General features: G+C 35.1%; 2 protein-coding genes and 1 long non-coding RNA gene across 3 annotated transcripts in view; 2 read left to right on the top strand and 1 right to left on the bottom strand.

The window, feature by feature from the left end:
• The window catches only part of LOC145306906 (uncharacterized), a 5,874-nt gene extending 756 nt beyond the window's left edge, over positions 1 to 5,118 (top strand). The window contains exons 2-4 of the long non-coding RNA XR_013875254.1: positions 2,421 to 2,504; positions 4,599 to 4,653; positions 5,068 to 5,118. This is a non-coding gene — a long non-coding RNA (uncharacterized LOC145306906). The remainder of the gene's footprint in view (positions 1 to 2,420; positions 2,505 to 4,598; positions 4,654 to 5,067) is intronic.
• A 22,705-nt stretch (positions 5,119 to 27,823) lies between these two features.
• LOC145306905 (sperm receptor for egg jelly-like) lies at positions 27,824 to 45,904 on the bottom strand. Its single transcript, XM_080149245.1, has 15 exons — positions 45,838 to 45,904; positions 44,963 to 44,998; positions 42,239 to 42,361; positions 38,716 to 38,811; positions 38,160 to 38,221; positions 35,124 to 35,199; positions 34,369 to 34,404; positions 33,984 to 34,112; positions 31,987 to 32,088; positions 30,770 to 30,834; positions 30,141 to 30,225; positions 29,710 to 29,973; positions 29,387 to 29,531; positions 28,567 to 28,693; positions 27,824 to 27,963 (listed from the first exon to the last, which is right to left on the bottom strand). The coding sequence occupies exons 1-15, from the start codon at positions 45,902 to 45,904 to the stop codon at positions 27,832 to 27,834; spliced, it is 1,545 nt and encodes a 514-aa protein (XP_080005371.1). The 3' UTR covers positions 27,824 to 27,831.
• A 10,415-nt stretch (positions 45,905 to 56,319) lies between these two features.
• LOC145306904 (uncharacterized) lies at positions 56,320 to 58,285 on the top strand. Its single transcript, XM_080149244.1, has 3 exons — positions 56,320 to 56,508; positions 56,870 to 56,937; positions 57,586 to 58,285. Exons 1-3 carry the CDS (start codon positions 56,362 to 56,364, stop codon positions 58,283 to 58,285), a joined length of 915 nt encoding a protein of 304 aa, XP_080005370.1. The 5' UTR covers positions 56,320 to 56,361.
• Positions 58,286 to 72,089: the final 13,804 nt, after the last annotated feature.

Genomic DNA, 72,089 nt, shown 5'->3' with positions numbered 1-72,089 from the left:
TGCTAGATCGATTCCTAGATTTTTAGGTTTTCATGATTTTCTCTATTTCTATTCAGGATTGACGGCTGAATTTATCAGGGATTGAATATGCTTTTATTCTACATATTTCCATCAAGTTTCATTAAGATTTGAATATTAATTGCGGTGCTAGATCGATTCCTAGATTTTTAAGCTTCCGTGGTTTAAAGGTTGCGTGATTTAAAAGGCTTCGTGATTTAACTATTTTATCAAGTTTTATGATTATTGTATGACACTGCTATAGTAAATTTTTCCAGATATCTATTCATATTTTTTGAGTTTTGCTACTTATGGATGTTGTCATCCTTGTTTATAAATTCCATTGAAAGTGGAGGGGTCGACTCCCCCCCCCCCCAGCTTCAAAGGCTCCTAGAGGCCTCTAGGGGCGTAGCCGCTAGTCCTAACAATAAAATAATATGATGTATGTCTGTTTCATGTTTGTACCGAAGGATCTCACTCACTGCTATAACAATTATCGGGATTACAAAACTGGTTTTAATCTTATGATTTTTGTATTTAACCCTTAACGGCCGGTTTTTTCTATCTCATTTTCTGTGTGTGAAAGATAAAGAGCCCAAACTGCGTGACTTTTTAAGTATGGGTATGACACATAACTGAGAGCTGGAATTTTTTGAATATCTCCATCCTGGCGGGCACAGGATGCCAGCAAACCTGAAAGGGTCATCCAGGTAAAGAGCAAAAATATTTTCTTGACTAAAACAAAGCATTTTATCTTACCAAAATACTAAAATATCCTCTAGTAGTACATCCTCATATTAAATACAGGTGTTCAAGTCAATTTTAGGTTCCAGGTATGATCCTGCAGGTCCTGATACTCCAGGTCTCCAGAAATCTTTAAAAGACTCCTGTGGCCGCAATTTTTGACTTAAACACGTAAAATTTTAAACTTAAGCTTACTCACATGTCTACATAATGTATTAAAATTTCATAAAGATCCAATTACAGCTGCGGCCGCTGAAATTTATGTTTTGATATTTATAATATAAAATTTGCATAAAGATAAACATTTTCTAGACAAAAAATTTCTTCTAGCTTCAAAAATAAGAAAATTACAGCCGTTTGAAATTTTTAAGTAAAAAAGGACCTAAAAACAAAGGTTGTTAAATACAAGGGTGAAGGAAGCGAAAATTGACTTTGACTTACTTAAGGTCGGAAATTCATTATCAAACAGGGGACAAAAAAATTTAAGCCCTCTAGCTCTGATAGAAACTGAGATAATAGGGGAGGCGTTGAACGCCCCCCCACCCCCAACCGATTAAGGTGCGGCAAGGGGCCCGACTGTTAAGGGTTAAAGTTTTCAGTTAAAATTGTTTGTAATACCATGCAAAACATGATTTTTCAGTATGAGTATGAGAACTGGTTCTAATCCTACGGTTTCGAAGCCATATCAAAAGACTATTTGAAAATTAGTAAATTGTACATTTATATATTAATGGAGAAAGGAGAATCCTATGACGAATAGGAATAACGTTAAAAACATAATAACTCTAATGTTGTGTTTAGAATAGTTATTTATCGCATCGTATTTAGAGACATCTTTCTGCGGATATAAAATGAAAAATTATGAAAACATTTAGTAGTTTTGTTAGCCCCAAGGGGCCGAAGGCCTGGGCTAACACTGGTTTTAATCCAGGGGATATCTGTCTGCTTCGAAGCCATACTGGAAATGTAATAACGTCTATATCAGTTAGGGAGTTGAATCCATTTTTATAGAAGCAGAAATATGATCTATGATTACGGTTTTGACGCTCTAAAAAACATAATCTACCATTCCACTTTCCCCTCTCTTGTTGATGATATCATCAACGCCGATACGATTTTTGAAATGTAGCATTCAACTTTCAATAGAGGCGAAACTGGAATTGTACATTTATGTTTACATATCAGCTTATTCATTAACATTGATTTCCTTATTTAAATCGACATAATAGTAATGGTATTTTCTAGTTATTATTTTTATTTTACATAAAATTTTTAAAATTATAAATAGTATTTTATACATTCCTACGATTAACAAAATTTAAAAATAGTATGTATGATTTCAATTATGTCAATGTTAAAAGTGTAAACCACCATCCAGTTTCGCCTGTCTTGAAAGTGGAATGGTAGATTACAAAAATCATATCAGCGTTGATGATATAATCACCAAGAGAGAGGAAAGTGGAATGGTAGATTACGTTTTTTAGAGGGTCAAAACCGCAATCATAGATTATATTTCTGCTTTTATAAAAATGGATTTAACTCCCCAACTGTATATGTTTTAAGCAGATTTTTAAGTTATTTCAATAGTACATTATTTTTTTTTTCAATTTAAAAAGCACTTCTGCCTTACATATAATATTGTTTGTGTGTGTTTGACTGTCATTTTTATTTCTATTTAGATGGAATGCGCTGATGACGCGATTGGATAGGCTAAAAAGCGCCCTGAATATCGCAGCAGAGAGGAGCCAAGACTTGGATGAAAAGTAAGAAAATTCCTTATGGTTGTGCCGGATATCCGGCTGGATACTGGATATTGAAACAATCCAATTACTGGTTATCCAGATGATTTATGGATGTCTGGTTATCCACCTAGATATCTGGTAATTTACCGGATATCCGGTGTTGGCCAGATAACAAATATCCGGCATTATAAATCAGCCAGATATCCGGTATCCGGCCAAAAAAGTATCCAGCACAACCCTAATTAATTCCTCCTCTCAAAAAGCTTTAAAACAATATAAAATACGAGTTGCTTTACCCCTTGCCTCAAGGGGAGGACAGGGGAGGTATGCAAAATATCTTGTAAAGCTTTACTAAAAAGTTCAACCGATTCAAACAAAATTTTTTCTTTATTATCTTTAGAGTCAGGAAACAAAAAACTTACTACTTTATATAATAACTTTGGACCTATGGGTACTTGAGTGACTTTTCAAACTACTGAACCTTCCCCTTTTACCTGCACCTCCTGCACACAACCCCTACCGATGATCTACTACAACACCCCCTTAATCAACACTATCACCATTACCCCCATGACGTTGTTATCACATTTTAGCTCCTCCCTTATCTTAGATTTGTGAATAAATATTGATATTGTCATTGTAAATCTTCAGTTAAATATACTATGCTACTAGACTAGACTGTCTATTTTGCGATGACAGAAGTTGGAGTTATTATATATCTTGGAATTTTAAAACTTGTTCTCCCCCTCTCTTTCTCCTTCCCCCTTTCTTTGCATCATTCTTTTAGTCTATAGGTGTTTATAAAAATGCGCCATTTTTTTGTAAAAAATGACATCTGTTTGGTTTTCCAGTGCAATTAAGCTTTTTTTAGGTACAGGGAAGGTTTTTACCTATTTTGGGAGAGCGTATCTCTACCCTCCCAATTTAAAATCCCCCCCCCCCTAATTTTTTTTTAATATTCCTTATTAAAATTTAAATTAAAAAGTAGAAGGGCGGATGACTTATCCCCTACCACCTTAAGAACACCTAGAGGCTTCTAGTGGGCGTTGCCCCTAGTCTTTCTTAAAGTAAAAGCTATGTCTTGCATTTTTTTTCAATTAGGGGTTTGATCACGAATTGCATATAGTAAACATATTTTTCTTATTCAATTGTTATCCTAATAAGATAAAAGTTATGCTTGAAACTTGTTTTAATAGCTATTATTAAAAATTTCAATTTTTAAAAAACGTGAAAATTGAGATCAACATTTGCGTAACTTTTGTACTCATTTGCGTCATTTCTATTTTCGGAATTTTCTTACCCGTCATCCTATTTTGCGCTGCTCGTATTCACCGCAGCGGTCGCCGTCTCTAGACTCCCTCCGTGTAGGGTCCCGCCGCTGGCGCACCCTTCCAGACAATTTTAGAAAGATAATTTTTAGGGCTCGGCACCCACGTGTAAGCCTCAGATGTATGTCTAAACCTGTGTCTAAACATACAATATTTTTTTTTCGAAATCTATTTCTATACAAGCTGGTTTAAACTTGAGGCTGAAGCGCGGCTGCCGAGCCCTGATAAATTATAGAATAATTAAAAGCGAAGCTTTTCTATAATTAGGGTCGGTCCGTACGTCCGTCCGTCCGTCCGAGATAGATAGCTTTTATTCGTTAATTTAGGCATGTTAGAATTGTTCTATCGATTTCAAACTTTGCATGATGATTCCTGTAGTAGTTAGGTACGATTTAGAAAGCGTATCAACTCTATAATCATTACCAGAATGTCCGTACGTCCATTTTAAACATGTTGATTTTTCTACTTTTTTAAAAGCAAATTTTTATGTGAACTAATTATCCGTTTGATCTGATTTTTGGTATATTGATTCCTGTGACAACAAAGAACAATATTATAAGCGAAGCAACTCTATAATCAAGTCCTAAAAATGTAAGTATGTCCATAAACATTATCCTGTATCAAGCAGTTTTTCAACAAATTTACATACAATTTTGCGTCGACTCTTATACTTTTATATTCTGATTATTCAGTTCTGACACTATACAGGTGTTAATGTCCGTTTGTCCTACCGTTTCAGTGCTTCGCTTTTATGGATGTTGTCATCCTTGTTTTATTTATGTTTTAGACGAGACATCACAAAGCTGTTGTACCATCATGGCTGGGTTGAGACCAACCTCAAGGTAATACCTACTAGGGAGGGAGGGGACATTGGGCTATATATAGTTACACTGGTCCCCAAATTTTTATAATATCATTTTCTTAATCGTTGTCCCAAAAAAGTCCCAAAAATTGTTAAACTTTTTGGACTTTTATGGAATTTTGATTGGTTGGTTCATTGGTTAGAGTGTCCAAACGTTTCAACCACTAATTGTAATCTTTAGAAATGGTTGTTATGTGTATCATCATACCAATAAATAATCCACCTTTTTAAAAAAAAATAATGTCTATTTCTTGTATCATATCATCTCATTATACTGTTTAAAATGTTTCTTGCAAAATGGCCGATTTTGTACACTATATGTCAAAATTTGTTGATTTTGCATTGAATGTTGAATGCTGGTTAATGTTTCTAATCAAATATTTTTTCTTTTTAGTATGTTGAGCCAATGAGAGAAAGGAATGTAGCTAAAATCTTCTTTTTATGAACATTTTTTTTCTGTACAAAAGTACAACATTTAAAAAGTGATACATAATACGTGATGGCTAAAGTAGGGGAAAGAAGCTAGTAAAAGTGGCTGACTCAGATTATGACGTCAAAAAAATAACCAATGAGAGGCCAGTATACAATGTAATTGACCAATGGTAAAATTTATAGTAGCCTCTCATTGGTTAATTTTTTTGATGTCATAATCTGAGTCAGACACGTTTACTAGCTTCTAGGGAAAGCTTTAAATTTTAAAGAAGGGAGGGGTAGGGTGGATTAAAATGGCCCCACATAAAATATTTATCTTGCGCTGAAAAACTGGTGACCCCTAAAATGGTGGGTCCACGCATTACGTGCATGACAGATATCTCGAGTTTTTTCCGTCTTAATTTCTTACGACTTTTTATACAGTTTTGTATTGTGGAAGGCGTAGTTAGACAAATTAGTTGGGGGGGAAAGTACCAATTCAACGGTGGGCGTTCATTTCCGCATGCTATCACTTCAGCATATTGTATCATCAATACACAAAAGCAAATTAAATTAGAAGGGGTATACAGTAGTGGGTATAATGGATCTAAAGGGATAATGATAATAAGACAATGGCCGATAAATTAATATATACCCCAATGATGATACTTAGAATAACCCCTTCAGTAGATTAAAATTTGTGGTTGAAAAGTGTGAACAATCAACCTAATGAAGCAACCAATTTAAATTGACCCAATCCCCAAAATTGTTAAGCCAACTAATGAAAAAACGTTATTTTAAAACTTTGGGTACTATTGTCATTGCCCACTCTTTCTCTGCTGTACAAAGTTTATACTGTGTTAACAAGGACAAAAGGGATGAAAAGTAGAAAATATTTTTTTTCATGAAATAAAAGAAATATATTTTTTTCATTAAATAAAACAAATATATTTTATATATCAAAATATTGTAGATCCTAAATAAATTGAGTTGATTAATTTAACACATAGTATTATAGACATCTTTCCGTGGATAATAAGTGAAAACAAGGTTCCAAATGCCTGAGCTAACAAAACTGGCGCTAATCTTATGATATTTACTTTAATACTCATGTAAAATTTCTGTAATATTAATAGTAATAGAGTAGCCCTGCTACTAGAAATCATTTTGTTTTTTACCAACTAAGAACTTACGGCAAATTTTCAGATATTTAAATTAATTTTTTTAAAAGAAATAATAGTTGATTATTAAAATCTCTTCTTTTCCAACTTTGTTTCAAAAATTAATTTAAATACTAAGAAGAAAAAAAGGCTCAATACCAGCAGAGTATCCACGTGGATATTCAGCTACTATTGGGGTCATTTTTGGATACTCAGCTACCATTGGGAAAATATGTGGATATTCAACTACAATTGGAGGAAAAAAGTTTTTAAACAATTATTTTGGTTAGTTTTTTTTAAAACTTATACATGTTAGAATTGCCCTATCGATTTAATACAAAAGGTACGATGTAGGAAGCGTAGCAACTCTATAATAGAAAGTCCGTAGGTCAATTTTAAACATGTTGCTTTTTAACCTTTTTAACAATTTAAAAAAAAAAATAGTGTAATAAATGAAAGCAAGGTTTTTCTACATTTCTAGGAAATTATATCAACTCTATAAAATCGTGGCTTTAGGGATTTTTGGTCCAAAAAAATATTGGATTATTAGCCCTGTAATTACCTAATCCATTTTAAAGCAAAGCTTTTTTTAATAATAAGGGTCTGGACGTTTGTCCGTCCGTCGATTTCAAACTTGGCGTTATGATTCCTGTAGAGAACGTAATTACCAACAAATCAAATTGATTATTGTATTCCCAACTACGCTTTTAATGATTTTGTCATCCTTGTTTTAAAGTGCAAGGTGCAATAAGTGGGTGGAGATTTTTCGGCTTCTTTTCAAGAGAAAAACATACGTGGATTGATTTATATCTAAATAGTATTTATTATTTATAAGTTTGAGGATATCTAATTTATGGAATACTGTTTCTTATTACGATAAGGTACAATGTTATAAGCGAAGCATCTCAATAATTAAGTCCTAAAAATGTCAGTATGTCCTTAAACAGAAGCATATACTTAAGCAGTTTTGCAACAAATTTACTATAATTTCAATAATTTTATATACTTATGCATTATTATCCTGTTAATGTTAGTTTGTCCTTTCATTTAGAGCTTCGCTTTAATGGATTTTCAATATTTGGTTCCTAAATCTGTATTAAAGTTAAATGATGGGTGTGAATTGCTTGCATTAATGTGCTTTATTGTCATGGGAATCAGCATTATGAAAGGATATAATGAAAATACCAATAGGAAACTATTGTGGATATTCAACTACCATAGGGGAAAAGTGTGGATATTCAACTACTCTTGGGAAATATGCGTGGATACTCAGCTACTATTGGGGAATTTGTGGATACTCAGCTGGTATTGAGCCGAAAAAAATAATTAATCTTGTGTACTTTCTTTAAGAGAAATAATTCTTTAATTTATACATGGGAACGTTTTATGGGGGCGGTTCAAAAAAGTGGTTTATTCACCACCAATAATTAAGATTTAAAAAAAATAAAAATCTATATAATAATGTATTTTATATATGTTATAAATTTAATTCCTTAGTAACGTTTATTTGAACAGTTACAAGCAACTTTAGATCAAGTATCTATTAATTTGAATTTGTTCGCATGTGTTCAAATAAGTTCGTATCAAAGTGAATTATGTTTACAGGAATAAATTTAGTTGAAATATGGATCTTGAAATTGTTGATGAAGTTTATCTATAATTTGAAATGTCTGTCAGCTTGTCAATGTAACTTTTTTTCTGCTTTTATTTTTTATTTTTATATTTTTTTGTATTTTCCTCAGAGCTTTTGAAACAGAGTGACAGATTAACAGGTAGAAAAACAAAGTGAGTTACAGAGTAGATTTGCTTTAAAAAATGTGTTTATCTGCCAACATTTTAATTTTGTTAGTGAGTGAATAAATATTAGTTTTTTAAAAGCAAAGATTTTCTATAATTAGGGTCTGTCCGTCTGTATGTGAGTTTATCATTATGGGACAGTTAGCTATTCTGGTTAATTTATTTGAAATATATAGGTGTTCAAGTCAATTTTAGGCTCCAGGTATGATCCTGCAGGTCCTGATCCTCCAGGTCTCCAGAATGATTTAAAAGCCTCCTGTGACCGCAATTTTTAACATAGAGCCTTCAAATTTTAAACTTAAGCTTTTCTTACACGCCTACATAACGTATCAAAATTTTATTAAGATCCGCCGTTTTTCCGCTGACCGCCGACTGCGGTGGCTGGCAGGTGCCAAGTACAGCTGCGGCCGCAGAAATTTATGTTTTGAGATTTCTAATATAAAATTTATATAAATATAAACATTTTCTGAAAAAAATATATTTCTAGCTTCAAAGATAAAAAATGAAAATTTTAAGTAGAAAAGGACTTAAAAACAAAGGTTGTTAAATAAAAGGGTGAAGAAAGCGAAAATTGACTTAGGTTCAGCTTAAAGTCGGAATTCATTATCCAACAAGGGCCATGCACTGAGATAATAGAGAAGGGGGGGGGGCGTTGAGCCCTACCCCCAACCGATAGATGTGCGGCAAGGGGCTCCAGGTTCAGGTGCTGCAGGCTGGAAGGTAACTTCTGGACAGGTATAAATGAAAAAAAAATTTTGTTTTAAGAGTTAGAGATCAACTTATTCAACCAAATATGCATCTTTTGGGATGTCATGAGCATATATAAAGAAAAAATAAAAATCAGCCTCCAGGTTCAGGTCCTGCAGTTCTCCAGGTGAATTCTGGACAGGTAAAAACTGAAAATTTTTAATTTTATAGTTAGAACAGAACTTATTTAACAAAAGTTTCTACTTTATTGATGGTATGAACTAATTTGAAGAAAAACTTGAAATCAGGCTCCAGGTTCAGGTCCTACAGGCCTCCAGATAAATTCTCGACAGGTAAAAACTGAAAATTTTTATTTTTGAAGTTAGAACAAAACTTATTTAACAAAAGTTGCTACTTTATGGATAGTGTTAACATATTTGAAGAAACATTTTAAATCGGGCTCCAGGTTCAGGTCCTACAGGCCTCCAGATAAATTCTCGACAGGTAAAAACTGAAAATTTTAACTTTTAAAGTTAGAGTATAACTTATTAATCAAAAGTTGCTACAATATAACTAGTATTAACCAATTTGAAGAAAAATTTTAAATCAGGCTCCAGGTTCAGGTACTGCAGGCCTCCAGGTCAATTCTGGACAGGTTAAAAACTGAAAATTTTTACTTTTGAAGTTAGAACATAACTTATTAAATTAAAGTTGCTACTTTATGGATAGTATTAACATATTTGAAGAAAAATTTGAAATCGGACTCCTGGTTCAGGTACTGCAGGCCTCCAGGTGTATCCTGGACAGGTAAAAACTAAAAATTTTAACTTTTAAGGTTAGGGCATAACTTATTTAACAAAAGTTGCTACTTTATGGATAGTATTAACTCATCTGAAGAAAAATTGGAAATCAGGCTCCAGGTTCAGGTGCTGCAGGCCTCCAAGTGGATCCTGGACAGGTAAAAACTAAAAATTTTAACTTTTAAAGTTAGAGCATAACTTATTAATTTAACGTTGCTACAAGATGACTAGTATTAACCAATTTGAAGAAAAATTTTAAATTGGGCTCCAGGTTCAGGTACTGCAGGCCTCCAGGTGAATTCTGGACAGGTAAAAACTGAAAATTTTTACTTTTAAATTTAGAACATAACTTATTAAATCAAAGTTGCTACTTTATGGATAGTATTAACATATTTGAAGAAAAATTTGAAATTGGGCTCCAGGTTCAGGTATTGCAGGCCTCCAGGTGGATCCTGGACAGGTAAAAACTAAAAATTTCACTTTTAAAATTAGGGAATAATTCATTTAATAAAAGTTACTTTATGGATAGTATTAACTCATTAAATTAGGGGTATTGTGTCTACTTGTTGGAATTTTACCACAGTTAGAGCAGTGTATTTCCTGCAGGCTTCCTTTAGTGACTGACCTGTTGACAATATGTTTTTTTTTTATTTTAGTCAATTGATATTATTTTTTTTGCAGATATAATTCAAAATGTAACAAAATGGTTGGATTTAACTTGAACCTTGAGCCCGATTTAAAATTTCTCTTTGAATTAGTTAAATAGATATAGTTCTAACTCTTAAGTTAAATATTTTAATTTTTACATGTCCAGAAACCACCTGGAGGCATACAGTATATGAACTTTGAGCTCGATTTCAAATTTTTCTTCAAACAAGTTAATACTATCCATAAAGTAGCAACTTTTGTTAAATAAGTTTTAACTTCAAAAATATAAATTTTCAGTTTTTACCTGTCCAGAATTCACCTGGAGGCCCTGCAGTACCTGAACCTGGAGCCGGATTTCAAATTTTTCTTCAAATATGTTAATACTATCCATAAAGTAGCAACTTTCTGTGTGTGCGAATGGGGCGTTTGTCCAAATTTAGGTATGGAGACCGCTCTTCTATGAGTACTACTAAAAACCTACTTTTACTGCAATACACATAGACATTCTCATCGTCGGTTCGTTTGTTTAGAATGCTTAACCCTCTATTCCCACAAGTATAATACGAATTTGGTTGAGCTGGTGGAAGCTCAACAAAAGACCCACGCGAAGTATTATGTTGCTTTAATCTAAGAATAAATGGTTGGTTTTGATATTCGATCAGAATTATATAAGTATATTAAGTATTAAGGAAGGAAAATGTTTTTATAAAGTGTATTTATATTACAAGTGCATAAGTTAAGTATGAAAATATTTACAGGATAAGTGTTAAAATCATAAGTAGAGTAGGACAGAAATGTGCCCTAAGTCCCAAGCAGTGAATTGTGCTAAGTGTTAGAATTCTAACATAAGGCCTGAGCTCAATTCATGCTAAGTACTAAGGGGCCTAAATTTAAACTACAATGCATGCCAAACAACTAAGTCATTACCTTTTAAAGCCAGAAAGAGAAGTTGATGGTAGGGGAGTCAATAAATAACTAACTAAATTTAAGAGGTACATGCTATAACATTAGCTTTGGACCAGGATTTTAGTGTTTGTCTGTACAATTAAATGTCTGTGTGTTAATATGTGACGTAAATCAGGCATGGTTGTAGGCATACATATTTGTACTGATTATCTACATGATTACTTTAACAATAAACATAATGTCTTTAATAAACATATACTATTAGCAAATCACATACAAATTACCATGAATAGGCTAGCGTTACCCATATATGGTGTCATATAGGTAGAGATAGGCCTATGAATGCATAAATTGATACAAATAATGCCTTGGGCCTAGCTAAAGTAATTGTGTCTTGCCCCTGATTGCTACTAGATAATTGCAGGGCACGCGTCAATCAAATATTCATAATCTGCTCTATAAAGTGTTGACTTTATATCAAGCATAGATAGATAGCTGTGGATGCGAAGCATTTCTGTAAAAGTCTTATATGTACGTTCAAAGAATTTGAAAATTGAGGATCGCATCTCCATTTCTTTAATAAGTTATGCTCTAACTTTAAAAGTGAAAATTTTTAGTTTTTACCTATCCAGGGTCCACCTGGAGGCCTGCATTACCTGAACCTTGAGCAAGATTTCAAATTTTTCTTCAAATGAGTTAATACTATCCATAAAGTAGCAACTTTTGCTAGATAAGTTATGCTCTAACTTTAAAGGGAAATTTTTTATTTTCTACCTATCCAGGATCCCCCTGGAGGCCTGCAGTACCTGAACCTGAAGCCCAATTTCAAATTTTTCTTGAAGTTAGATAATACTATCCATAAAGTAGCAAATTTTGTTAAAGAAGTTATGCTCTAACTTTAAAAGTGAAAATTTTTAGTTTTACCTGTCCAGGATCCACCTGGAGGCCTGCAGTACCTGAACCTGGAGCCCGATTTAAAATTTTTCTTCAAATTAGTTAATACTATCCATTAAGTAGCAACTTTTGTTAAAGAAGTTTTGCTCAAACTTTAAAAGTTAAAATTTTTATTTTTTACCTGTCCAGGATCCACCTGGAGGCCTGCAGTACCTGAACCTGGAGCCCAATTTCAAATTTTTCTTTAAATTAGTTAATACTAATTATAAAGTAGCAACTTTTGTTAAAGAAGTTATGCTCTAACTTTAAAAGTGAAAATTTTTATTTTTTTCTTGTCCAGGATTCACCTGGAGGCCTGCAGGACCTGAACCTGGAGGCTGATTTTTATTTTTTCTTCATATATGCTCATAACATCCCAAAAGATGCATATTTGGTTTAATAAGTTTATCTCTAACTCTTCAAACTAGTTTTTTTTCATTTATACCTGTCCAGAAGTGACCTTCCAGCCTGCAGCACCTGAACCTGGAGACCTATCAAAAAAATTTTAAATATAAGGAAAATACACCCCAAAACTAAACTTTTTTCCCAAATAACCTATCCTCTCACTCCTAAGACAAGGCCTATACTCCCTGTTTACGCAAAAGTGTCAGATCCGCCCCCCCCCCCCACATATCAATCAAACAACAAACCTTTTGATTTCATGAACTTTTTTTTGTAAGGCTCTTGTGACCGCAATTTTCGACTTAGAGACTTGAAATTTTAAACCTAAGCTGTTCTAACATGTATACATGACATATTTAAATTTCATAAAAATCCAGCGCCGTTTTCTTACCGACTTTTGTCTGCAGCGTCCGGAAACTGCCAAGTACAGCTGCCGCCGCCGAAATTTATATTTGGGATTTCTAATATTATCCTATTATATAAAGTAGTAAGCGTTTTTTGTCTGTCCTGAAGGATCTCGCTAACTGCTAAACCGATATTGTTCTCCTTTACTGTGAAGCTTCTTATACGTTCTGGGAAGGTTTTGAACTATTTTTGGAGAGGGTTTCTTTACCCCCCTCCCCCCAAAAATATTTTTTAACTCTTTTTAAACGCAAATTTAAAATGGGATAAGGTCGACTTTTCCCCCTCCTACCAGTGCCCCTAGAGGCTTCTAGGGGTGTAGCCGCTAGTATATACATAAAGGTAAACATTTTCTGAAAAAAATTCTTCTTCTAGCTTTAAGAGTACAGAAATTACAGCCTTTTGAAATTTCTAAGTAAAAACGGCCCTAAAAAAACAAGGTTGTTCAATAAAAAAGTAAAAATTACTTTGATCCACTTATTGTCGGAAATCTAATATCAAACAGGGGACTTGCACAAAAATTTCTAGCCGTCTAGCTCTAGTAGAAACCGAGATAACAGAGTGAACGTTCAATCCCCCCCCCCCTCCCCTCGACCTATTAAGGTCAATAAAGGGGACCAACCGATAAAGGTAAAACATAGAGTAAATTCGCTACTAAAAATAAACTGTAAAGTCATCCTAGAATTAATCAAAATTTTTACTTAGTTTCTTGCGAAGTAATCTGCGATACCGTCGCTAATTCTTAAAATTATTATCTATGCTTTTGTCATACAAAATTTAATTCTTTAATAATTTGTATTAAATTTAAATATGGAATGTAAATATCATAAGTAGAAATTATTTGTTTCTATCAATGCGTTGCAAAATTTTAAGTTCGCCAAATTTAAGATATGTCAGAGAGCCAGACCCACCATTTTAGAAGTCACCGAAAAACTAACATTTTTGGTAAAATTTTTCTCGATTGGTTTATAGGTTTGCGGGCCTTTTTTATTGCAGGGGTGGTGGGGGGGGGGGGGGTTACAAAACCTTTTTTACATCACTGGGAAAGATCATTTTCATTGTTTTTTTTTAACAGAAGAAATGACTTTTTAATCTGTTTATACTAAGTTATGTATTATGTAATATAAAAAAAGCAGCTACAAAATGCATAATTTTACCAAGAAGATTTGAGGTGTATAACTGTATCAGGCTCTATGAACACGAGCGTCCACACCTGGACAACATCCAGAGAGACGTCTTCAGCCACGTCCAGGCAGGATTTAATAGGATACCTTATTAAAGAGTAGCTGCGCTACTCATAATATTAACATATTTTCCGGTATGGCTTCAAAACTGTTTATATCTGCTGGATTTAGAACCTGTTCTGAACTATACTGAGAAATTATGTATAGCATCGTATTACAGAAATTTTACAGGATTATTAAAATAAAAACCATAAAATTAACACCAGTTTTGTTAGCCCGAGACTTCAGTCCCTTTTTATTTTAATACTCGCGGCAAGCTGTTAATAATATGTTAAAAGTTTTTAAAAAGCAAATATTAATTTTGAAATAAAAAGAAAATATTCTCACAAATAAAAGATTTTATATATAAAACAACTAATTTATGATATCCTATTAATTTTAAAATCCAGGACTGCGCCCCTTTCGTGGCTGGGGTCTAAGGCTCGGGATCAAGGACGTCCAAGCTTTTCTATTTTGTGTGGGGGGGGGGGGTAATCACCCTTGTACCCTTTCCCCCTTTGGACGTTCCTGCTGGAAATCATGATAATATAAAACAAAGCAAAATCAGCATCAAAAATAAATGACTCAATCAGTTTTTTTGAACCTAGTAACAGTATCTAACTTTTTATCTTTGTGACGTAACAAAAATCGAAGGACGATCGGGGAGGTTTGAAAGGAAACCCCTAAAAAAGAGATGGATTTTTGTTACGTCACAAAGATAAAAAGTTAGACACTATTACTAGGTTCGTTTTTGAACCTAGTAATAGTGTCTAGATCTAGAAAAATTAGCAGAGTATAGTGTCTATAAAAATGACGTCATACAATACAAATGACCGATGAGTTTATAAACGCACTATAAGATGCTTCCTTTAACAGTCATCATGTTGAAATTATCTTCTAACCATATTGGCGTGCATGGGATTTACCAGCGGGTGTTGACCCCACCTACACAGGGGGGGTGTCCAAGCTTTTTTATTTGGGGGGGGGGGGGTGAAAATTTTTGAAGGGGGAGGGGGTAATTTGTTTTTTTTTTACCCCCCTGAAATCTGTTGACAGGGGTAATTTAATGATGTAAAAATGTACATACCTAATTATGAAATATTTGGTGCTTGCTTACATGTGAAGACCGGAGCACCGAAAACCCCCCCCCCCCGCTTAGTTTTGACAAAAATCAAAAATAAGGGGGGGGGTAGTTTTCTATCCCCCCCCCCTTAGTTTTGACAAAAATCAAAAATAAGGGGGGGGGGGGTAGTTTTTAACCCCCCCCTTAATTTTGAAGAAAATCAAAAATAAGGGGGGGGGTAGTTTTTTCACTGTACAACACGCCAGAAAGTTGAGTGAGGTAAATCAAGTAAATCCAGTATACCAGAGGGGAAACCTTATTACAGGGATATTCATGTTTTGGGGCGTAATTTCCTTATTTATTGACTGATTTTAGTAATTGATGTATCCCTGAACAGAAAATGAAAATAAGGAGGAGGGGGGCCAGTAAAAGGTTTTAATTTTGCGCAAAATTTTTGATTTTCTTCAAAATTAAGGGGGGGGGGGTTAAGTCTTTGCCTTGCTGAGCTTTTTTCCTCCTTGCCGTTTTCCAGACATTAAAAAACTACCCCCCCCTTATTTTTGATTTTTGTCAAAACTAAGCGGGGGGGGGGGGGTTTTCGGTGCTCCAGTCTACCACATGTAAGCAAGTACCAAATATTTAGTAGTAAAAATGCGCGCGAAGCGCTTCAAAATTTTATTCTGTTAGTGATTATCTATTTTGGGGGGGGGGGGGTATTTCCCCCTCAAAGAAAATTGTTTTGGAGGGTAAATACCCCCTCCTAAATGGTTGGTGGTGCCTTCGTCACCCCCAGGGTAGGGGTAATTTTTAAATGGAGGGGAAATGGAAAAAATTTTGGGGGGATAATCACCACTTTACCCCCACCCCCTTGGACGTCCTTGCATCTACCCCCCCCCCCCTTTTGCACGCCTATGCTGTTTAATCAATGCTTCCAGTTTTAACTATTATCTGCAGCACTCATTATATTTTTAAGCCGGTTGTTTTTGCTGTTATGTTATGTTATCATTCTTAAACGCCACAAAAAAAATATCTCACAGAAAAAGACAGTCCTAAAAAATGCCTTGGACTGTCTTTATTACTTTTCAGCCAGGAGGGATAGGACTGTCCTTACAAATAATCATTCTCCCAAAAAATTATTGTGGACATAATAAATTACTTTCGTTGTCCTATCTATCCCAAAATTCACCATTACAGGATAAAATAATGTATTCCAAATATCAAGAGAATTCTTACCTATAAAATGACCATAAAGACTGAAGCAACTATTTACCTCATAGTATTTTATATTTGTATCCCATAGTTTAAAACTTTATTATTTATCAACACATTTTTCACATTTTCGTTTTTATTTGTATTATTTTCTCTGATATGCAGCCTTAATAAATATTTTAAAACTTAATTCTTTGTTATTTATTAAAAGCAATGATTTTCTAAAATTAGGGTTGGTCCGTCTGTCCGGTCGTCCGTAACGGATTGCTCTTGAAAATACCTGCCTTCGACCTGGGACTTGTTAGCTTGTATTATAATGATTCCTATAACAGTTAGGAACAATCCTTATAATAAAGTAACAGAATGTCTGTCTGTATTCTGTCTGTTTGTCGGTGTGTTAGTAGGTTTGTACCAAAGGATCTCACTAACTGCTGAATCGATATGGATCTCCTTTACAGGGTAGCTTCTTATAGGTCCTGGAAAGGTTTATGACTATATTGGGGGAGGGTACCACCACCCTCCCAAAAGACGTGGCCTCTAGAAAAAAATACTCCCCCCCCCTCTAGGGGGCGTAGCCGCTAGTTTGCTAATAAAGCAGTATTAATCAAGTTTTAAAATTTAAGTACACTAGCGGCTACGCCCCCTAGAAGACTCTAGGGGCACTTAAGGTAGGAGGGAGAAAAGTCGACCTCATCCCATTTTAAATTTGAGTTTCAAATGAATAAAAAAAATATTTTTTGGGGGTAGGGGGTGAAGACACACTCCCAAAAATAGTTTAAAACCTTCCCAGGACCTATGAGAAGCTTCACTGTAAAGGAGAACAATATCGGATCAGCGGTTAGCGAGATCCTTCGGGACAGACAAAAAATGCTTACTACTTTATATAATAGGATATATATTAAGCCAGGTATAAGGTATTGTGGTATCCGCCTAGGATAAATGGCAGACACCAGAGTTCAAATGACTACGGCAGTGTGAACAGACGTGGACACCTATACTATAGAGAAGCTACGCTTCTCTAGCAATCACTAAATAATAAACAGAATCTATTCAGTTGTTCCTTTATTGAAGGTCTAAGGATTACTAAAGTTGTACAACATAATATAAATACATATGGATTAGGAATAAAGATAGTTAAAGGTAAATCATACAAGTAAAACATAGATAGTTGCAATGGTTAGGTAGATGGCTATCCCTGTCCGGGGGAGGCAGGATAGCCCATGGAACAGCACAATAGGTAGATAAGCATAGAGGGGTTGAGTGGTAGGTCTGGGTACTAAAAAGGGAAGGTTTGATGATTACTGTGACAACAACAGTCTGTGTGGGGGTGATTCTATCAGGTGAGGGAAGGCTTAGATCCTTTATCCTCAGGGCTGAGGTGGTGCTGATAACTTGGTGGTTGAAGGTGAAGGTTCCGGTGCTTAAGAAGGGAGAGGGAGGGGTAACACCCCTCCCTCCATTTGCAGGACAACTGAGAGATGAAATCAATACCGTTATCTGACATATTTTCAGGTGGCTTTACAATTGTAGAATAACAGGATTTAGCTGGGTGCGTAGCATCACTATAATGTCTTGGTTTCTGCATGGCCCAGAGTTGCCGCATACCACAACTCTCCCCTCGGAAGGCTGGGAGGGGTTGTCTGCACCGCCAGACTTCCGACAGTGGTTGCGGCCTTCAGTTTGTTGTCCTTGTGGAATGGGTCCGCCAGGATACCAGCTGCTGAACGGTGGTAGACTCCAGCCCTCCCCAGGTCGAACGGAATCTGCTATATCTGCTGGAGTAGCTGGTCCTGTTGGATGTTCTGGCCGTTGGATGTGTACCTCTGAGGCCACCCTGGCAACCTCCAGGGGTGGCACAGCACATGAGGGGGCTTGGACCAACAGCCGCCTGGTATACACCTCTTCAGGTTTCTCTACTGGGCTGGTGGTCTCCATCGTGTTGGTCACCTTGCTGCTGGCAGGCTGGCTACTGGATGCAGGCGCAGCTTCTTCGCCCTCGGGGCTGGTCAGGTTCATTCGGCTTCCAGGGTCTCTGTCAACGCAGGCAATGGTGGTTGCCATACTGTAGGAACGTTGCCTCCCTCAGGCTCATCCTGGACATTGGCAGGGTGGTGCATGGCAATCAGACCTGCAGGGTAGGGGAAGGTAACAGTCCATCCCCTGTGCCAGAGGCTGTCTTGGATCTGCAAGGGTGGCTCCGCTCTAGTTGGCTGGGGGATCAGGCCCATCCACGGCCACTGCTGCTGGTGGACTGGAGGCACAAGGCTCCGGATTTCCTCCCCTAGCCTGAAGGTGTCCAGGCACATTGTCTCCATCTTGGGTAGACATAATTGTTGGGGATCCTCTACTTCTATGGTTAGGCTCGGCACTTGGCGCATCTAGTTGAGTTACTCCCCAGGCAGCGGTCAAAGCTTCTTCAGTTTGGCTGGTAATGGCTGATATCCTGGTTCCTGGGGCAGATGCAGGGGGCGCAGGCAAGTTTGACCCAGCACAAACTTCCTGGTACACCAGTGCAATACAATTACCCTGGCTTGGTTGAGGGAGGTAGACAGCTGGACGCAGTTGAGGGTGAGGGACAGCTGGACTCTCCCTGCTGGCTGGGGGCTCTGGCTGACTGGGGGTGACGGGTTTCACCCCTTCCTCTGGGGCTGCAGGCTCGTTCCGGGGTCCAGGTATCTCGGTGGCGGCGACGGTTGTCGCCCCAGGCACCAGCGTGGGGGCGCTGGATAGCACCCCCCAGTCTTCACTGGGGTCCAGGTCTCTCGGTGGCGGCGACGGTTGTTGCCCCAGGCACCAGCGTGGGGCGCTGGATAGCACCCCCCAGTCTTCACAGGTGGCGGCGACGGTTGTCGCCCCAGACATCAGCTGGGTGGTGCAGGGAAGCACCTCTCGTTCCTTCCAGGTGGCGACGCCGGTTGGCGTCCCATACATCGACTCAGACTCGCTGGCTAGCATCTCTTGCCTCTCCCGCTCGGCGGCCGCCAGGGCCTCCCCGTACACCGTCCCGGTGGCGCTGGGTAGCGCCCCTCGGCTCTCGCTGGGGGTGACAGGGGTTACCTCCTCCTTCGGGGGACGCGGTCTGACGGGTACCATCATGTTGAGGCCGACCGGCAGAGGCCGCAGGACTTCTGGCTCCGCAATGTTGGTTGGCTGCACGAACACCGGTCCCATGTGGTTGAGGCTGAAGTCCAGGCCAACCCGGTTGGGTTCAGCCGCTCCTCCCAGCACGTTGATCCTGGCCACTATGGTCCCAATCTGAGGCACAGACTCCTGGGTAGCCGCGGCCCCAGCGGCGGCAGCTGGTTGGGGTGACGGCTGGGCATCTCCCTCCAGGTAGACCTGGGTGTCAGACTGGTTGTATGCAGGTTGTTGGGCTGCCTGGTGTTTCTTCATTGCCTGGTCCCAACCGGTTCTACACTTGGCGGCTGTGTGGCCGTTGAAGCAGCAGCGCTCCTTCGTCCAGCTGGGTCCCATCAGTCCGGCTTCCCCAGGGTGTATCAACCTGCCAGGTCTCTCCTCCTCCAGTTGGGGCACCAGCTGACAAACAGGGTCTCCCCTACTAGGGGTCAGGCAGTGCTGGGCTGCTTGTGGTGGCTCCTTGGTTACATTCAGCCTCCTCCCCATACACACAGGTCCCTTCCATCCAACAGCGGCTCTCCTCTCCTGGGTGGCGAGGCCAGCCTCGGCCTTAGCTTCTGCAGGTGCTTCTCCACATGAGGGATCCTGCCTCCAGTTATGCCAGGTAGTTGGTAGCAAAGGCCGTTGATGGTGCCAGTCGGAAGGGGGGCTATGATCTCTGGGGGGTATCTGTGGCCAGTGTGTGGACAGGTACCCACAGTTGAACCAGCAAGGCCCAGAAGATGCCATACTGATGGTAGCCTGAACTGTGTTCTGGACTGCCAGCAGGCTGTTGGTAGCCACCTGAGTTGGGCCAGAGTTGCCAGCTGGTATTGCGTCCCTGCCAGGCTCCGTCAGCTGCTGGTGGGGAGCCCCTGCGGTGATTCTGGTTTTGGCAGGGGGTGGCCTTCTTATTGACTTCCCTAGTTGGAGCTCTGCATCCTGGTGGGCCTCCATCTTCAGCAGCATGGGGGGACTTGGCTGGGTCATGTGCAGTGGTTCAACAGAGTAGAGGCATCTGGTCTTGGAGTGTGGGGGAACAGCCTCACTGCTGCTGGTCAACCCTGCTCCCTCCGTGCTGGGTAAAGCCTTCCACTGCAGCAGGTCACCATTCTCCATCCTTAGGCCGGTCCCCAGTCGTTCCATGCCTGGGGGCTCCCAGGGAGGCTTGGGTGGCGGCTCCCCCACCCCCAGGTACGCGTCGGGCATCTGGGTGAAGAGCCTATTCCCCTGGGACAGCTCCCCATCCTCCAGGTTGGTGAGGCCAGCGCCAGGGAGGACTTTTCCACCCCAGACACAGGTGGTACTGGCCCTAGGGCTGGGCCCCTTTGGAGTCTCAGTTCTGGTGGTAGTGTCCATCTTGGGGCTGGCCACTAAGTCTCTGAAGCTTGTCACCTTCTCATTAGGCTCAGTCGCATCGTTCAACACCCCCAGGAGGACACATACAGGTTCAACAATCCCCAGTCCAGTATCTCCATTTCTCGTGCGTTGAGCACCAACTGTACAGGAGCTGTGCAGCGGACATTCAGTCACCCTTCCAGACAAGGGCATCTCAGGGACCAGGGGTCTGTGACCTGGCATGTGTTTTATGTTCACTGTACTCAACACAGTAGGCCAAAGTAATAACAGAAGCAGCACCTTGTATGAAGAAGCAGAGAGTGGTGGGGTACAGATGTTGGTGGTTATGGTCCAAATGAAGACTTCTGTCCACCACAGTGCCAGCAGCATGCCTAGGCACACAGTTAATGCCCAATCAGGAATGTCTTCTATTGCCGCACGTCGGGCTAGGGGCTGACAATTTCTCATAGATATAGGAGCAGAGTAGAGTAGCCGCGCCGCAAGGAGGTTCGAGCCGGCTCACCCCTATTATAGATACTATAGCTGTGTAATTAGGGTGGTAGTCCACGTAGCCGTAGGCTCTGTCCTCCTGGCTCAAGAGTTTCGGTGGCTGGAGCGTCCCCATGATAAGTAGCAGGGGGTTGGTCTGTTGGTGCCAGCGTCTTGTTTAACTGTTGAGCCTGAGTTGTTCTCCTTTCCAGTATAGCTCTTGATTTCTGTGATAACCAGCAGATCTTAGCTTAGAGATAAAAGGGAATATGTTAGGTATCCATAGATGTCTCTAGGAGCGTATCCGCTAGTAGATATATGGATATGTAGGCTATCTATATATATGGCTACACTCCCATATATATATACGTGTATAGGAATATCCCCAGAGCTAGCTAGCTTTCCTCCTTGCTCCAAAAAAAATCACGCTTCCTCTGTATATAGTTCACAACTATGAGGGTCTATGGTCAAGGTACACACCACCACTGCCCAGTGTGGGGCATCAAGTCAGGCTATGTCCACAGGGTGGGCGTACTTTCGTTCAGTTACCATATCAGTCTCCAGTGTTGTATGGTGAGGTTAGTATTCACTTACTTGCACCCATGATACAAAAAAAACAACACTATTTATCACTTGGGTATTTATATATACATATATTTTTTTTCACTAGCCACTCAGCTTTGAAGTAGGGTTGGCAGGGCTAGGAAGATGTTGAGGGTCTGAGCTGGTCTAAGGAACTGATTTAGTTTTCCTTATCACACTGTAGATAGGGAGGGAGGAGCTTGCAAGTTTTTCTTCTAAAAAAATATCTCTGTTGTATGCTATAGAGTGGCCCCTCTCCTGTGTGTGTGTGAAATCCCCTCTTCTTGCAACGCGCCTACGCGCCGTCAGAGTGTGCACACAGGTAAAACGCGCTTCTATCCCTCAATCTGCTTTCTCATTGGTTCGCTGGATCTCTCTTTTTCCGTTGAATTTTTTTGTTGCGTCCTAAGCTCTGCGACCCGTAAATGGCGCTCTGTTCTCCCGGTCGCTATCTCCACACTGTGGGCGGACTTATTTAAGTGTGGGTAGGAGGGGAAGCGCGTGAGGGGACGGGGTAAAACCGTCCGTTCCCTCCCTATGGGGAGGGGGGTGTTACAGGTTTGAGGTAACTGTGTGGTGAGGTAATTGTGCCCCTTTCCTTAATCCTGGGCTTGTTGTTATGTCACCTCGATTGTATTTTCTTCAATGGATGGTGGGCCCCTCCCTTTCCGTTGGAATAAGGGGTGTATTTGTTGTGCTGGAGGCTTGGGGGGTTAGATTGTTTATCAATGCATTGTTATATTACATCTAGGTTCTATTTTTGGCCTTATCACAATACACAACAGATTTGCTTACCAAGCCTGTTCTATTTTTAGTTTTTATCACAATACACAACAAATTGTTTACCAATCCTTGCTCATAAATCTATTGTTCAGCCTTCACACTAGGGTGGTAATCCCTACAATGTGATATAATATCTGCTTTTCTAGATGGGTGGCTGCGCTGTAGCCTCTCAGGCTACTTGGAGTTAACGTAGTTTTTCTTCTGTTTGGTCCACTACACTCGTATTTTCGCTCACAGCTCGCAGCTATTTTGCTTGTTTCAGCCAGTTGGCGGCAGGGAATGTCCCGTCCTGCAGCGCCGTGGGTCCGAATCCAGGTGATGGCGGCAGGGAATGTCCCGTCCTGCAGCGCCGTGGGTTCGAATCCGGAGGGGTGGCGGCAGGGAATGTCCCGTCCTGCAGCGCCGTGGGTTCGAATCCAGAGAGTGGCGGCAGGGAATGTCCCGTCCTGCAGCGCCGTGGGTTCGAATCCCGCTATCTTTCGCAGTAAGTAATGGGCCTGTTTCAGCCGTCTGCAATTATTTGGCCTGTTTCAGCCAGTCCGCAGGCCTGTTTCAGCCCTTGAGCTCACAATCCTCCATTAGATTTCGTCGCTCTTCGCGGTTCTCCGTCGAATTTCGCTTCCACAACTGCTGGATACAGATTTAGACCTTGCTATCCAGGGTGGGTAATTCAGGTTGCTTGTGTCAGTTTTGCCAGTTTCGCTTCCACAACTGCCGGATACAGAGTTAGACCTTGCTATCCAGGGTGGGTAATTCAGGTTGCTTGTGTCAGTTTTGCCAGTTTCACTGCTGGGAGTACCTTAGCCTCAGCTGCGCGTCTGCTCTACACTTGTGGTTTGCCGTAATCTCACACAGCTGTCACCAAAAGTTGTGGTATCCGCCTAGGATAAATGGCAGACACCAGAGTTCAAATGACTACGGCAGTGTGAACAGACGTGGACACCTATACTATAGAGAAGCTACGCTTCTCTAGCAATCACTAAATAATAAACAGAATCTATTCAGTTGTTCCTTTATTGAAGGTCTAAGGATTACTAAAGTTGTACAACATAATATAAATACATATGGATTAGGAATAAAGATAGTTAAAGGTAAATCATACAAGTAAAACATAGATAGTTGCAATGGTTAGGTAGATGGCTATCCCTGTCCGGGGGAGGCAGGATAGCCCATAGAACAGCACAATAGGTAGATAAGCATAGAGGGGTTGAGTGGAAGGTCTTGGTACTTTAAAAGGGAAGGTTTGATGATTACTGTGACAACAACAGTCTGTGTGGGGGTGATTCTATCAGGTGAGGGAAGGCTTAGATCCTTTATCCTCAGGGCTGAGGTGGTGCTGATAACTTGGTGGTTAAAGGGGAAGGTTCCAGTGCTTAAGAAGGGAGAGTGAGGGGTAACACCCCTCCCTCCATTTGCAGGACAACTGAGAGATGAAATCAATACCGTTATCTGACATATTTTCAGGTGGCTTTACAATTGTAGAATAACAGGATTTAGGTGGGTGCGTAGCATCACTATAATGTCTTGGTTTCTGCATGGCCCAGAGTTGCCGCATACCACAGTATAACCAACAAGTAAATAAATCTAAAATAATATTTGGGGGGCAAATGGAGAGGTCGTCAATTTCACGATGTGTTGCCCCCCAACTACAGCTGAAAACCACGTATAGGTTTCGTGATTTTTGCTCAAATTAATTTCGTTATTGGTATAAGCTGATATTAAGCAAGTATTTTTGCAATAAAAATGTGGAAATTTCTTTCAGACTTATAAATAATTTTGAATACTTATTGCGTTGTTATGGTTTTTTGTCTGAAGCTAAGGATCTCAAACTGCTGAACCAATATGGTTCTCCTTTATATTGAAGCTTCTTATAGGTTCAGAGAAAGTTTTTGAGTATTTTGGGGGGAGGGTATCTCCACCCTCTAATAAAAAAATTACCCCCCCCCAAACAAAAATAATTTTTTTTCTTTTCTTTTAAACTCAAATAAAAGGTGGGAGTTCGATTTTCCCCCTCACTTTAAGTTCCCCTAGAGGCTTCTAGGGGCGTAGCAGCTAGTATAATATAAAGTAGTAAGGTATTTTTGTCCGAGTCTCAAGATTGCAATAACTAATGAATTGATTGCATTCTCTTTCTTAATAAAGATTAACATAGGTCCCGGGATAGTTTTAAGCTGTTTTTAGCCCAAAGCTTACCCCTTTGAGTACAGTACCTTCAAATGCTAGGGACACAGCCAACACTGTTAAAAATAGTTTAAACCAAGATATAAAGGATTTACATTTTATATCCCGGGTTATCTGTTCACATCCTTATAATATAGATATTTGTCCGGATAACTGGATATTAAAGTAGCAAAAAACATTTCTTCATAAACTGGTGTTTTATTATATAAAAAGGGATCTACTGCAGTTCACGGTAAAATATTGCTGGTAACGAATAATGCCAAAAATCTATGAATTTTAATGGCTGCTAGCTGCCAAACGGCTGAAACATGCCCGCACTTTGTTTTAAGCAGCATAAGAAGGCCTACAAATAAACTGGAATATCCATAAATCAATAATGTATAATTATCTCGCAGTGCAGATAAATGCGCGAAAAAGGCCTATTTTACACGTTTTTTCTTCAGTGAAGCTTTCCCTGTGCATCATTGTATCTTATCTGGCTATTCCAGATTATTTGTAGGCCTTCTCATAAAGCTTAAGACTAATTATAGAAAACCTTCCCTTGTAAAATTTTTATTAATGCAAAAATACTTTACTATTTAGTGAGGGAGGGGACATTGTGCTAGTCCCCAAAGTTTAACAATAACGTTTTCTTATTCCTTGACTTAACAGCTTTGGGGACTTTTATTGATTTTTATTGTAATCTACTTGTAATTCTAATCTACAGAAGGGGTTATTTTGTGTATTATCATTGGTGATATAGATCAATTTATCTACTATTGTCTTATCCGTTTAGATCCCTTACTGTTTTGTTTAAAGCGAAGCTTTTGTATAATTGGGGTTGGTCCATCCGTACGTCCATAGTATAATCCTATGGATCTACATTCAATTTTGTTCTAGATTTCTTATGTTAAAGTGGTAATTTTCGTAATATTGATGAATGCTGGAAAGGATATTAAAATATTCAGCAATTTTTGGTCATGTGATCAAAATTTGAATTTTCCCTCTACTAATTTTCTAAAATTTATATTGTTGCAAAATTTCGTTGAAAACAATGTTGCCTGTAGGGCCATATTTCATATACAACAAAAAAATTAACAAAGGTTTCTTTTTAAGTTTGAAAAAAATGGGGTCAGATGGACTATCTATGTCTAATGCTCATACCTACTTCAAATTCTTAAATTATGATAATGTACAGTAGGGTAGATCAATTTTGGACATTAAATTTGTTATCAACATTTACTGTTTAAACATCATATAAGAAACCTAAATACTCAAAATTAATTTGTCCTTGGAGGAAAAAGGGGGGAAGGTGTGCCCATGCATTGAAAAATTTTGGTAGTTTATTCTGGGAGTGCAACTTTTTTTTCTTTCAAAGTATTGCTTAATGCATCTGTAACATCCTATAGTAGTTTATTCTGATATGAAATATTAGTGTTCAAGTCAATTTCAGGTTCCAGGTATGTTCCTTCAAGTACTGATCTTCCAGGTCTCCAGAAATTTTTAAAAAGCTCCTGAGAAAAAAAAAAATCCGCCACCGCCGTACTTAGCAGCCAATGGCTGCTAAGTACACAGCTGCCATCTCCAAAATTTATGTTTTGAGATTTCTAACATAAAATTTACTTAAAATACATATTCTAAAATATTATTCTTTAAGTTTCAAAAATAAGACAAAAGAGCAGCTTGGAATTTTTAACTAAAGCACTTAACCTATTAGTCACATTAGCCATTATGTTTTTTTTTACTTCAATTGGTACCCTCTCCCAAAAAAAGCTAAAAACCTTTCCAATATTATAGAGAAGGTGCCCTGTAAAGGAGAACTATATTGTTATATTTAGTACACACACACAGACAAACAGATATCCTTTTACTCAATTATGGATTTTAGATTAATAGTCAGATTTATCAATAATGTGCGTTATAGTTTCAGCTAATATTTCCAGCAAAGTGCAGAAAAAATAATCACAAAACCTTGTATAGTGAAAAGTTTATTGATTAATACAATTTACAATATATATTATCCAACCGGGTTTTCTCTCCATTTAGATTCAGAATATGTTAATATCCCCATAATTTTCACAAAATTTTGTTTTAAAAATGGCTTTTTGTCGACACAAAGGTTGGTAAAGGACTGACAACTTAGCGACATGTTGTATTGTTAACATTATGAAATAAAAGTTATCGGACAAAAAGTCCCTAAAGAAATTTCCCCTTGCCTAAGAAATTACTTTTCAGCCCTTAGTTAGTTTGAAGCACTTTAAAAACTAATTTTCAAAAAAATAAGGATTCTAAATGCTTCTTATCCAGGGGTTACGTGACCTTAATAATATATCATATAACTCAGAGTGAAAACTCCAGTGATATGTACATTACTAAGGTCGGACGTCTAAGGTACCTATTTGTTGGCCCCTAAGAAAAGGAACCCCCAAAACAACCCCCAAAACAACCCCCATCTTTCCAGTATATCTAAAAGCAATTATAAAATTCTTAAGCTTCAGACAAGAAGACAGATAAACTTCCTAGATAAATAGAATGAGTAGAAAGTCAAAATTTAAGCCAAAAATAATTTATTTTAAAAAAAGACAAAATAAATGTTCAATAAAAGTATTTTTTTCCATAATCATTTCCATTATCCAGGCCAAGGTCATCATCATTCAATTCATTCAAGCTGAAATAAAAGAGATTAATTGGAACATAAGCATTTAATTCTACTATAAAATCATTTTATAGCAATATTAAGACTAGAGTAGAGGGAATTCCTGAGCCCGTAAACATTATGGTATCTATTTGACTTGTTCTCAATTCAAATTTGTTGGCTTAACAAGTTTGGGAAATTTTACTAAATTTTGATTTGTTGGTTCAATAATTTGAGTGTTCTTACTTTTCAACCACTAATTGTAATCTACAGAAGGGGTAATTTAGTGTATCATCAATTATCATCAATTTGTCATATCCCTTAAAATCACATGTAAATATTCTCAGAGATAAATAAAACTCAAAACATTTAAATTCTATTACTTTTAATTTAATCTTGCCTTTCATTGGATATTAATTTGCACCACAATATCGTAGATAACATCCAGGTGCATCAGGAAGATAATACACGAAGAAGTTTCCACAGTTGGTAATTTTTCCAGCAACTTTATAGTAACATTTGTTACCACCAATATCAAAACAAATCTAAATTAATATATATATATATAATATATGTATAGGTGAATGCCCTGGTATTATCCTTAGGTAAGAGTAACAGGATGTCTCTGTGTGTCTGTATCTAGCTTATGATCTTTTTAGTCATTTGACAAACTTTTGTTATCATTTTTCCCCCTTTTTTACACCTTCATACAACCAATGTCTACGCCTCTTGCCATAAGAGACACTGTATTCTAAGATTGAAAAATAACCAAAATCAATTTAAATACCTAAAGTTACAAATAAAATAGCCTTAAACCTTCTTGACACACATTTAAGGTTTTCACTAAAAGGGATGCTTAGGTCTTAGATGGTATTAGGATAAGCTAGTGGCGCAACCACTATGTATGTTTATGTATTTAACCTCAGCCCCTGGCCTTGATGATTACCAAGTGGTAATAAAAATAAATTAGGTACCTAAAAAAAGTTTGATATCTTAAAAAATATATATTCCCTGAAGAGTAGAAAATAATCTGTTAAGAGATCTTAAGAGACCAAAATCTTAAGCTTAAGATAGACAGATGGATGGATGGACAGACATCATTCTACTTTGTATAATAGATGATAATGAAAATAGTATAACAGTGTTACCTTTATGTTTAGTGTAGAACCTGCTACAGTAGGTAAAGTTTCAGTAGTCCAACCTGTAGCCCATGTACCACAATGGTTTTTCCCGGGAGTAGACTGGGCCAGTTTGGTCCCTGCAGGACCAACAAACCTAGGTAAAAATATTTAGGTGGAAAGCTATAAAGGAGGATGTTAAATTAAAAAGTCGGTGGTGTGGCTAAAATCAGAATTTGAGAATTTAAGGGTTAAGGGTGTCTAAATTTATGAATGGGTATTTTGATTGTAAAATAGGGGGGTAGGGATATTTTTAAAAGTGAAGCTTTTCAATAATTAGGGTTGGTCTGTCTGTCCGAAAGGTTAGCTCTTTTCATTGATTTAGGCATGTTAAATTGTCCTATCAATTTCAAACTTTGCATTATGATTCCTAGTTAGGTACATATTAGAAAGCCTTACAACTCTATAAGTGTTACCAAAAAGTCAATCCATCTATTAAAAACCTACTGTTATTTTTTTGGGACAAATTTTTTTGTATAATATAATTCATCTGATTTTGTAATACAGTTTTTAGGAAACCAAGGTAAAGTATTAGAAGCAAGGCAACTATATAATCAAATTCTTATATGAAAGTATGTCCTTTTAATTTATCCTAAATTTACTCAATTTAATTTGCAACAAATTTAAACATGTTTTTCAGGTTCAGGGTCATGGTTCCAGGTCAAATTTAAAACTGTAAAAAATAATGGTCTATTCATAAAAGGGATTTCACTTTTACTTCCAATCTAGATACATAAAGGTTATTATCTTAGTTTATTTTAGGTACGATTTATTACTAGTAATCCTATACCTGTACCAAGAGGCTCCTTTCCACATTGGGCTAGTTTTACCATAGGGCCATTTTACTCCAAATCGGTCACAATTTTTACTTCCCGGGTTGGATATTCCACGGTCTGCTTCATTGAGAGTATTGTACTCAGAACACTCTATGTTACCTAATACATTATTTGTATAAGATAAAAACTTAAAAATAAATTTAAGCTGAACAAAAAATACAGTTAATGTCTTGAAATTATTGTTCATTCTACCTTGTGCAGGTAAAGTTGTAGCAGGAGAACAAGGATTTAAAGTGGTGGGGCCATCAGTCAAAAATGTATAAAAAATTCTTGAGACCTGAATTAACAGGACCTGATAGATCATACCTGGTATTGTGGTTGGAACAATAACCACAGGTGGGCAAGTTGGTGCTGGTGGGCATGTTGTTGTAGATAGAGTAGTCACAGGTGGACCAGTTGGCGCAGGTGGGCAAGTTGGGCATGATGGGCATGTTGTTGTAGATGGAGAGGCAGTCACAGGTGGGGAAGTTGGTGTTGGAGAGGTAGTCACTGGTACATCTAAATGACATGCAAAGTAAAGACTTCCAGGGGTTTTTGTTGACTGATCAAGTGTTATTTCAATTAATGCCTGAGATAAATGGGGGAAATATAATTAAAAAATAGGAGAAAAGTTACTGTGAAAATATGATGAAACCTGCAACTTTGTTTCCTTCATATGATACAAAGGTTAAAAACAACAGAGAAAGATTTTCTTTTATTTGTACTTACCTGGTATCTTACACACCCCAGAGAATTTAAAAGTGGTACTATTGCATCCTATGTCTTGCCATAACCAATTTAAAGAAGGATGTGCCTAAAAGTTTAAAGGTAACATTTAATCATGTTCTTCCATTATTGGGACATTTAGAGAAATTTTCCTAGTTTCATATGAAATAAAAATTTATCAAAGTGAGATACTTTTTTATATCTTAAATAAAAAAATGTAGTCAGTTAATCTTTCATTCCACACAATATTTCACAAGGAAGTAAAAGTTTTAGGAGTCCTAGGAAAAACTTCAAAGTGGATAAGAGCAGAAGTCCCAAACGCAGGAGTCTGTAAGGTTGGTGTACACTTAAAGGGGGAACGCGAGACATCTGTATTAACCCACTTGAACTTTACCTCCAAAGATAATGAACAGGTGCATTAAGGTTTAAATTGATAATTATAATTAAGGTTTAATTCCTAAATTAAATTTTTCTTAATTCCATGACCCTATAGGAAGCCTAATTATGTGTTACTATCCTTATGTATCAAATCATATATGAATCCTGGGCGGTATTTGTGTGGTTAACTCAGTGTTTAAAGAAATATATAACCATTTATAAAAGAGTCTAGATTAGCAAAAAAAATTGTTTACCAAAATACAGTTCAGATCCTTGCGGTTTGGATTAGGTTTACCAGATTGCCAATAAGAGAATGTTACTAAATAAAAAAAATTTAACTTAAGTGTGATACAAATAACCTAAGGGGATTAATTAAGAAATATCACTGTATGTGATATCAGAGCAATATTCAAATAAAAATTAATTATATTTTAACTTTTATTTTAGGGTTCATCCAAGTACTCTTTATTTCTGGGGCAGATGTGTAAAATATATGATAAATTGGAAATATATTGAAAAGATATGAAGACACACACAAAAACAAAGTTTTTATTTTCTTAATTCAAGAAGGTTGATTTCATTTTACAGTTACAAACGTCAATAAAAATAGAAAACCTAAATAGTAACAAGGATGAAAACATCCATAATTAGCAAAGCACAAAATAGACATGGATTGACTCAAAGTAATTATCAAATTTTCAGTGAGAAAAAGAAAAACAAAGACAGAGAAGGATAAAAAAGTTAAAGCCATTTGGAATGAATAAAATTATGAAAAACTTTATACCTTATTTATTGCATGACTGACAGATTGACATACAAAGTAAGTTGTATACTGAAGGCTTTTGGGGTAAATGTAAATAAGTGATCTATCTTAAATAGCAGTAGAGAAAATCAAAAAAAGCTAGTTTTCTGACTCTGTGTGAATATATAAATGGCTAGAAACCGGGAGTAAAAAAAATCATGAGTTTTAAAAATGGTCCTAGAGTAAAAGAAAAAATATGTGGTAAATATGTATAAAGGAATAATTTTCTGAAAGTTTCATTAAGTTTTATTGAAAAGTGTTAATGGCGTTCCAATATAGTATAGTAGGCTGTTTTTTATCAATGTTACTTTTTGTTTAGTGCAAAAACATTCATACAGAATAAAATTAAGCTCCTGTGACTGCCATGATGGATAAAAAAAAGTTGCATATCTGTGTAATTTTAAAAGTCAGAAAATTAATCTCACCTTTCACACAATTAAAAGAAAAGCAAGATACTGTAGGAATCCCTTCTAAAGAATAGGGTGAAAATTCAGAATGACTGAATCCTACTTCCAGTATTTGTATATGACCTCTATAATCTGGTAAATGGATCGGACAGATTGAACTTTCAAGGAAGTATTCCATTGATCCAAGGATGGTGTTGGACCAATTGATACAGCCCCCCATAGAAGATTACTGAATTACTAAATATATTATGAAAGATAATACCTGGAGATCCATCTGTCCACACCCACTTTCCTTCCTGTTCAGCATCAGTACCACCAAGATATAGATAATACTTATAGGCATATGGTATAGCATTTATCATATCTAAAAAATAATACAACAATGTAGATGTAGACATGATATTAAGGGTTAAATAACTGTTTGTCTACTCACGTCCTAGCCCAGTTCAATAATGACTCTAAATATAACATATTTATAACTAAACAATAGTACCCATGGCAACTAACTTATAATGGAAACAATTTATGGCCCCCACCTCTCAAAATCTGTATGCTTCCCTTGGTACCCCCCAGCTCCCTTAAATAATAAGGGGTTTTACTTATCCCATTACCAATCACTTAGACACCCATAGTAACTCAACAGGAAATATATCCTTTCACCCATCATCCACCATTTATACAATATACTAACAGATTATCACCCATAACCATCCAAGGAATACTCCTCTTCATTTCATCTGAATCATGCCTTGGTTTAGTTGATAAAACTGCAGAAAACTGTTTCATATTAATGTTGGATAACAGTGAATTCTAAATGGCCAGTTAAGAATTGAGGAAAAGGTCCTAGGACAAATATAGGAACCAATCATCAGAGTTGAAAAACGTCAGAGTTGAAAAACATCATAGTGGACAAACATCAGAGTAAACAAACGTCAGAGTGGACAAATGTCGGAGTGGATAAACGTCGGAGTGGACAAAAGTCGTCGTGGACAAACATCCCATTGGACATTGCTTTAGTATAATGTTTGTTATTTAATTATATGTCAAAAAATCTTCCAAATATTTAATAAAAACTGTTGAATTTTTGGTTTTATTTTATTTGTGCTGTGTAGACTAGAGTAAAGATTTTGTTGTGTACCTACATGATGTGAACAACTTTTTGTAAAGGAGTCAATATGCTACCAACATGCAAACATTTTACAAATGTGTTTTGTAACATGGTTTTTAAATAAATATGGAATGTCAAAATCTAAATGTTTTATTATAAACATTTTTATACTAACCTAACCTAAACAGTGTATAAATAACTGATCAGCTTTTTAAAAGACTAACCCCTGCAGGGGGCATATTGGTTTATCCTATTCCTAACCTAACCTATTTTAAACCATATTATACTTTAAGATACATAAAAAAAGAATAGTGAGAAGCATGTTTTTTTTTAATTATTATAAAATTGCTTTAAAGAAGTAGACAATTTTTTAAATTATATGAGTTTGCAGTATATTAATTTAAAAAGAGGGCAATCTTTAATGTAATAACAATTCACTCCTTAAAAAAGTCAATATTGTTGAATAGGGTAACAAAGCCATAATACCAAATTTGTTTTGTACAAAATAATCTTTAGATTTAAAGAAAATTGTTTTATAATAATAAATGCATAAATACCAAAAGATTTTCTCCAATTTTGAATGCTTTTTAAAGTGAATTTGAAAGTTTTTTACGAAATATTTTTGGTTATTTAAATACTAATACATTTTTTTTAAAGAACCCATCTCAAGTCTATTCATTGAAAACTATATATATATTCTTAGGTCTAACAAACAAACAAAAAGCGACTGAATTTAATGCATGAATGAACATCAGAATAGAACATACAAACTTTTTGGGGACTATCATCTTAGATACCCCAAGGGCCATACAAATGATGAGAAGGCATTTGAAAAAAATTCAATTGATGGAAAAAGCAAACTAGATTTTTTTTTCTCAAAAAGGCATAAGTAATTGCTCTTTTGGATTCATCTATCAAATATTTGTTTGAAATGCATACTTAAAAATTACAATATTAACCAATTACAAAGCTATAAATACTTAAAAAATGCAAAAATTGTAGATTTTTTATATTTTACACATAGAAACTGAGTCTATCAAAGCCAGAGGGTGAAAGGGCTTTTGCCTTTCCCAACTCCCTAATACTTATGGGTTTAAATTTTGTTTAAAGTTAAAAAAAAAAAAAATATGAAATATAAATTTTTCACTAACCTTTTACAAATTGCCATTCTTCACTTGAATTTATGATGGCGAGGTCTCCACCAATCTTCTGACATAGTGCTCTGCTATCATTCCAGCTGCTAGTTCTTTCTGTTAACACTTTGTAATTGTAGCATGTTCCTGCACAAAGATTAATTGGTTGTATGAATTAACTTGTTCATGCATTTAGTACACTTTTATAGATTTATAGTCTTATATGGGAAAGTTAAAGACTGTATAAAGTTTTTATGCTATTTTTATAATTTCTGATCAGAAAGCATGAATGAACAATTGAGCAAAATGATTTTAAAGTAAAATAACATTTATTCATCAATGAAGACAATTAAATTAAAAAATTGTTTCTTGTATCTAAAGAAAAGATACAAAATTAGTTTACCTGTGTATTTATCAACAAATCCATCTCTACATGTAACTGAAATAATATCATAATCTTTATAATTTGTGTCTAGGGTCAAAGAGAACTTTTAAGTTTCATGGAGACCTGGATGGTCAGGACCTGCAAAATAATACCTGCTGAATGTTAGAGAACTGTAAAAACTGATACAAATCAACTTAATGCATTTCACAATTTTAATTTGCTAAATATTTTGGCCAAAAAAAATGTCAAACATTTAACTGTATGCTAAGACTAAGTGCAATAGTATTGAAGCAGAAGTGAAATATAAAAGACTAAAATGGCTCTGACATTTGCCCAGAATGGAACATAACAGGATTCCAAATAAGTGCTTAAGATGTAACCCCACCACTGGTAAACGTAAACAGGGACGACCAAAAATGATCTGGAGACAGAGCACAGAAAAAGACCTAATTAATTTAAAATTAACATGCCAAGGACAAGACATCATGGAGGAACAGGGTGGCCGTATTCTCTGAACTACATAGTCCAAAAGAGAGATGCGCCTGAAATGAACTGAACTCTTTTCATAAAAATATAATTTAGTAAGAATCTAGATTTGCCCAAAATTAAAGTGAAAATACTTTTTTGCACCAATAAATCATAAGCATTTTGTCTGATAATAAATGTGAAAAAATATTTTTTACTGTTACTTTATGTTAAAAGTTTTTAAAAGGTAAAGATTTTCTTTACTTATAAATCATGTTAAAGTACACAATTTGAGTATCAATAATTACCGTGTTTTTTACACAGAGCAATGAAGGTATTAGAACAAGTACCATCTACCCATCTAAAGCTCTCATCATACAATGCCTGAAAGGTTTAAAGTCAATATATTATCATGTTCTTGCATTATTAGCACATTAATAGACTATAATCAATGAAGATACTTACTAAAATGATAAACAAATTCATTCATTTCTATTATAGAAGCCGAGAATTGTGAATCAATGTTTAAGGAATGTTTTCCAAAAAGTTTGTGTCAAACATTAAAGCCCAATGCCCACCTTATTTTTAAATTATTTGAAGATAAAGGGGGAGGGGGTTAAAGGACGCCTGCAAGAAATACCACGCTTTAACTGCTGAAAGACTGCCACAAGTAGACCCAATACCCAAAATTTAAAGCCTTCAGCTTCAATAACAAAAAAGGTCTAGGCATTTCAAAATAGCATTTTATGTACAATGAAATTTTTGAAAGATTTCCAATGCTTATAAAAGAAAAAACAATATTGAATTACGTCGCCTAGACACAAAATTATAACCTTATCTTTGTCAGAAACTTAGATTGCCGGTAACTGATTACATTTTTACAATAAAAACACCACATTTCATAGTCAAAATCTATGAAAAAAATTCGATTTAAATTGCATTTTTAAACGAAAATCATAGCGGAAACAAAGGGGGAAACTAATACAATCTCAGCTGTGATTGGTTGTTAAGCTGATTCAGCCTTCTGATTGGCTACAGTACACTCGGTACAACATAAGTTAAACTTAATTTTTTTAAATGATTTTAACTATAAAAATGGGTATTTTTATTGTAAAAATATAATTAGTTACTGGAAACCTAAATTTATGACAAAAATAAGCTTATAATTTTGTTTCTAGGTTACGTAGTTTAATTTCAAAGTTTTCAACATGAGCATTGCAATTGTTTCAAAATTTTCATTGTACATAAAATGTAATTTTAAAATGTCTAGAACTTTTTTGTTTTAGAAGCTGAAGGCTTCAAATTTGGGGTATTTGGTCTACTTGTGGCAGTCTTTCAGCAGTTAGAGCGTGTTATTTCTTGCAGGCTTCCTTTAAGGGGCAATTTCTTTCCTTGCAGGGTTCTTTAACCCTATGTTGTATTACCCAACATATCTTAATAAAAACTGACCTCTATACATTTCCACAAAAAGCATACAGACTCAAAAAATATTTGTAAAAAATGACTTTAACTTAAAACCTACTTTACACTTTTGTTTCTAGTAAAAAATATAAAAGAATTTCTACCTAAATTTTGCTGATCAAATCCTTTCATGTAAAAGTTACTTTCTACTCAGTCACTTTTTCAAAACTTTAACTCTAAAAATCTCCTGTGTTAATGGAGGTAAAATTGAAATTTTACATATGCTTGTGTAGAAATGTAATAGAGAACAAGGAAATATGCTCTTTTTGATAATACATTAACCCTTAACGGTCGGGGGGAGGGGGCATCCAGGTAAAGAGCAAAAATATTTTTTTTGACTTAAACAAAGCATTTTATCTTACCAAAATACTAAAATATCCTCTAGTAGTACATCCTCATATAAAATACAGGTGTTTAAGTCAATTTCAGGTGCCAGGTATGATCCTGCAGGTCCTGAAATCTTTAAATGGCTCCTGTGGCCGCAATTTTTGACTTAGAGACTTCAAATTTTAAACTTAAGCTTTTCTTACATGTCTATATAGCGTATTAAAATTTCATAAGTTTTCCCGCTGACCGTCGGCTGCGGCAGCTGGCGGCTGGCAGCTGCCAAGATCAGCCACAGCCGCTGAAATTTATATTTTGATATTCCTAAAATAAAATTTACATAAAGATAAACATTTTCTGTAATAAAATTGTTCTTCTATCTTCAAAAATAAGAAAATTACAGTTTTTAAATTTTAAGTAAAAAAGGACCTAAAAACAAAGGTTGTTAAATAAAAGGGTGAAGGAAGCGAAAATTGACTTTGACTTACTTAAGGTCAGAAATTCATTATCAAACAGGGAACTTGAACATAAAAAAATAGCCCTCTAGCTCTAATAGGAACTGAGATAATAGGGGGGGGGGGCATAGAACCGATTAGGGTGCGGCAAGGGGCTCAACTGTTAAGGGATAAACAAATAAGGGCTCCTTAAAGTGATATTTTATACATAAGCAAGAATAATTATAAATATAAGCACTAGAAATGTCCTCACAGTTAATATAAAGGTATTTTAAGATACCAGTTAATAAAAGTTAATATTAGTTTTTGTTAACCCTTACAGATCGGGGGGAGGGGCTCTAGTTTTTTCAATGTAATTTTTTTGTAGGTAAGATAGAGAGCTGTGACTTCATGACTTTTTAAGTTTAGTAATGATGCGTCGGCAAGAGTTGATTTTATAAGAATATCTGTCGGTCGTGGTTTCCGGTCAGAGTTGGTTAGGTGGCACCAAATTTAGAAAAATTCTAAATAAATCTTAATTTCTTCATTATGACTTTTGTGTATAGGGTAGAGACCGTTTGATCACTTCTTGACTGATTTTTGACCGATTTTCTATTTCATACCTGTAGTTTTGCCGTTTAATAGCTGCCAGTTGCCTAATTTTAAAACAGCTCTAGGCCAGCCAATTTTGTATGCAGTATTTAATTGTTATCATAAACAGATAAAAATATTATTTTGCGCCGCCAACCGCCGTTTTACCGCCGTAACCGCCGTTATTTGCCGTTTTTCGGCGATGGTCAGAAAAAGTAATTTTATTTGTAATAAAAAATAAAATTTCGTCCTAAAATTTAGTTATTCTAGCTTTGAAATTTGCCGCTCTGCAGCTGTTTTAATATTTAGCGGCTGGCCGCTAAAAAGCGTCCAAGGAGCGGTCTGACAGCTATGACTAGATAAAGTAATTTTCTCTAAAAATTCACATGAACCAAAAAAGAAAAAAAAATACGTCTTTATTTGTAACATGAGCTGAGAGGGGGGGGGGGGGGGGGGCTCTAAGTGCCCCTCACCCCCGATCTGGGGCCCGATCTGTAAGGGTTAAAGTGTCTAGTTATCTTTAAATTTGTTTACCACCATACAGTTCCAATTGGTGCCAATAACAGGTTTACTAGTAGACCAGTCAGAGAATGTTACTAAAAAAAAAACTTAAATGTGATACAAATACCTTAAGGAAATAAATATTTAATTTCATTTGCAAGAAACATAAGTAAAAATTGCAGGATTGATTTTATAAAAAAAAAACTTAATTCGTCTATCCAAAATACTAAAGTAACAGGATGTCTTCCCGTAAGTGTATATGAGCGATAAGATCTTTCAGGGAGTATTGCATTGGTCCAAGGCTAATAAGAAGGTTTCAGGCTGATTAATATGGCCTCCCATTGGAAATATTATACAAGGTGTTTTTTAATAAGAAAAAAATTAATTCTATTAATTACAATGAATGAGCAAAAAATGCACATCACACAAAAACGCGCGTTTTTATTTGCTCTGCCTTTCCTTTGAATGATTAGTTCTTGACGATTTCTTTTTTCTTTAGATCTTTTAATTCCAGTTCTAATGATATGTATACAATGACTGTGCTATCAGCCTTTTGGGAGCTAGATACAGTTATTTAGTTATAAATTACCTGGAGATCCATCTGTCCACAACCATGTACCTTCCTGTTGAGCATCAGAACCACCAAGAAATACATGATTATCAACTCCACTCTGTTTGAACAACTCTAAAATAAACTGTGAACCAAAAAAATAGGCAAATCTGAATTTTCAGAATAGCAGCTTTATTATTCATTTTAGATAATTTTAATGTTAATATGAAATGTAGATGCATCTTTTGGTTACAAGTTTCCACCGTTAATTTTTAATTAATCATCAAAATGAAGCACAAGATCTCAAAAACAGCATTTAAGGGAAATATTGGTGAACCAAAAAGATATGCAAATCAAAAACAAATCAATAAAAGAGCGATTTTTTAAAACTTTTCTTTTCTTTTAAAGATTGATTCTAATAAATTAACAATTTTTAAGGGATTTATGCATTAATTATTATGAAATATAGTATAAGGTAAAAAAATTATATTTCTTAATAAAAAATATTAGAAAAAAGAAATTCGATCCCTTCACTTTAGAGGACAGCTGCTGACCTCCAGTCTTATGGATGAAGCTAAATAATGTTAAAGATAAAAATTACTCTTAAAAGTATACAAAATTGTTTTTTGATGTGTTAAAAAAAATGTTTTTAAAATCTTGATTTTGATGATGATGGCCTTAAAGATGCTCCTACTGGTGGAAATGGTGAGCCAAAAGTTATCAAAGTGCATACCCATGATGACAACTCATATATTGAACTATGGTCCAATTTTTGTATTCATAGCAATCTCCAATGGATCCTCCTGACAAGAAATATAAACATCTTCTAAAAACTACTGTAATTATCTTATGAATTGGAGTAGATAAAATTGCATTTTTTTTTCTTTTTAAATACTGCTTGGCCTGAGGTTGCTATGAATACAAAAATCCTTAAAATCAAAATTTAAAAATGGATTTTTTTAACACATCACACGCTTGGTTTTTTATTAAATGAATAAGTTAGGGTACAATGTTTGGCACTTTCGATATAAGTAAATGATAATAAAAAACCCATAGAATGCGATAATAACTTCAGAAAAATCGAAGAAAATAGTTTTAATACTTAATTAACGTTTTTAAGTTTTTCTTCAAAAAGTTTAGATAAGATGCCTTTAAAAGTCGTCTATGATTTTGTCAGGGATAAAAATGTAACTTTAAAATAAGAATTACAACATATTTTTTCAATTAGTACAAAGTAAAATTTTGAACATTTTATTGATCAGTATATTTTTTAAAATGTGAAGTAGAAACCTGAATATTTTATCATGAAAATTGTGTTATGATTTGATTGTCTGCTAGAATACAAGAAAAAAGATACTGACAGTACTTGTTGGTTCTTTAAAAATAATTAGGTAGATTACTTTCAGAACCCCTCTTTTTGCAACGTTATTTCAATAGAACAGAGCCGTAGTCTTAGTGTACTCAATATCTAGACAGCCAACCATTGTTTTAGAATTGTTCAATTTTTTAACTCCTGATAAAAACAGAATTAATGGTATTTTTGTAAATATTATACCTCCAAGAAATGGCTATACTTCCCAATCATATGTTGTGTGATATTTAAGAGGAATTATTTTGATATAATGTCATTAAAATATTCGTTGAAAAAAGTGCTATTCTAGCTTATACTTTACATTTTAATGTGTATGATAATTCAAATAAAAGATAATGAAGATTTATATTATATTTAATTGTTATAATTATAAAGAAAAACCTGGAAACAGTAAAAAACTGACTTTATTTTATTGACGTAGGGAAAATTTTGTCAAATATTTGAATGAAAAAACAATATAAAACAAAATAAATTATTTTTAATATAGTCACAAAAAGGCTTAATGAGTTTAGGAAATATTTCATTCACTAATCATGTCATTTAAACTCTATTACACAGAATACAATGTAAAAAGATGTTCTCGTTTTAATTTTAAGTAATTTGAAATGCATTTTAATACCTTTTAATGATTTATTTTTTTAAACATCTTTTTATAAAATGTTATTGATTTTTGAAGTTATATGTTAAAATGTTTTTAAATTTTGTTAACATTTTGTTTTAAATGTAGAAAATTGGTAATTCTAAACATTCAAAAAATGATTTTATTAAATTTTCATCACTTAAATTGCATGTTTGATGAAATTTTCAACTGATAATTCAAGAAAAATCGTTTAAGTTTTATTATATTTTACTTTGAAATGTTAAAAAAATATAATTATTGTCAAAAATGTGGAAGTTATACTTTCCTCAAAAAAAGACCTAAAACATGCAAATTAACACGTGTAATGAGATTTTTTTTCTTTCAGGTTTAATTTTAAGTAATTATTGATATTTTTTGTAAAAAGGATTTTATATAAAAAGTTTTAAAACTCGAGTTATGTAGTGGTTCTAAAAAAGGTTGCGAATTTATGCAATTTTCTTGCAAAAAAAATTTTCTAGGATTTTAAAAATAGCAAAGGGTGTTATTAGACGTACTTACAGATACAATTACAAAGTCATTTTGGCCAAACACTAAAATAAAGTTTTGACATCTGAGGGTCCAACCGTGATCACAAAACATTTTTGTATACTTTTAAGAGTAATTTTTATCTTTATTCATAAGACTGGAGGTTAGCAACTGTCCTCTAAAGTGATTTTATTTTTTTCTAATATTTCATATTTAGAAAAATCATTAATTTCTACCTTATACAATATTTCATAATAACAAATGCATAAATCCCTTTAGAAATCATTAATTTATCAGAATCAATCTTTAAAATAGAAGAAAAGTGAAAAAATCACTTTTCCGTTGATTTGTTTTGAATTTGCATATCTTTTTGGTTCACCAATTTTTCCCACAATGCTGTTTTTGGGATCTTGTGCATCATTGGTGCTGATTAATAAAAAATTAATGGTGAAAACATGCAACCAAAGGATGCATCTACATTTCATATTTACAGTAAAATCATCCTAAATAAATAATAAAGCTGCTATTCAGATTTACCTATCTTTTTGGTTCACAGTTTACAATTTAAGTTGATTGACATGATACTAGTTTTTTTAAAAGTCAGTATTTTAGCGAAGTTTTTTTGTAACTGGGGTTAGTTGGTATGTACAGAAAATTCAACTTTTCATATTAGTTATTTTGTTTAGACTTGTCCCAAGTTGTTCTAAGTATAGGTGGATACTTTTTTGTATATCTTTTTGTATATCTGGCCTGCCTAGCCGCGGGCGCTCGGCCCCGTAGCCTACCTAGCCGCGGGCGCTCGGCCCCCTAGCCATATAACCTATCCTAGCCTAACCTAAACCAATTATTTAGGGGGGTGGGGGTATAAAATTGATAACGCCGAGATTTGGGTAGTACGAGAGACATAAATTAAATACAAAAAAACATTTTTTGGCCATGATTCGGTGGGTAAGAAAATTAGTACCAGGCCAAAAAAATGAATTAATTAAATTACGGACTGACCCTAATTATAGAAAAGCTTCGCTTTTGAAAATGATGTAGAAAAATAGCCTAATACCACCTAGGCATAAAGAATTGTCACCAACCTCTTACAAATTGCCACTCCTGACTTGAACGTATAGAAGCAAGTTCTGCACCCTGGGCCTCACATTCAGACTTTGCTTCATTCCAAGTTCTCATTGTATCAGTTAACACTTTGTAGCAATGTCCTGAAAATATTTAAGAATTTATTAAATAAATAAATTTATGCTCACATTAAAAATTAATTAATTGAAAAAAAAACAGGAACTAGGGAGAAGTAAAAAAAAACCGGCTAACAATTTCCAAATGTATGATGAAATTTTCACTATAGCACTCATAGTTTGTGCACTCATAGTATGAGTAATTATTAATATGCAATATATTGTATGTTCAGACTAGATTATGAACACAAATAATATTATTATAGTAATAAATTTTTTTCTGGTCCAAAAAAACATGAAAAACATAATTTTTTGAACATCTCCATTAGACCTTTTCATGAAAATACACTTTTTTGAATTTTAGTCTTCTGCTAACCTAAAAAGTTACTTTAGGGGCGTTGCTACAAAAGACCTACCCCTACAAAAGACCTACTCGTCAGTTCTACAAAAGACCAACGCCTACAAAAGACCTACTCGTCGGTTCTACAAAAGACCAACGCCTACAAAAGACATACTCTACAAAAAATCGTAATGCTAGAAGGTCATGGCCGCAGAGCTCGGCCCCCTGGCCTGCCTAGCCGTGGGCGTTTGGCCCCCTTGCCTATAACCTAACCTAACCTAACCTAACTTATATGTAATAATGTATGAATGTTTATCGTACATTAACTTAATTATACTTTAGAATTTCGTTGATTTACAAAAAGTGGTTGGTAGATTTTTTCAAATTTTAATATTTTTTTTACAATATTTAGGTAAGGTTAGGTTAGGTTATAGGCAAGGGGGCCGAGCGCCCGCGGCTAGGCAGGCCAGGGGGCCGAGCGCTGCGGCCATGTATTGATTATGTATTACTTTATTAATAAATTTGATGTTTATATAACAATATATATTCATAGGTCTTTTGTAGAGTAGGTCTTATGTAGGGGTAGGTCTTTTGTAGAGTAGGTCTTATGTAGGGGTAGGTCTTTTGTAGAGTAGACCTTTTGTAGGGGTAGGACTTTTGTTGAATAGGTCTTTTGTAGCAACGCCACTTTAGGAGCCTAGAAATACATGTACAAAATTTCAGCACTCTATCTCTACTGGCGACCTAGCGCCAGGCATGTAAAATATCAACAGATAACGGTAGCACGGCGGTTTTAACAATATCTCAGTAATGTGCAAGTTTTAAGCTCTTCTGCATATTTCAATTTAAACACATAAGGACAAATATATACTCCCAAAAATCTTTAGTCAAAGTCTACTCTACACCTAGCGCCAGTCAGTTTTCTAAAATCATGCATTTTATACCTGTGAAAATAGAAATCGCCAGCTCTAGGTGTAGAGTAGACTTTGACAAGAGATTTTTGGGATATTATATCTTTGGCCTTATGTACTTAAATTGAAATATGCAGAACACCTAAATTCATCTTCCAAGCCATTCTCTAAGCATTTTATTTCTTTTTTATGAAATAACGGGATTTCAAAACTCCCCTTTGGAAAGGCCTAAAAAATATCTTTTTTTGTCATTTTTTTCACTGCTTATAGTTAAAACTTATTAAGATATTATGCTCAGTTAAAAAAAATCGGCGCCTCCAGCACCTAAACCGGCAAAAACTGGCAGTTAAACTTCTGTGCCCCTGCATTGCCCCCCTCTTCGGCCAACAGTAGTTATCTACAGAAGTAAAAGAGATATCAACACACACAAAGATAACTTTTGAAATAAAACTGAACTAAGTAACCATTACACATTTAATTTTGGGACTTTCCTTCTAGGGGCTTGTGGAGCAAAAGACCCACCAGAACACTAATAATATAAGTTCTGAGCTTATTTTTAAAGATATCAACCTGATTTTTTTTAAAAGCTGTGCTGCTTAGAACTCATATTTTCAGTGTTTTGGTGGGTCTTTTGCTCCACAAGCCCCTGGAAGGAAAGTCCCAAAATTAAATGTGTAATGGTTACTTAGTTCAGTTTTATTAAAAAATTTTCTTTCTGTGCGTTGATATCTCTTTTAATTCTTTTTCTTTAACTCTTTTTTTAGCATAATATCTTAATAGGTTGTAACTATAAGCAGTGAAAAAAATGACAAAAAAAGATATTTTTTAGGCCTTTTCAAAGGGGAGTTTTGAAATCCCGTTATTTCATAAAAAAGAAATAAAATGCTTAGAGAATGGCTTGGAAGATGAATTTAGGTGTTCTGCATATTTCAATTTAAGTACTTTTTAGGTTAGCAGAAGACTGAAATTCGAAAAAGTGTATTTTCATGAAAAGGTCTGATCTCCATCTTGACAAGCCTGGCATCAAACCTGGCAGAGTCTTCCAGGTTAAAAGCAAAATAATTTTTGACTTAAACAAAGCAGTTTATGTTACCAAAATACTAAAATATAGTAGTACATCCCAATATGAAAAACGTATCTAAGTCAATTTAAAGTTCTAGGTATGATTCTGCAGATCTTCAGAACTCTTTAAAAGGAAGCAAAATTTGACTTTGACTCACTTTTCATCAGAAATTCATTATCAAACAGAGAATATGCACCAAATTTTAAGGACTGAGTAAAATGATTTTAAGTAAAATAACATTTATTCAAAAATAGATCTAATAGATTTAAAATATGTTATTGTATTTAAAATAAAGATATACAAAATTAGTTTACCTGTTTTTCCATTAACATATCCATTATTGCACTTATCTAAAATAATGATAAAACAATAAATTTTTTCCTAAAAAAAATCTTAACTCAAGTCTTAAGATTAAGCCCTATAGCTAGATCTTGAATCAGGAAATCGGGCAAGATTTTAAGTAATCCCAGGTGCCAATGGTCTGTGAGAAAATTACATGATATTTATCATATGAGGTGTCTAGGTTATGTCTGCTATTAGTTACAGTAGATGTTTAAATTTTCCTCAAGACCTGGTCGATCAGGAGCTGCAAGGTATTGTGGTTGGACACGTAATTTTGCAACAAATGGTTGTCTAGCATCAAAGTACCCTGTTTAACCCTGATTCCCTCTTCCCTTAGTTAGTTGTTTGTTAGTTTATTACCTAAGGTCAGGTTAGGTTAGGTTATAATGGGGAACTGTGTAGTCCGGAATGGAAGTACTAACTTGCCCCAAATGTTATATTATCCAACTTGAACAATTTATAAAAGCACCAAAAACTGAGCTTTTAGAATGTCCTTTTCTTAAACACTTAATTCTAACATCACATCACTATTAGAGTAAAACACAAGAGGGAGAAAGGGCTAAATAACTGTATCTCCCCATCGCAATGATCTTGTGCCTACTCTTAATTGGGTCAATTAAAATCAACCAATTAAGTCGCTTATTTTAACACAGCCAAGTAGCAGAACACATTTTAGTATCATACAAAATAGGTCATTGAAAAAGGTAATGAGATAGTAATTTGTATCTATACGATAGATCTGTCACATCACTAGTAATTTTTAAAAACATATCATCATTGCACAGGTACTTTTTTAAAACAAATCCTAGATCCATTATTACAAAAAACCTAAATCAAATAAATTTACCTTGTTCATTGGTAGCACTCAGTGTAAAACCAAAGAAAAGCAGGGTGAAGATTAACACTAGCTTCATCCTTAATCTCTAGATATATATAATATTTGTTTTGATCCATTTACATTTTAAAAATCACACACTTATTTTAAAAGCATAATTTGTCTGAAGTCATGAAATATTATTTTATAATATACAGTCTTTAAGTTTTTTATATGTTTGATCATGTATACAGCCATAACTCTGTGAAAAAGATTACAAAACAATTAACTTTCTAAATAAGGATTAAGACAATAATAATCATATAAAATGATATTAGGTAGATATTAATTTAGTAAATTTACTTTCTTTGAAATACAAATAATATCTACCTAATACTATTTTATGTAATAACTAGCGGCTTCGCCCCTAGCCTCTAGGGGCTTTGCCCCAAGAGGTGATAAAAAAAATTAATATTTATTGTTTTAAGTGAGAGAATGTTGCTATTCTTTCATTCAAAATAAATACTGGAATAAAAAATATTTTTTAACAAAGGACCAAGGAAATCTTCAGCAAAATAAAAAAAAAGGGGGGGATTTTTTTGTTTTTGGGGGGTTGGGGGTGTCTCACCCCCCAGGAAATAGCTTAAAACCACCACAGGACCAATAGGTATATACCCTGAAGAGTAGAATCCGATCGGTTTAGTGGTTACCGAGATCTTAAGCTTCAGACGGACGGACAGACGGACGGACGGACAGACATCAAGCTACTTTGTATTATAGATAATTGCATTAATCCCCTTTAAAAAAGTTAATTAAACAGAATCAAACTATAAAAATGAGAGAAAAGTATACAAAAAATAGATTTTTCCAATGATTTTATGGTAACCATACATAAAAAAACTTACACCTAAATTTGCATACTTTTTTTATTAACAATAATTTACCATCAAATAGAAAGATATTTATAAACTGATTACTTTGGCTTGTACATAAGCTGTTTTAGTATCTTAGTTTGAAAAAGATCTGTTTTGTAAGCATTTTTCACAGATTTATCTTTTCTCAAATAAATATTATAGAGTTAAGGGAGATATTTCTGTTTTTTTTAATTCTTCATAATGATAAGAGTACTTAAGATATTATCATCTTTTACTTTTAAAATGGAAGTTGAGTGAAGATATTCTCATGTTTTAACTCTTATCATGGCTAGGCTATGATCCTTTCCATGCTATACTGAAGTTGATTAGTTCACTGTCGTCTATAGTTTAGATTTTGTAATTATTTAAAATAAAATATTTCCAAATACCAAAAAAAAAAGTGAAATGGGAAACCAGTTTAAATAAGATTTACTTATTTTATCTTATAACAACTATACATATATTGAAAACCCAAAAAAATTAAGTTTATCTAAAAAGTGAGAGACACCTAGCAGCAAAATTTGAACTAAATTAGGCAAAAATTGTCTAATTCTACTTTTAATTTTAATTGTACAATTAGACAATTTTTTTGTCAAATTCTACAATCTTTTTTTTGATTTTCAAAAAAAAAATTTATAAATATTTATCAAGTACTTAGTTTTAGAACTTTTAAAAATTTATGTTATTGTATATTTTTTGTTGTTCAATTGTATACATTCCTAAGATTTTGTTAGAGTCTACGAAATTGGAACTTAGAAAACATTTTTTGAAATGAATGCTATAATACAAAAAAATTATACAATAAATACTATGTTCATTTTTAGGCAAAGCCCAAAATTTCCAAAACTTTGTACTATTGTATAAAAAAAGAAATACAATAAGCATTTATTAAAAATCTCCTTTATATCCACCAATTATAACCTAATTATTTTTGTTACTTTAGTACACATATTGAAATATTCAGTAAAGTAAAAAATGTTTTGATTCTGTCAAATTTTTAAAATTAATACTATTATACAAAATATGAATAGAAGATATACAATCAGCATTCTAGTATTAGTATGAAAATAAAAAAGTCTCAAAATTTTGTAAAATTTTTTTTCTTCAAATTCTATAATTTCAATTTTCTAATTCCCCTATTGTCCCCAAACTGTCTAATTCCACTATTTCAAATTTTTTTAATTAAAAAAAGTGAAATTGTAGAATTAGACAATTATTTTGTCAAATTCCACAATTTTTTTTTTATTTTCAAAAAAAAATTTATAAATATTTCTCAAGTACTCAGTTTTGGAACTTATCAAAATCTATGTTATTGTATATTTTTTGTTGTTCAATTGCATACATTCCTAAGATTTTGTTAGAGTCTACAAAATTGGAATTTAGAAAACATTTTTGATTTGAATACTACCATACAAAAAAAATACTATGTTCATTTTTAGTTCTAAAATTTGGACTTAACAAAATTTCCTATTGTATAAAAAAAGAAATACAATAAGCATGAAACAAAAATCTCTTTTAAATCCACAAATTATAACCTAATTATTTTTGTTACTTTAGTACACATATTGAAATATTCAGTAAAGTGAAAAATGTTTGGACTCTGCCAAATTTTGGAAATTAATACTATTATACAAAATATGAATACAAGATATACAATCAGTAAAATGGTATTAGTAGGTAAATAAAAAAGTGTACAACATATACAAAAAAAAATATGGTACTTAATAGACAAAATTGATACAACATGTACAAGAAAAAAAATAGGGGACTTAGCTTAAAAGTTACAAAGTTACAAAAAAAATAATACTTTATTACTTTTGTATAATTTTTATAACACAAAAAAAATTCGACCTATACAATGTATAACCTAGATAGTTCATGTTTTAACTATTTTAGAAAGGGGGTGGTAATCCAATCCCTTTATAAAGTATAGAAATAATACTGCTTACCTCTGTTCACAAACAATCAACAGAAACTAATAATTTTCAAAATTTCCCCTTTAGTTTTATTACCATGAACAAGTGTTTTAAACACACAAATCACATTTAATAAAGCTTTGAATCCCTCAGTAATTAAATTTTTTCTATTCAAATTATATTGGGTGATTTGTTAAACATTTTATTACTTACAGACAAATTTATTTATTCTCTTTCATTTATTTTATACCATTAGAATATAATTCTTAACAGTCCTACCCCCTTCTAGACCACCATCTCAGTTTCAATAGATCTAGATGGTGTGATGTATAGTCCCTTTCTTCCTGAGTTTAAGAGCAATACATGTATTTTATAGTTTAGCACTTTAGTTCTGGTATCCACGGTTTCGGAGCAAGTCATTGCTCTGCAACAGGATACGAACATAAAGTGAACAGTTGTCTTAATATTAATGTTATTATTATATGTTAACCTTGTATTGAATTAATACACTTTATAAGAATATTTAGCTGTTTGTTCTTGCTATTACTATACGTCATTTTGGCGCAGTAGTGTAGTACGAATCTATAGCTCAGATTTTCTTTTAATTGTATTATTTCTTTGCTTTTGGTTTTTGTTCAGGATATTTGTAGTGGCCAGGATGGACATTTCTGAATGGAGGAAGATGTCTCAGGTGGAGAAGGATGAGTACATGATTACTTTTTGGGGTACGGTCAAGAATGAGATTCATGCTATTGGGACTAAACTTGATAATGTGGCGGCGGAGCTGGGTGGGCGTATAACGCCACTGGAGACGAAAATTCAAGAGTTGACGGATAATGTTGATACTAATGTTGCTGCGGTTACTGGACTGGCTACTCGGATGGACGATTTGGAAGATCGTCTTAATAAGGTGGTGGAGCCTAGTGTTGATAATGATATCAAGACTGAGAATGTGACCGTTGTGAATGAGTTTATGACTGGTCAGCAGCGTATTCTTGAAAAGATTGCCCAGCAGAATAGTTTGAATGACCAGCAGAATGGTTCAAATACCCAGCAGAATGGGTCGAATAATCAGCAGAATACCCAGCAGAATGGGTCGAATAACCAACAGAATGGTTTAAATAACTCTATGCCGTGGCAGAGGACGGCTGGTGGATCTGGAGGATTTGGAGGATCAGAAGAGAAGCCTAAGTTGTTTGCTGGTGGTTCTCGGCCTATTTTTGGTGGTATGCAGGGAAATGAAGATAAGATCATAAAACTTTGGGAATTGTCTAGAGTTGATGCTGTGGATAATATCTATAATGGAGTTCTCATGTGGTGGCCAGCCCTTTCTGAGGTTGATGCGGAGGATTTTAATACGCTCAATTTTTTTGAAGCTGGACTGAGTGATTCGCAGGTTAGTTGGTGTAAATCTCTTGTTTATGTACCAGATAGATCTCTGTATGTTTCGCAGGGGGAGGAGAATGTGCATAGGTACAATGAAACGTGTGCTAAACTTGATGATCAGTTCAGAAAAAATGCGCCTGAATTTGCAGTTGACGATGATGTGATTTTCTTTGATGATTATTTGGAGAGATTTTGGATGACTACTAGACGTTATCATATGACTAATCATCAAGTGTGTAAGGAAATTTTGTTTGATAAATGTGTGGGTGTAAGAACCGCTTGTGGTTATACACTAAAACCTGCTGATATGGAGAATAGACAATTAACATTAAAGGGGTACTTGTGTAAGATGCGGGAGACATTTTTACCACCCGACATGAAAAATGTGTGTAAAGATGCGTATTTGAGTGTTAAGCAACATGAGAATGATAAGATTGATGCATTTTTTGATAAGATACTATCTTTCTGGAAACGTGCGTATCCGAAACCAACTGATGATATGTTTATGGATTTCTATTCTCAAGTGTGTAATGTGGTTTTATCTCCACTTTTGGCTAATCAGATGCGTCAATTTGCATTGGATTTGGAACGTGACGGACAAGTGCGAATGATAACGAAGTTTCGGACAGAGTTAATAGTTAAAGCACAATTGATTGTTAAAGGGCTACAATTTAATCAAATTTCAGGGTCAATGGCCAGAGGATGTACAACAAACCAGATGGCTTTGGCTAAGACGATGGTTGGTGGCGTTGGTTCCAAGTCAAATCCTGTAACTATTGATCAGGTTAGTGATGAAGATAATTTGTCATTTGAAATAAATCAATGTGAAATTGATTTAGCTGATGAATTTGGTGGACCAGCTGAACTTATTCCTTTGATTGGCGCAATTCAAGGTGGATTTATTTGTTATTATTGCAACAAAAAGGGTCACATGATGAGGGATTGTTTTGATATTAGAGATAAAAAGTTGCCTAATCCTAAAGGAAAATACTTTTTGCGGTGGGGAAACAAGCCTTTTGTTCCTTATAAGACGGGGCAAAAGAGTTTTAAAAAGAATGAAAATAGTATGGATAAAAAGAAATTGGTTGGTGAAATTGAAGGAGAGGTGAAAGAAGGGGAAGACACGAAGGAAGTGGCACATGTCGATGGTTTAGGGGCAAGCGATTATGAGGACGATCTTGTAGCGGAAGTCGAGGCATGGAATAATGCTATTATAGATGACATTTTATGGTTTTAATGTTTTGAATGTATTATAATCATAAAACCTTATTTCATTTTCTACTTGTTACGCGGCATTGTTTTGATTTATGCGCATTGTAAATAAACAACAACAAAACAAAATTAATGATAAAGAGTGAACGAAGCAACTCTAATTTTGTGATAATTTATTTTGATGGTTTATTTTGAATTATGAAAAAAAAATAACATATTGTTTATAAGCCTATAGGAAATTATGAGATTATGTTATAATGGAAATCAAAATAATTAATTTAGTTTTTGATTATGTTTTGTTGAAATTAGGAAAATTCATTTTTGTTTCAGACTGTTGTGGAGTCTAACAGAGATAAGAATAATAAAAAAGTGAAAATGAAAAACGAATTAGGAATACAATTTTGTAAAATTGCTATTGAAAAATATTAAATTGAATTTTAAATTGAATTAAATTTGATAAAAATATGAAATTAGATATTTGAAAAGTATTTAATTTTGATGAAATGTGAAAAATTGTTTTTAAAGATGAGTCAGTTATTGTGATTTAAAGTATTCGATTTTAAAACAATTATATTGCGATTTAGTGATGTTGATTCAGCAAAATTTTTAATGAAGTTTAGAATTTCATGAAGCAAAATTGTTATAATGCATTAGATATAATCGTGGAGAAGTCTCTTTCTATGAAGGAAGGGAGGGGCTGTCTCTCGGAGCTGGTGTGCACAAATATGGTGGAGCTGTCTCTTTTGTTGGAAGAGAAAGGGGGAGTGAACATATTTGCAACGAAAATTGCACTACCTCTCAGAGTTGGTATGCGCAGATGTGGGGGAGCTGTCTCTTTTGTTTGAGAGAAAGGGGGAGTGACCATATTTGCAAAGAAATTTGCACTGTCTCTCAGAGCTGGTATGCGCAATATGGGGCGGTGTATAGAGGTAGCTGAAATGATTATCGGGCGTGGAGCGCGCCATGCGCAGAAAGTTGGGCTGCGCAGAGAAGCAAAGCTGCGCAAGAAAGTGCTCTCAGGTATTGAGATATATAGTTAGTTGAATTTCGACTTTTAAACCTTTTATACATCTCAGTTTAATCTGACAATAATAGTTTTGTTAGGTAATATTTTATTGAATTTCAAAAAATTGAACTTATGGTATTTGGAAAGATTAATTTGCTTGGTGATTGATAATATTTGATCATGTCATATTTCTTGATACAACTTCTTTTATTGTGTTACAAGTTATTGGTTCAGTGAAACATTTATTTATGGCATCTAAAATCATTGTATTTATTTTAGATTGGCTGAGAAGAGTGTTTTTTTGGTGATTGGGAGATACTGTCATCATTATTTATTTGATGGTGAGTTGTTATGATTTCATGTTGTTACCATTTGATTACCATTATATATATTGCTGTTCGAAAAACAGTCTTGTAAATTTGTTATATATATTAATATCAATATTAATTCTTATGTACAGTGATTTTCCATCAATTGGCATCTAAAATTTTGTAATATTTTAGATTGGTCGGAGGGAAGTTTACTGATTGTGGATTAACAGTTTGTGGAGTTTCTGTTGGCCGGAGAATTTCTGTTGTTGATTGTGGATTAGGGGATATTTTTGGACGTTTCTGTTGGTGGATGAAATATTGTCGGTGAGTGAATTGTTTTATTCAGTTTTTTTGTTATTTGTTGTAGACAGATAGATAGTTATTTGATAGACCATTGGATAGTTACAACCTCATAACTGTTGGTGTGAGTTAGATAGCTGTTTTATAAGTTTCATGAAGATTCTGAGATGGCGGCTGGAGCGGCTGAAGTCTATGTTCCAACAAAGATTGGTGGCATGGAAATCCTGACTTTAATTGATAGCGGCAATGCAAGAGGCTGCCTGATATCTCAAGTGTTGGCTAGAAAGCTTGATTGTGTGATTGAAGAAACGGATTCGAAAGCCACAGGCGTGCAGGGTTCCAGCATCAAGATTGATGGTGTTGTTCGGAATGTTGAATTTCAGATTGGAGGTCACAGTTTTCAAGAAGATTGTTTTGTTATTTCCGGCATGACTGTACCTATGAACCTAGGCAGTTATTGGTTGAACAAAAATAACGTGAAGACGATATTTGCCAAAGACGGCAACAGGATTGAGATGCATGGAATCAGTGTGAATTTAGTAGCTAAACGGAAAATTGTAGTGAAGAATTTGGTTCATACAGTTTTGGAGAAAATGGAGAAAGCAAGAACTAAGAAACCTGAGATTAATGTAGCTGAGTTACAAGACCAAAAATGGATTTGTTCATTGAAAAATCGAATAGAAATTCCTGCATTGAGTACAGTGGTGGTAGAAGTTTCAACTAAAGGAAATATGCCTGAAGGACAGTTATGTTATATAGCTCCTAGACAAGGTTACTGTAGCCGAAACAACTTGTTGATAAACGAAGGAATTGCTGAGGTGGGAAAGAACGGTAAAATTATGACTAAAATCACGAATTTTGAAACTGTTAAGAAATCTGTTCCTGCTGGTACTTTGGTTGGAAATTTGTTTGTGGCGGAGAAGATAGCAATGCTGCAAGAGAACAGGGTTAAAGAAGATGTGTCAACAACATTAAAGAAGATTCGTTTTATTAAAGATAAATTGAAGTTGGATAAAGTTCCGTTTTTAAAGGATAATGTTTCTTTGAAAGGAAGGATAGTTGGGTTGTTTTTAAAGAATTTCAAGGCATTATCGATTGATCCTACGGATATTGGATCTTGTACTTTGGAGGAGTATGATATTCAGTTGGTTCCTGGAGCTCAACCTTTCAAGAATAGGATGATTAGACTCAATCCTCACCATGCAGAAAAACTAAAAGAACAGATTGATTTATGGTTGGAAACAGATGTGATAGAAGAATGTAATTCACCGTTTAATTCTGGAATTTTTGCTGTTAAGAAGAAAGTTGGAAATACTAATGAGGTGAAAGTCCGTTTTGTCCTGGACTACCGCTCATTAAATGAGATAACTGAGAAGATCTGTTACCCTTTGCCTAACATTGGTGAGCTGTTTGACAAACTTGGAGGAAAGAAGATTTTTACGTCTATTGACCTAACTTCAGCATATAATTCAATGCATTTGAAGGAATCTGTCAGGAAATATACAGCATTTTGTTCTAATGGACGGCAATATTGCTTCAAGAGGCTTCCGTTTGGATTGACCAATGCTCCAAGTGCATTTGTAAAGTTGATGGATAGAGTAATGGATTTGAGTCCTGAATTGAGGGCATTTTGCCTAGTTTACCTGGACGATGTTCTTGTATATAGTATGAATGTGGAGGAACATCTGGAACATTTGAATATTCTACTACGAACATTCTGTGAAGCAGGCCTCAAGATTAATCTTGGAAAATGTACATTGTTTGCAGAGGAAGTGAAATTTCTGGGTCATATTATAAATGAAGAAGGCATATTTATGGACCAAGCATATATTGAAAAGATTAAGAATTGGCCAGTACCTGAAACAGGTAAAGATATTCAAAGATTTACTGGTTTCATAAATTATTATGGTTCATATTTCAAGAATTTTTCTGATATTACAGCACCATTGAACAAATTTAGAAACAGTAGTAAAATAGAATGGGATGAAAAAAGTATGGAAGCTTTTACAAAGACTAGAGAATTGTTCTGTGAAGAAATAAGTAAATCGTTCCCGGATTGGAGAATGGAGGCTGAACCATTTGTGTTGGATACAGATTGGTCATCTACAGCTATGTCAGCGGTGTTAAGTCAGAAACAAAATGGACAAGAGAAGATGATATCGTGTTGGTCACGTGTTTGTTCAACTCATGAAGCCAATTATGCAGCACATAAAGGAGAATTATGTGCATTAGTAAATGCTGTTGAAAGATTTGAATGTTATTTGAGACACAAGAAGTTTATCGTGAGAACTGATTCAGCTGCACTGAAACATCTATCTACTTGGAGGCAGAACGGATATTTTGTTGGTCTCACCATAAGGTGGATAAATTTTTTATCCACCTTCAGTTATGAGGTTGTACATAGGCAGGGCAAGATGCATACTAATGTTGATATATTGTCACGTACTGCATTAAAGGATAGTAAAGATAGGATATCTAAATTATCGACAGACGAACAAGGAGAGTTAATATTGGATACTGTATATCAATTGGAAGATCCTAAATTATGTCTTATTGCAGGAATTGGAGCAGAGACGGCCAGTCAAATATCATCCAGATTGAAGGCGAGAGAATTTAGTCGTAGCCTGGAGAAGGATCCTGTTTTAGTTGAGGTGAGGAAATTTATTGTAAATAATGTCAAGCCTACGTCCAGAGAATTGTCTCAAATGCCTTATCGTGGTAAACAAATATTAAGATTTTTTGAACATCTGAGTTATAAGGATGGTTTAATTATCCTGACTTCACCTATGCGGCTTCAGAAAGAATTTCAATTTATTGAACGGGTAGTGGTACCTATTGGAATGTACAATAAAGTTTTCTTGTTAGCTCATGCAGATGTTACAGCGGGGCATAGGGGTTATTTGGAAACTTTGAGCAGGATTAATCGTCACTTCATTTTTCCCTATGTATCTAAATATGTAGCGGCGGCAGTTGCAAATTGTGTCATTTGTTTGAATAGACGTAAAAAACCTAAACATAATCATAATATAGAATTTTCTCCTTTGGCTGGGGAAGCTATGGCAGAGTTGGCCATAGATGCTTTAGGTCCTTTGAATGAGTGTGAATATAATGGAGTCATTTGTAAGCACATTTTAATAGTAGTTGACAGTTGTACTAGATATGTGTGGTTGTTTGCTATTGAGGATGTTAAAGCTGAAACAATTATTGAATGTCTGAAATTTAATTTATTTTCTGTTTGGGGACTCTGCGAGCGAATTAGGACTGACAATGCACAAAGCTTCAAATCAAAAGTTTTTAGGGAAGTTTGTTTAAGGTTGGGAATTGAACAAATTTTTATCCCTCCAAGATCAGCAAATTCGAATTACAGTGAAAGATACAACCAATCGGTGTATTCGTTTCTTAAGACTGATTTACGTTTTCAAGATGGAGATTGGGCTTATAAGCTTAAAGCTACACAGTTTTGTATGAACACTTCTTTCAATCGGAGGTTAGGATGTTCCCCATATTTTAAGATGTTCCTAAGAAACCCTAAGCTTCCACTTGACTCATTTGACCCGTTAACACGCTCGAAAATTAAACATATGAATTTTTCAGAGTTATTGGAGTGCCTTGACAAGAATTGGAGGACTGGACAAGAAAGAACTGAGAAGTATTTGCAGGTAGAAAATACAGAAAGGATAGGTAGGCCGGTAGCTATAAATTCCTATTGTTACATTTTTTATGACGTCACAACGATTGGTGTAGCTCGTAAACTCTGCTCGTTATGGGTGGGTCCGTGTTTAGTGACAAAAGCAATTTCTGATAGTTTATTCGAGGTTCAGCCCCTTGAAAAGTGTAGATTGAAAGATAAAGGGGTGAGAATTGTACCAAGAGATAAAATATATGTTATTGAGAGTACTTTAGACTTGACTCCAGATGAAAAGATTGACTTAGTGATTACAGATGAATGTTTCTCTGTGGATAATACCTTGAAAGTAAACTATGACTTTCCCAATACTTTGAGAAATATAACTTGTTCAGGCGTTTCTGAAGAGGAGAATAGTTGTGGCGCTAGTCCAGAGGTGGTTGGAAGGCGGAAGGATGGACAGGTAACACCAGAATTTTTGGAGAAATCTTTTTTGGGTGTTGGGTTGTCACAGCAAAGGTCAAATGTATCTCAGAATAATGAAAATTTAGATGATTTAGTTGAGGATCTTAGTGATACTTTGGAAAGTACTCATATTTCTGATAGTGTAGATTCAAATGATATGACTGATAAAACTAAGTTAGACTCTACATATTCTACTATTAGTAAGGATAGTGTTTTTCATGGGGATTATGCCTCTGATAATAGCTTAGTAGACAACAGTTTGGGTGTAGAGGATGTTAACATGGAATCTGCTAGAGAGTTAGAGTCTCGGATGAGCATTTTAGAGGACACTTTTCCAAAATTGCAAAGTAAAATTGTAAACTTGGAACAACGAAGGGGAAGTGTTAAACGAGGTAGAGATGTTGAGGAGGATGAATTAGATAGATCGTTAGATAATGCTAAATTGCAAAAAATGTCTGAGACTATTCCTGTTAAGGGTCGTCCTAAAGGTTCTACAAATGAAATGCAATTACAAAAATTAGAAGAGGATAGACAAAACAGAGAAAAGGACAGATTAGAACGTTATTCAGTAGCCGATGTAGTAACTAGGAACCTCGCAAAATTGATTAAAAAATAATATTTGTAATAATTTGTATAATATTTGCAGGAGAAGAGATTACCACGAGAACCGTAGAGAGCGTGATGACAAGAGAGGAAGCGGCGGTGGTGATAGACATCGTGGAGATCGTGGAGATCGTGGAGATCGTGGAGATCGTGGTATGCGCAAGAGGTCACCGGACGCTTGTAGTTCAAAGAGTGGACGTGCTGGACCAGTACCTGTGAAGAAATCCAAGGATGAAAGAGGAGTCAGGTACTTGGATATTTTGTTATTTGTTGTTGTGATGCAGGTTTATTGTTTGATTGTTGTTGGTGGTATGTATACGTCACAGGATCCACGGTTAGCAGCTTATGATTGTTCTCAAATAAGTAATGTTGAACTTAGATCAGCTGCCTGTTTGCATGATAGGATGGAACCGGTCAGATCTGTGGAATTGTTGGGGTTAGCAGAAACCGATTTTATATTGTCAGAAGCCATTAGTTGTGAGGTTAGACTAAAATTGGAGCGCTGGTTTTGCGGTACCGCGAGTCATGTGCACGTACTAGACGTGCCACATGAAAAACAGGTAGAGTTGAGTATGGACGAATGTAGGAGGGTTTTTCATTCTGGCAAGTATCAGCATGATGGAATTAGTTTTAAAGTAAATATAGATTTGCCAACTGTTCACAGTTTCACAGTTAATGGAACATTGTCACCTTTCTGGGATGTTGGTGGTGAAAATATTCAATGCGATTGTGGCGAATTTTGAAGATAATCATTTGTGGGCAACATCAACTTCTCCATATTTTCCGTATGTAGTACGAAAACCGGCCAGTAATTTTAAGGTAGTTTTTCAAGATACATTCAATTTAACTACTTGGAATGAACAACTTTTTGTTTCTAACTTGGAAAGGAATATTTTAGTTAAAATTATGGGAACAGAGAAACTTACTTTGCAGCATCTGGATTTCAACATTTTTGTAACAGAATTAGAGGGTATCAAGTTTTTAGAGGAACCGAAGGCGGCTGTTAGAAGTTATTTTGGGGATTTGTTAAAACAGGAAGCTAGATTTGATTTGAATGCTATGTTTTTGGCTAGTAGAGAAAGAAACGAGAGGATGATGGAACTTTTTAGTATTTCTAGATGTGCTCAAACAGAAGTTAGGTCAAATGTACAGATGCATCATGGGTTCAGAATTATATACCTGGGAGAAATTGCTAAGTATGAAAAGTGTACAGCGGTTGAAATTCCAGTAAAGTTAGATGTGGATTATGGTTGTGCAGTAGGACACTTAATGGTGGATTATAAAGGCGAAACAGTTGGAATACAAGAATATAGTAGAATGATTGTAGCAGTAGAGGATATAAAATTGTTAAATTGTTCGCAAAGTCCGGTATTTTTGAAGTTGACAGCTAATTTGTTCCTTGGGAATCAGGGGCAGGGACTCGAACTTCTGCATATTGCCAATGAAAAATCAGAACACGTGGGACAGAAGATTTTTCTGAACGATGAAAAGGTGTTTATTGCTGATTTTAATAAGACTATTAAATATCAGGGATTAGAGGATTTTGAGGATTTTAATGGACAAGCTTCTAAATTGGATTTTGTTGATCATAAGTTGTCATTTTTCGAACAGGTTACAGGTCCTTGGTTTGGTCTAGAACATTTGTTCAAAGATATATTACCATTGTTTGCCAAGTTTGTTTTGATTGTGTTAATGTTGTTGTTAGGTATAATTCCTATGTTGGTATTGTTGTATTGTTGTTGTTCATGGTGTCATAAAAAAAGATTTACTGAGGAAGAATTTAATGCTAGATCTTAAATTTTTTATGCTGAAATTTAATTATATTGTATTTTTGCAGTTTGGTTACGGCGGCAACAATGAATCAAAAGTTATTGAGCAATGAAGATGATGGTCGCCACAAACAATCTGCCAATGAAGGAAATCAAGTCAAACCTGGTCTACCAGTATCTGCATTGATCAGCAACTCTGCATCCCGGCTGGTGTTGGTAATGTCGCGCGTTGAGCTGCCCACGTTGAGTGTGGGCAGGGCGACAAGGAACATATTTTTGAGCAGTGAGGACATGCCACTGGCAGATTTAGCTCGTCTTATTGATAATGAACCAAGGTTTAAGTTGAATTTGATAAACATGTTATCAGTGCAGTTGGAGATGGGAAGATGCATCCACTCCATAGACTGGCCTGTGGACAGGATCCCTGTCTTTACCAGCCAGAATTCAAGATACCTCAACCTGATGGCGGCTGGTGAGCATTCTAAAGCTATAAATAAAAAGTTGGCATGGAACGAGACAACTAGTTTGAATAAATTGAGTGCGACCATATTTCTCTCTAAGCTTGTTTGCGAAAATTTACCAAGTTTGGTATTGCTTGCTAAGATTGAATACCTGGATGGAGATGAGAGAAAAAGCTGTCAAACGTTGGGCGAATTGTTACCCATAATCAAACATATGGGGGAACTTGAGGATTGGCTTCAACTTTCAAAAATTGACGTCATACCTGCAGATGGTAAAATGAGCCTTCAGACGGTGTTGAGAACGGTGGTGGGTAATAGCGTTGATCCGAGGTTGAAGACGCAGGTTGTGTCAGCTGTCCGGCTCCTGGCACATTGGAAAGATGTCGTGAATAAAGTAAGCTTTATTCTGAAGCAAATGCCATCCACAACTTTGTTAGAGTTACAGAAAGATTGGCTTGATGGAAAGTCTGAACAGGATGTGAGTGCTAAAGTGTTTATTGACTCCATTCAGGTGAATGAATACATGAACTTATCAGTCTACATTCCACGTATTATAAACGTGAATTCGGTAAGTCTAATCACCAGTGGAGAGATGCCTGCTGAGATACGTTATGTTAGATTGGATGGTCAAAGAGACATAATTGATAACCTGGTGAGTGCCACATATGCAGGTAGTCTGATGAATGATAAAGTAGACGCAAGAATTTTGACCTGGCAAATGCAGATGCGCTGCAAGCGTCTTCGTCCGACTCTAGCCAAGCAGATATTGTTATGTGATCCAAATACCACTTTAGAGAATGTAGTGAAGGAAATCAAATTGGAGTTGGATGGAAACGTTTATACAAGTTTGTTGACAACCAATATTGAGTGGAAGTTTAATCCTGAACACAAAGTAAATGAGTGGTTCGAGGGTGATTTCAAATTGGTTACTCGGTTTGGGGATCCTGTTTGTGTTCAGATGGATCAGCCCTTAAATCCGAACATTCCTGTTTGTCTGGACCTTGAATTGTCAAATCAGCAATGGCGTGTTGATGAACAAGTGAGGGAGGAAATGAGGTTGGAACACACGCCTGGAATATTGATGATGCTTGATAAATTTGGAGAAGAGGTTAGTCGTAAGCATCAAAAGATTTTGGATAATCAGGAGGAGGTTGATAACGTTGCAACCTCGATTTCGGTTGCGGTTAATAACGGATTTGAAAGATGTCTTCATATGCTTGGTGATACTGAGGCAAGGATGTCTCAAGACGGCTTGTGTGATGAGACCGCAAAACTTGGAGTGAATGATGAGGAAGCTATTATGCCCATGGATATTGAAGAACCTGGCAAGAAGAGAACATCTGGAAAAAGAAAGTAATAATTATAGTTATGTGTATTAATTCATATTTTATTTTATTTTATGTATTTAATATTTGTTGAGGCAGTAGTAGTCTCAAAAAAGTTTAAAATTCATGTTTCATATTAATGCTCTATAATACCATGCTTAAATCTGATGGTTATATGTTAACCAATGTTATTTTATATCATGTATTTATGATAACTATGTAATTAATGCATTAGGTGTAAATCAATGCATTCTTCAATGATTATATGTTAATCAATGTTTTTTTCTTAAAAAAATATATTAAAAAGAAAAAAAAACACATAAAGAAAAAAGGAAAATATAAAAAAAAAAACACAAAAGAGTTCTAAGGAACCAAAATAAATAAAAAAATGCATACGAAGTGTTTAAAGATCTGGAATAAAAATATAAAAAAAAAATATAAAAAAATATGGCAGGTGTCATACCAGATCCACTATTATCTATTTTATAAGCGTTCAACGCTACTTATAATATCTATGATAATTAACATGTAAAAACCTATTGTTATATTTAATCTGAAATATTACAGTTTGAAACCGAGGTTCATGTTTAAGCCAGGGAGAAATGTGATGTATAGTCCCTTTCTTCCTGAGTTTAAGAGCAATACATGTATTTTATAGTTTAGCACTTTAGTTCTGGTATCCACGGTTTCGGAGCAAGTCATTGCTCTGCAACAGGATACGAACATAAAGTGAACAGTTGTCTTAATATTAATGTTATTATTATATGTTAACCTTGTATTGAATTAATACACTTTATAAGAATATTTAGCTGTTTGTTCTTGCTATTACTATACGTCAATGGCAAGATTGATTGATTGATTAGCCTCCAGGGAAAATCTCGTCAGTAGAATGAATCTGTGTTTTCTGTTCAAGTTACGCCCTCGTCAAGTTTAAGAAAATTCGCCATCAGAACAGGCTGAGTCCATAGTGATAAAACTGTAAGATGCGTTGGATTGTTGGGGCAGTTGATCAGGTGAACAGATTCATGTGGTGTTTGGTTGCAGAGCGGGCATTTATCTTCAATATTCTCATCAATTCTATGTAGATCAAGTTTAAAAGTCTACTGTAGCCAGATCTTAATTGAGATAGGTGGGAACGTACAGATCTAGTTAAATTAGCCTCCATTTTGTTGACCTCTGGGGGGTTGGTCAGAAGGACTTTGTTTGGTGGATAGCTGGCCAGAATTCTGGTAACTTCTCTGGTGTGTATAATTTCCTGCTTGGCTTTAAGGTTGTCTCTGGATACTGGTAGGAGGTCTTGTATGTCTTGTCTCATGTTTTGGATGGTAGGTTTTAGATGAGATCTAGGTGGTAGAGGTTTGTGGACATGTTTGTAACCAGGGTGACCAGGAACATGGTTGGACAGCAGAAATTGTTTGGAAATCATTTTGCAATGATCACTAATAGGTAAGATTTTAGCTTCCCTACGTATGTGTTGTTCAGATGCCATAGCCAAGTTGCCTGTGATGACTTTTATTGCTTGGTTTTGGACACATTGAAGTTTCTGCCAACTGCTGTCAGAAATTATTGGGCTCCATATTGGAGCAGCATATTCTAACACACTCCTGACTATAGCTTTGTAGGTCATGGACAGGGTCTCCTGGTCTTGCCCCCAGGTGGCACCTGCCAAGGACTTAATGATGTTGACTTAGCTGAATCAACGGTTGCTTTTATATGATGACAGAAAGAGTACATGGTGTCAAAAGTGACACCAAGTAGTTTAGGTTTCAATTCAAGTTTTACCACTTCATTTTTAATCACCACTGTGGGGTGTTCTTTAAACTCCTAAATGTCGGGGGTAAACAGAGTGACCTTGGACTTGGAGGGGGAGACTTTCAACTCCCTTTCTTCAAGAAAATCTAGCACTGCTAGTATGTATGTATTGATGGCTTCGGCGAGTGTAGCATGCGGTTTTTTCTGTCTCATTTTCTGTGTGTGTAAGATAAAGAGCCCAAACTGCGTGACTTTTTAAGTATGGGTATGACACATATAACTGAGAGTTTGAATTTTTTGAATATCTCCATCCTATTTTTTGACGAAAACAAAGCATTTTATTTTTACCAAAATAATAATATATCGTCTAGTAGTACATCCTCATATTCAATACAGGTGTTCAAGTCAATTTCAGGTTCCAGGTTTGATCCTGCAGGTCCTGATTCTCCAGGTCTCCAGAAATCTTTAAAAGGCTACTGTGGCCGTAATTTTTGACTTAGAGACGTCAAATTTTAAACTTAAGTTTTTTTCTTACATGTTTACATAACGTATTAAAATTTCATAAAGATCCGCCGCCGTTTTCCCGCCGTCTGCCGACTGCGGCGGCCGGCAGCTGCCAAATACAGCTGCTGCGGCTGAAATTTATATTTTGATATTTCTAATATAAAATTTACATAAAGATAAACATTTTCTAGAAAAAAATTTCTTCTAGCTTCAAAAATAAGAAAATTACAGCCGTTTGAAACTTTCAAGTAAAAAGGGGCCTAAAAACAAAGGTTGTTAAGTAAAAGGGAAAATTGACTTTGACTTACTTCAGTTCGGAAATTCATTATCAAACAGGTGACTTTCACAATATTGTTTTAGCCCTCTATCTCTAATAGAAACTGAGAAACTGAAGGGGGGGCGGGGGCGTTGACCCCCCCCCCCCCCTAAACCGATTAAGCTGCGGAAAGGGGCCCGACTGTTAAAGGTTAAAGTGAGTCAAAGTCATTTTTTGTTGCCTTCACCCTTTTTTTTTAAAAAAACCTTTGTATTTTAGGTCTTTTATTACTTAAAAATTTCAAAAAGCTTAAATTTTTTTGAAAAAAATTCATTTTTATGTAAATATTATACTTGAAATCTCAAAACATAAAATTCTGCGGCGGCAGCTTTAGACAGAAAATTAAATGAAAAAAAACGGAGTGTGACGGGCCTTCAACGACCCCCCCCCCCCCCTCAACAGTTAAGATAAACGACTTTAACTTCTTGTCAATATTCCTATCGTTATGAACCATAATTAACTATAACGCATTCAATGTTGTGGGACAGCTGAGAGCAGCTTTTAAGCTGCTTTTAAATAATCCATAGGGAACTTTATTTTTAAAAAATATTAACTAAATATTAACTAATTCAAAATTATGAAACTGAGAACAATTTTATTTATTAAATAAGATAATATATTAACAATTTTCTGTATTTTTTCATTTTATTACATCTATGTTTTTGATATAGTCTTGTTTATAAAAAATTCTATTACAAATTTCAAACAATAAATAAGTTTTGAACTAAGTTATATTTCATTATTTTCTAAAATAAATTATAAGTTTTCAATATATTTGAATAATACATGAATAAGAAATAAGCAAAAATTTACCCTCAAGATTTTGGGAGCTTCCTCTAGAGGTAGAATTTAAAATTTGTGTTGATTTTCTTTATATATTTTAAAACTAAAACACAACCAAAGCTAAAGGATGTTAAAACAAAAACCAATCGGTCACAATTTAAACTAATTAAAGTACCTAAAATCTTGGAGATAGAACCCATAACGATTTTAGTTTTTGATGGAGCAAGTAAAGACATTTCTACAGACGCCTTAGCAAGATTTCTTACTCAATCGTAGCCAATTTGGCATAAAAAAAGACAGACCCCTCAAACATTGAGACATGGCGGCTCTGTCTAATTTTAATTCTTGATATTTGCCAGGTCTTTCTTTTTTTTTGATAAGATTGTGTTAGAAATCTATTAGATTAAACTATTGAAAGTGGAGAGCCCCTGGACTGTCCCTATACAGTCAGACGAACGGATAAAGCCTAATTATATTTCGAATACCATATTATGTTCTGTATCTACCTTTTAGGGACTTTCAAATATCTACCTATCTATACATTTCTCTCTATATGTTTATTTTTATTAACTTATTAACTTTATTACAATTTTATACTTTACTAGTGACTTCGCCCCTAGCCTCTAGGGGCTTTGCCCCAATAGGTAATTTAAAAAAAAATAGGTAGTTCCGGTACTGCCACTTATTTTGAAATAACTGCCTAAAGACATTTTTTTGGGGGGTTGGGGGTGTCCCACCTCACCAAGATAATAGCTTAAACCAATGGGTATATACCCTGAAGAGTAGAATCTGATAGGTTCAGTGGTTACCGAAATCTTAAGGGACAGACAGACGGACAGGCATCATTCTACTTTTACAAATCATATACTTTTTCGTGTTCTACTAAGAATGATTATTCAAAAATCAAACGAATAGCATAATTATATCATACAGAAAAAAGTTGTCAAAATGTTAAAAAATCATCATGTTCTAAATGCAGAGGTAATGACTTTCTGGTAAAGAACATTTATAGAGTTGAGATGCTTTCTAATGCGTACCTAACTATCATAGGAATCATCATGCAAAGTTTGAAATCGATATGATAATTATAACATGTAAATTTTGATGATTATATTGTGGTAGCCGGCATCATACGGACAAGCCTTTCCTAGAGTATACCACGCTCTGGGATTCCCGGCAAATGCAGATGTTAAAACTCCACCCACCAACTTTAGATATGCTATCAAAAGTCGGTCATTTTGATAAGCGGTCACCCAACCCATTGTTATGGAATACAATGGCCACCTGGGCATGGGGAGGGGATTACCCCCCTCCCCCTTTCCGCAGCCGGACCTTCCCTTTTCTCTGCCATCACCTGCCTACCCCAAGGAGGCAGCCTTCCCTCCTACCTTTGCGCCTGTGGACACAGCCCCAGCTCAAAGGAACCCCTCACCAGCTACCCCTCATAATCTGTTATTATACTTCTATTTGCTATATAAACTTGTATATCTATTGTAATGAATCAGTTCAAAATATATCCTTTAATCAGTAACTCCTTGTAGTTATTTATTGGTAGAATCGGTACTTGCTTACATGTGGTAGACTGGAGCACCGAAAACCCCCCCCCCCCCCCCCCCCGCTTAGTTTTGACAAAAATCAAAAATAAGGGGGGGGGGGGTAGTTTTTTAATGTCTGGAAAACGGCAAGGAGGAAAAAAGCTCAGCAAGGCAAAGACTTAACCCCCCCCCCTTAATTTTGAAGAAAATCAAAAATAAGGGGGGGGGGGGTAGTTTTTTCACTGTACAACACGCCAGAAAGTTGAGTGAGGTAAATCAAGAAAATCCAGTATACCAGAGGGGAAACCTTATTACAGGGACATTCATTTTGCGCAAAATTAAAACCTTTTACTGGCCCCCCTCCTCCTTATTTTCATTTTCTGTTCAGGGATACATCAATTACTAAAATCAGTCAATAAATAAGGAAATTATGCCCCAAAACATGAATATCCCTGTAATAAGGTTTCACCTCTGGTATACTGGATTTACTTGATTTACCTCACTAACTTTCTGGCGTGTTGTACAGTGAAAAAACTACCCCCCCCTTATTTTTGATTTTCTTCAAAATTAAGGGGGGGGGTTAAAAACTACCCCCCCCCCCTTATTTTTGATTTTTGTCAAAACTAAGCAGGGGGGTGGGTTTTCGGTGCTCCGGTCTTCACATGTAAGCAAGCACCATCTATTTAAGGCTAGGGGCTCGTTTGAATCGAACTCGCTCAGTAGGGTTGAACTGCTTCACCCCTACCACAATATCATACAAAAATGTTGTCAAAAAAAGCTAAAAATTAGGTATATTATGGACGTACGGATATCCTGGTAATGATTATACAGTTGCTACGCTTTCTAATTCGTACCTTATTCGTTGAATTTTAACAGTAGGTTTTCTTCTATTTCTTGCCCCTGGTGGGGGCTCTAACATTGCTCTAACACTGCGGGGCCAATTGCTTAACCCTGCTGGGCAATTACCTAACCCAACCTATAAAAAACTTCTGTAAAAATACGACAAACAGCCCCTTAAGAGGCGTTGCCACAAAAGGGACTATAACCGACAATTTTAACATGCCTAAATTAACAAAAAGAGCTAACAGTTACGAAAGGACGGACCGAACTTAATTATAGAAAAGATTTGCTTTTAAAAATTTCATATAAATATTTATGATTTAGCGGAAATATCTAAATTAAACTTCTAAGTACTTATTTATTGTTATATAATAAGAAAATAAGATTTAAAAGAGTGCTTTTTATAACTCAAGGATTGAAACATACATAATTACAGAAGCAAACAAATCATCTTTTGAAAAACGTACAAAGAAAATTAAAAATCAATTTAAATCTGAATTTGACTGGAAAAATAAAAATAAAAATATTGATATCAATCAACCACTTGTTAAACTATTTAAATCAGGGATCGGAAGCCTCACGTAAGCCGCGTGTAAGCCTCAGTGAAATCGTGATTTTATCACTACAAAATTCAGCTGGATGTATAAAACGGCTCTTTAGCAGACAATCCTTCTTTCTTATATTTTTTTTTCTGCTCACAAGCAGGTTTAAAACTGAGGCTTATGCGCGGCTTACGTGAGGCTTCCGATCCCTGATTTAAATTGAAAGCAAAAAAGTCATATCACCGAAAAAGATCTGCTATCCAAAGTTGATAATGAGTAATATCAAAATTTCATAACAATTATAATGTTAAATATTATATAAATTATAATTTTAAATAAAATTAAAACAAGAACATTATTGTCCACATTCACAGCCCCTTTTGGAGCTTTTCCTAAGGGATTTAGAGGCGGAAACAAATGTATTATCAAGATTCATATTATGGCGGCAGTGGTTTCAAATATTCTTAAATATATTCCAATTTAACTTCAGTATATAATTCTTGTAACAAAATTGTAAAAATCAGAACCTGCAGATATTTTATTATTATTTCTCTTGTTGGCTACACTTTGTCCAAATTTTTTTCAAGGAAACATACAAGCCCTAATGAATTAACTTTTTAAAAAAGATTGCTTTAATTTATGTTAATGTAAATCAAAAACAGATTTAAGTAAATATCTTATATATCCTTATAATAAAGTAACAGGATGTCTATTTGTATATTTGTACGAAAGGATCTTGCTAACCGCTGAATCGATCGGGTTCTCATTAACACGGTAGTTTCCTATAGGTATCAGGAAGGTTTAAAACTATTTTGGGGGACAATATATCACCCTCCCAAGAGAAATCACAAAAAAATCGAAAATTAGAGACTTTAACGCACCATAGACAGTTATTTCTCAAATTAGATATTTGAAATAAAAAGCAAACATTTGAGTGCCACTAGAAGCCTCTAGGGGCGTAGCCGCTAGTGATAAAATAACATTCTAATCGTATTAAATAAATATCAAGGTGGGATGTATCATGGAAGTAAAGACCATTATCATTCAAGGGCAGTGTAGGGGGTTAGACAAAAAGAGCATCCTGTATGTAATTTACATTGACCATCGGTCTGTCAGTCTTTATACACCATAAAGTAAGGTTTTGTATTTATTTTCTCCAATATTTTTATTCTTGAATTTAACAAATACTCTTTAAATCTTCTTATTCCCTATATTTTTTGTGCTTCTCTACTTTTTGGATGGTGTCATCCTTGTTAACCTTTTACTATACACCTCTACATATACCAGCAACCCAAGCTCAACACATAGTGCATCCGCTCGTCGTCGGGAATGTGATAGGTTCAAATCTCAGTCCGACACTGCGTCATAACTAAAGACGTTAAAAATGGTTCCAACTGCTACTATGTCAGATGCGCAACATTAATTTTTTTTTGTAAAAAGTACTACTGGTGTCCCAACCCCCAAGAAAATAGCTTAAAACCACCACAGGCCCAATAGGTATATACCCTGAAGAGTAGAATCCAATCGGTTCAGTGGTTACCGAGATCTTAAGCTTCAGACGGACGGACGGACAGACGGACGGACGGACTGACGGACGGACGGATGGATGGACGGACGGACAGACATCATTCTACATTGTATTATAGATTAGTAAATTCGTCAATTTTGTCAACAATCTTTCTTGTGTATCATAAATATTCCAAGTCAATTAGTTTCAAATTAAAAATTAAAAGATTAAATGAGTTTAAAAAGAAAATTTTTAGGTTTCATTGAAGCGCTAGAAAGTGTCATGTGTGACGTCATAAAATATGTCTAAAAATGAGGTATGAGAGGAGAAGTGGGAAAGGGAAACTCCTTAAAAAGAGATGGATTTAGATGTGTTTTAACTTTTGTAGACGTCATTGGGCTCCGAATATGAAATGAATAAAACAAGTATGACAACATTTATAAAAGCAAAGTTTTAAAATCAGACTGAAAAAAACGAACATTAACACTTGTGGAGTTTCAGGACAAGAATATTATTTTTTGTAAGTCTAAACAAAATTAATTTAAAATTGGTGCAGAATTGCTCAAATAGAGGATACTGTTAGCGTCAGTTAGGGAAATAGTTACAGAAAGAAATGCTAAATACAGAAAAATAAAAATATTCTTACCTCAAATAGTCTCTATAATACAAAGTAGAACGATGTCTGTTTGTCTGTTATTTGTACCGAAGGATCTCGCTAACTGCTGAACCGATTGGGTTCTCCTTAACAGGGTAGCTTCTCATAGTTCTTGGGATGGTTTATAACTATTTTTGGGGAGGTTACAACCACCCTTCTAAGATAAATCGCCCCAAAAAAAATACTCCCCTGGGCCCTACCCCCCAAAAAACATTTTTTTTACTTTTTTAAAATCTAAATTCAAATCCCCCTTTCTCAAGTACTCCTAGAGGCCTCTAGGGGCGAAGCTGCTAGTAGTGCCAGAGTGGTATGAAATATTTCTGTGGGAATGAGTTAGTCAATGTATCAGTGAGTCATTGAGAGAAGTTTATACTCATAACAAGTCAGTATGAAAACAGGTCAGTTGAATTTGAGTTGCCGAATGTGTACAGAGTTTCCTCGGTGTTACTTCATCCTATTTCAAAATTTACTTCTAACTAATAACTTTGAACTTCCAATAAAAAATCTAAATTTGAATGTATAAACGATTTATACATTAAATTTCAAAATTTTAATTTTTCATTTTTATTTTTTTTTAAGTTTGGATCTTTTTTAGCTAGTAGTAAATATTGAGATGAGGAAACTGTGTACACATTCGGCAACTTAAATTCAGCTGAGCTGAAAATATTTTAAACAGTGATTGAAATTTTGATAACAACCAAATGTTTCAAAATAAAAATGTTAATGATTCGCAAAAACTTCTTTATCATACATCAGAGATCGACAATCAGATGTAACAAAAAGTGGCATATTTAAAATTATTAAATATTTAATTTAAATTTAATAATAAAATATCAAGGTAATTGTATGTTCAACAAGGATGATAACATCTATAAAAGCTCCGGAATGGAAGGACAAACGAACATTTACACTTGTAGAGTGTCCTAACTTTTTTAGCAAATTATTAATCTTAACAAAATTGTAACTAAATTTATTGTAAAACTGCTTAAATAATTATACTGTTTTAGAAATTACTTATATTTTTAAGACTTGATTATAGAGATGCTTTGCTTATAACATTGTACCTTGTTGTAATAGGACTCAGTATTCCTATTAAAACTATTCAACTCAAGTCAATCGGATAATTATAATACAAAAAAATTTGTTGTTAATAAAGTTAAAAATCTACATGTTTAAAATGGATGTACGGAGGCTATAGAGTTGCTACGCTTTTTAAATCGTAACTAACTACTACAGGAATCACCATGCCAAGTTTGAAATCGATAGGACAATTCAAAATTGCCTAAATTAACAAAAAGAGCTAACAATTACGGACAAACGTACGGACCAACCCTAATTATAGAAAAGCTTTGATTTTAAAAATGCTTAAGCATAAAAACATCCCTAGCGGTTGGACTGTTTTTAAGCAGCCTTTTAGCTGCTTTTCTTTATACCAGCTTTTAAAGACAATTTCCTTATTATTAAGGTTTCGTGATTTTAAGTATTTGCATATTCTCTCTCTCTTTCTTTTCTTTGTTATGATAGCTCTATAACTTATTTTGTCCGTTTGTCTATTTCATGATATATAGATTTTTGGCTTCGCGCTACTTATGGATGTTGTAATCCTTGTCTTTAATATACCAACTAATCAGCAACCATACTATGTAGTGTATATGCTATGTAGTGTACATAAATCTTTTCATGAAAATACCCATTCTCGAATTTCATTCTTCTGCTAACCTAAAAAGTTACTTTAGGGGCCTAAAAATACATATACAAAATTTTAGCTCTTTATCTCTACTGGCGACCTAGCGCCAGGCATGTAAAATATCAACAGATAACGGTAGCACGGCGGTTTTAACAATATCTCAGTAATGTGCAGGTTTTAAGCTCTTCTGCATATTTCAATTTAAACACATAAGGCCAAAGATATTATATTCAAAAAATCTTTTGTCAAAGTCTACTCTACACCTAGCGCCAGTCAGTTTTCTGAAATCATGCATTTTATACCTGTGAGAAATGAAATCGCCAGCGCTAGGTGTAGAGTAGACTTTGACAAAAGATTTTTGGGATATCATATCTTAGGCCTTATGTGTTTAAGTTGAAATATGCAGAACACCTAAATTCACCTTCCAAGCCATTCTCTATGCATTTTATTTTTTTTATGAAATAACGGGATTTCAAAACTGCCTTTTGAAAAGGCCTAAAAAGTATCTTTTTTTGTCCCTTTTTTCACTGTTTATAGTTACAACTTATTAAAACATTATTCTCAGTTAAAAAAAAATTGGCGCTTCCAGCACCAAAACCGGCAAAAACAGGCAGTTAAACTTCTGTACCCCTACTTAACCCCCTAACAGACCCCCCCCTCTATCTCGGCTCCTGTTACAGATAGAGACATAAAACTTTTTTCTGGTTGTTCATGTATATTTTAAGAGAAAATTACTTTTCTAGTCATAGCGGTCAGACCGCTCCTTATCCGCTTTTTAGCGTCCAGCTGCTAAATATTAAAACTGCTGTAGAGCAGCCAATTTTAAAGCTAAGAAAACTAAATTTTATGACAAAGTATTATTTTTTTTAAC

This window comes from Acartia tonsa, chromosome 15 (assembly GCF_053477335.1).
Source record: "Acartia tonsa isolate MP-2025a chromosome 15, ASM5347733v1, whole genome shotgun sequence".
NCBI lineage: Eukaryota > Metazoa > Arthropoda > Copepoda > Calanoida > Acartiidae > Acartia > Acartia tonsa.
This window is presented reverse-complemented; position numbering and strand designations above follow the sequence as displayed.

Excerpts from the sequence above, each read along its gene's own strand:
- LOC145306905 (XM_080149245.1), bottom strand. The coding sequence starts at position 45,904 with ATGAAGCTAGTGTTAATCTTCACCCTGCTTTTCTTTGGTTTTACACTG. Across the intron at positions 44,999-45,837 it reads GAGTGCTACCAATGAACAAG|ATAAGTGCAATAATGGATAT; the intron begins GTAAATTTATTT and ends TCATTATTTTAG. Across the intron at positions 29,974-30,140 it reads TGGGGTGTGTAAGATACCAG|TCAACAAAAACCCCTGGAAG; the intron begins GTAAGTACAAAT and ends ACACTTGATCAG.
- LOC145306904 (XM_080149244.1), top strand. The coding sequence starts at position 56,362 with ATGTTCCTAAGAAACCCTAAGCTTCCACTTGACTCATTTGACCCGTTA. Across the intron at positions 56,509-56,869 it reads GAACTGAGAAGTATTTGCAG|GCGTTTCTGAAGAGGAGAAT; the intron begins GTAGAAAATACA and ends TAACTTGTTCAG. Across the intron at positions 56,938-57,585 it reads GAAGGCGGAAGGATGGACAG|GAGAAGAGATTACCACGAGA; the intron begins GTAACACCAGAA and ends TAATATTTGCAG.